We start from the raw sequence: 72,089 nt of genomic DNA on the forward strand, positions 1-72,089 counted from the left end.
GTTTTAAGACACTTTTTGAATGTGTATATAAATTTTTAATTACATACATAGCTCACACATTATATTTCTATATGCATGGAAGTGATGCCCTAGAATCTCCAGTAGGATGAAAGATGGATTAGATTGTCATAAATTATTACTTTATATTTTCTGCATAAAGTTTGGAAAATTAAAACATCTTAGTGAACAAGTTTGAACTTTAATGAAAGTTCTCAAGAGAAGATTGGAATTAAATAGCATTATCCCTAAAAGCCCAGAAATTCTATTGAAGGATACATGTTACAGGTTTCCTGAGCACTCTGGCTCCTACAAGGTAATGTTTTTGTTTGTTTTTTTACATGTCTTAGATGAATTCAGGAACTCTAAGTGCATTTTCACTTGTTAATTAATTCAACAAATATTTACTGAGGGTCTGTGTGCTCTGATGTGCTAGAGACAGGGGCTGCAATGCCCTGCCTTAGTGACTCATGCACCAAGTAGAAAATACCTGATTCCCCCATAAAGGAAATATTGATCCTATGTTCCAACACATTCAATACAAAGTGCGGCTCTCTAACTTTAAAAATATTTCACACTGAGGTTCTGAAGATCCTTTAGCATGTGTATGGACAGAAATCTATTTTCTGACTAGTGGGTCCCAGTAGGTGACAACCAGTCAGGCTGGTAACTTCTTAGTGCCCTTCAATGAGTCCTGAGTTTCTGCTTAACATCCATTGAGTGTAGCTTTATCTTCTCTATTTCTTCACAAGAATCAGAACTAACTGGCAAACCAAATCAAGTACAAAGATCATTTTTAAAAAAAATCCTACCCTCTTGCTTTGTCAATCCTCCCCACTCAAGGTATACTTCTTTTATATGGAGACTCAAAACAATGCCAATGATGTTGTCCTCCTGCTGTCTGGCAGCTGATGAAGGATGAGGTAGCGTGGAGCCACAGCACTGTCCCCTGACCTGCTGAGTGGTTTTGGGGCACCCACAAGGCCTCACTAGGCTTCAGGTGTCTTTGTCAGTCAGACTCTACTACCCCATCTCCTGGTTGCATCAGAATACCCTGGGAACCTTCAGGGCTGTACCTCCAGAGAGTGTGATGCATTAGGCTTAAGTCAGGTCTGGGGAATATGCATTTTGTGAGTATCTCCAGGAGCCTCTGAATGTCCCCTACACCCTCTTCCAGGGTTTGGAAACCTTTAAACTGAAGTAGTAGTTTTCCAAATGCATTTGTCTAAGACCCACGTTAAGAAATCCATTTTACATTGAGATCTAGTACACATCTGCATAGCTGAAACAAAAGTGTCACAAACAATATTTACCTTTTACAATGGGTAATACTCTCTGATATGTTCGACTTTATTATACATTCTATCTTCCTTAAAAGTGGTTTGTTGTGACTCATTCATCAACCTCACAACTTATAAATAGTTTGCTAATTGCCAATTGAAAAAGACTGGAAAATATGACCCTTTTGAGCTCTTAGGGATTAAACCAAACTCAGAAATCAAAGACTGCAAAGACTCCCAACTCAGAAATGATTAAGTTAAACCCAACTAACTCTTTCATGGTAGAAGGGTCAACAGGACTGTCCCAATTCCTTCCATCATGAGAGTATTATCTCTCAGATCACATGCATACGACGTCCACATCAACTCATTTGCAGTAGGAAAAGGGGAAAGTTGTGAAGAATTCAGCTGGAATGCTACGTGTATGAATCTGCGGAGGCAGAACAATGCTCTACACACAACAGCTTTGTCCTCCCCTGAACCCTCTACTTTCTATTCAATTCCTTGACACCCTTCCTCTTTACCCCCAGGCCTTTGCCTCAAACTGGTCATCTTTTCTTTTTGATAAAGAAATCTGGACAGATCTCTCAGATTCATCAGTGCTGCACTCCCCAGATGGTCAGAGAGCTTGCTGCAGCAACGAGTACCCCAGGTCCCACTCTGCCCTCTCCCTCTTTCCCAGGAGCAAATGCAGGGCTCCTGTGGGCCCCCAGCATGCGAGTGAAGGACGCCATCCTTTATCATGGTGGCCTCTTGCCTTATAAGGATGTCTGGGGTTTCTTTGGGATGTCTGTATACATGGTGGGAACAAGATTGCTTTTCAGAAGGGACTTGCCCCTGCAAAGCCAAATGGCAACTCCAACCCTTGTCTTTGGGTTTTGTGTTTTGAACTGAATGTTGAATTAACCAGCTGCTTCTTCAACCCTGCTTCACTGTCCATCTTTTGGATAAATCTGTTAGTTCTTCAGACCACACAAGTGAAAGGGTACTTGCAAATAACTCTTCTGCCCTCTGACTTCACTTTAACAGCCCTCCTAGGAAATAAGGTCGCAAGTTCACTGATGGCAGGAAGGGCCCACTGGTGGCCTAAGCGATCCCACACGTTCACTGTACCATTCCTAATTCATAAAGAAACCACAGTGCCTTTAGAGCCCAACGACTTTTCCATGTGTTTGGTATTTTTAGTTCTAAGCACTGTCTTCAGCGCTTCTCCAACATGTGTTTGAGAAAGACCCAGTGGTCCCATATTAAGATAATTATTTTCACTGCTGTTTTGAAACACCGCAGTGGTGCACCAAGAAACTTCCTACTCGGTAATCTGCACAGTTGGTTAAACAAAAATTGATCCCTAGTCAATCAAATGAATCTAATAAGTTGTAGATAAATACATGATTTCATCACCTATAGTATGAGCGTTCAAAGGGAAATAAGGGACCTCAGTGGAGGTGTTGATTCCTTCCGTAATAAATGGATTGGCGTACTCTTACGCTAAGCAATCAATGATCTCACGAAGCATGCCGCTGCAATAAACTGAAACAATACGAGAAAGCAGGAGGGAAAATGCTACCCATAGCGAGCAGGACTACCCGGAATATGTCTTCACAGACTCAACCATAAATTAGCCTCCATAAATCTCATTGCATGTTGCTTTACTGACATATATGCCCTGCCAAAATATTACAGTCTTGAAAGAGCTGTGTAAGTAGATTAAATGGTTTCTGTCCTTGGGAATGTGGAAACCTTTATTTGTTTTGTTAAGAGATGTTTAAATATCCTTGGGTTATGCGTCAAACAGATGTCCAGGGTAAATGCTTCTGACCCATTTAAACATTTCTTAGCTTGAATGAAGGTCCAGTTTCTGCAGCTTGCATATAGTTCGACTCGCTGGGCAGCACCTGACAAAACTGAGGCTGGTAATGCTAGGGTTGATGGCTCTGTGGTGTGACTTTTAATGGCAGGGCTGAGGAAACTAAGATAAATTAAAACCTAATTGGGTACGTTAACAGTTTTAGCAGTCTGCACATATGGATCCCATGAGGACACTTTAAAAGATGTTACAGTTTAGCTCCTGTGGCAAGGCTTAGCTGCAGAATGTGCCCTGCACAGTTGTCTTTCCAATCCATTTCTCCAGGTCGAATCTTCCTTTTATTTTGAGTGTTACGTTCATGGTGTGTAAACATCACATTTACCCTTCCACCCTCAGCTAGTTCAGTCCATGATGAGGGGGTGCATGACGTAAATGTCCCGACACGAAAACCACAGATTGTTCAACAGAGAGGATTCCTCAGGGTGACTGTTCCAAGCTAGTGGTGCTCTTTAGGCAGGAACTGCAAGGAGTTTTGGTTACCTTGAAGGTCCTCCTTTGCTTCTCCTGTCCAAGTGGCCATAACTTGTAGACTCTGTTTGTTTTGTAACTTGAGATCACCTGTCAGGGAAAAGAAAAAAAGCCCTGTGTGCCTTACAATGAAAACAAAATCAATTCTACTTAAATCTTCAATGAACTCCAGCTCCCTGATTTTTCTCTCTTTGCCACGCTGCATGGGCGGCTGACCTGGAGCAAGCTGGGAAAAGTGAATGCTGGTACACAAGTCTTCTCCAGTGTTTTCAAAACAAATTCCTTAAACCTCTGAGTAAGAGCTCAGTAGCAACAGGATGAGAATATATCTACACAGGGCTTGAGAAAGAACTTGAAGATGTTCTTTGTTTTTTAATGAGAGAACCTGGAATGTTACTTATCCTTGGATTTGTGATGTTTCCCAAATCTAGATTTTCCGTGATTGGTAGAGTTAACCTGAAAAACATTTTTTTTTTCTGGTAAAAAACTGAAGTTGGTTAAAGACAGGGTTTTATTGCTTTTTCTGTCTACTAGTTAAGTTTTGTCCTCTTGATTAACCCAAAGAATGTGAGGACTATAGAAATGAAATGATGTCCTAACCAGTCTGAATCCACCTAAGCCTCTGTATAAGGCACTGTAATACTAATGTGCACATTTAGAGATTTTAAAAGACCTTTTATAAAGTACCAATTAAAGGCAAGTTCCTGAAGTTGAGTTGGATGCCTATTAGTGTGAATCATGTTACTGTAGCCACTTTCCATTACCAAGTTCTTTGGCAAAATTGGAATCCTCTAGTTGGGTAGCTGCATGTGCAGTTGTCCAACACTGTTAGAGCTTTGAATTGTAGAATCTATGAATCATATATAAGCTAATGAATTTGGCTCTAGAGATGAGAAAACATTATGTTAAGCTAATTAAAGTGGTGAATTTTCTTTCAAATCTTGAATATGTTGCATGGATTTATTGCATATCATTGCAGCAAATATTAACTTGAACAATGCTAAAAATGTCCCCTTCTTTCTCATCACCTGAATGCATCCTTAACCAGTATGTATTTAAAGATATAAAAGGAAACAGGGCATGCAAGCAGAAGAATGTGTGTTAATTCACACATTATTATCTACTTTTGTCTCAAGTAGATGAATGTGTGGTGGGGAAGCTACCACTGAATGTTGGGGTAAGGTACATATAGATGTCAGTCATTTATTTGCATTTCTCCATAGGCTTTCTGATACATGAATTTCTCAATCAACACCCTCTGAGAAATCACATAAGACATGTTAATGGGAGGGGATTTCTGTCTTAATTAATGTACAGCTCAGCTCTTCCAAGCTTGGGTGAATATCCTTATTGAGAAAGCTGAAATCAGTAGCCTCATCTGTCTTATTTTTTTCTTTATAAAAGGAAGGGAAACAGTTTCCCCTTTAAAAATGGACCCACTGTGAACTCCTAGTCTTTCCATTAATACTCTGAAGAAATACTGAGCCTGGTTGGTATGCTTAAGCAGGACTCCTGCATTTAGGGGATAGCAAGAGGGAAATAAATGTACAGAGTAACTTGAAACCAGACAAACCTGTCTAAAAGGATATGACTTGTTCTCAGGCCTGTTCCCTTTTTATGGGACTCTGGGAAAAGAGAAGGGCCTTACAGAGCCCTTCTTTTCAAATCTTTTGCTTGCCTTTCCCCCACTTTTGTCAGTACCTTCCCCTTAAGAGGAGAGAAGCCCCAGAGGATGCCTATCCCGGTAGCTTGTCAGACTGTTTCCGCCCAGCTATGGCTATGTTTGTGTGGCCAGCTTATGAGAATGTTCACTTGATTGATGAAGAGGTTAATTTAATAGCTCCACTTTTAAAATACAGAATGACATGGCCCTCATAGGTTTGAATTTGAGTAAGCCCTAAACTAGTTCTGAAGAAAGCTCTAGATTTGAAGTGGAGAGCACTAAAACCCAAGGATGTGGAGTCAAAATAATGTTAGAGATTTAAAGGAGACTGCACACATTTTCCCTCATGTATGCGTGTGTGGATGTGTGTATATGTATATCTATATATGTGTGATGTGCACATGTATATGTGTATGTGTGTATACATGTGTGCGATGGGTATGTATATGCATGTGTGTGTTGTGTCTGTGTGCCTATGTATTTATATATGTGTATATGTATATTATTGTGTGTATATGAGTGTATGTGCATGTGTGTGCAATGTGTATGTGTTGTATGCATGTGTGTATGCATGCGTGTATGGGGGGGAGACAGTAGGGTAAGGAGGATCAGAATCTCATGTAGACTTTTCCTGAGTCATAGCCCCCAAATTCTCACTTACCTGTCCCTTTATACCTCACTTGGTTGGGAATAACTGCTAAGATCAGGCAGTTTCTAATAGCACTGTGTTATTTTGCTAAGATCTGTGTGTTGGGGAATAAGAACAGCTGAGAACCACTGCATACAATCATCTTGACAGAAGGCTGGAGCCCAGAGAAATTAAATGACTCTTATAAAATCTCACAGGAAACCCAGGGCCAAGCCTAGCTCTTCAAGTCCTGTTTTGGACTTCTTCCCTCTCTGTCATATGGCTAGGGTCAGAATATGCCACCTTTCCTCCTTTGGATTTCAGTCCAGAGGCACATCCATAGTCAGATATGAATTCTTATATTAAAGTATTCTTTTTTATATTTCTGGATACCAAAGGAAACATACATCAAAATGAATGTTTTTTTCTAAGTGCATTTTCTCCCTATGGTTTCAGTGAGCTCTGTTTGGGTGACAGTTTCTAATAAAATTCTCCTCCAGCTGCTCAGATGAGAAAGTCTAGAAATGTTGACCTTTGGGTCACTGGGCGATTGTGCTGTTTACTCTGGCTTTGGATAACGCTTGGGTGTAGATCCTCTCTTCACTGGTGCTTGCCCGTGTTGGGGTGGGGTTATTTGGAGTCAGTGACTCAGGATTCTGTAGGGACTACTTTAGTATAACAACTTTTCTGGGGCTAGGAAGACCACTTATAATATTTTCCAGAAAGGACAAGAAAACAAAAGTTTCGTGGGAAATTTTAAGAGTGAAAGTTCTGTACATTTGGGCCTTAGGAAATTATGTGCAAATAACACCCATTAATTTCTATTTTCTTTTTGTAATTGGGAACAAATGTAATAGTTCATTGGTTGGACGTTTTGTGACCTCTTATATCAACAGCTTGCTTGCTTGCTTGCTTCCTTCCTTCCTTCCTCCCTTCCTTCTTTCTGTTGGAATTAAGAGAACATGTCCACCTGCTCTTGGTGTTGGCTTGGTCCATGATGAATCAATGAATGATTTGTTTCCCTCTCCTTTGCATCACAGCATTGGGTCTCCTACTTTCCTTCCTACCTTCTGTCTTGCCTTCTCCAATCTACTCTTTCCTTGTAGCTTGAACCATCTTTCTGAAATAAAAATATGATCAACTTTTTCTCCTGCTTTTACCCATTATGGTCTCCCTAATGATTTGGACATTAGGCCTAAACTCTTTGCCATGTCTCATAAAGGGCCTGAAGAATCCAGCCATTGTCCTCACCTCCAGCCTCATTTAGCATCACTCTCTCCCTACCCTCTGTGAACCAACCTTTCTTTTCTTTTTTTTTTTTTTCTTAAAGATTTCATTTATTTGACAGAGATCACAAGTAGGCAGAGAGGCAGGCAGCGAGAGGAGGAAGTGAGAGGAGGAAGCAGGCTCCCTGCTGAGCAGAGAGCCTGATGTGGGGCTCAATCCCAGGACCCTGGGATCATGACCTGAGCCGAAGGCAGAGGCTTACCCCACTGAGCCACCCAGGTGTCCCTGAATCAACCTTTCTAAATGACTTTCTATTCCTTGGACTTGCTGCTTTCCCATTGGAACTTGGCCTGTAACACTCTTTTCCTGCCAACACTGAACATGGCAGATTGCTTTGCTGGTCCCATTCTTCATCTCTCTTCTCATCCACATGCTTATAACAGCCTCATTATGATCAAAGTGGTAATGAATTTAGTCTTCATTGGATGACTTGCTTTGGCCAGTTGTATGTGGGTGGTAGTGATGATATCTGAACCAAGGCCTCCAGGGGCCTTGCAGGTTTCCAGCTTCACTCTTATGCTTCTGTAACACCATGAACAGAATTTCTCTTGGGTGGCTGCTGCACCTTCAGCCTGGGATCCAGAATGAGCCCGTGTGGAACAGGCTTGAGCCCCTCTACAAGGAGCCAAGGCCAGTTATATCCACAGGTTAAAGTAGTGTTGTCTAGCAGAATCTAGCTTACTTCAGCTGACCAGCTGCCTGCCATCCCCCTTCCCCAGTAATTTGAAGACACAAGCAATAACTGTTATCTTAAGCCAGTGAGTTTTGAGGTAGCACATTATACAGTTAAAGCTAGTGGGCACATTCATGAATACCAGCTTGGGCTTTAGAACATAGCTAGAACTTCTCACTTCTTCTAGGAAGCCTTCCTCACTTCTTCTAGGAACCCCTATATCTAGAGGTATAGATATATCTCTACCCCTCCCTTAGTGGTTGCCACTCCTAAATACTCCAATAAAGAATTTGTCCTACTCTGTCGTGCCCTCTTTCCAGACCCCACGAAGGCACAGACCTCACCTGTCTTATCCACCACTGCATCTCTAGACATAGTGCCTTCCTTCACTCAGCAAAACTCTGGAGCACTTGCCAAGTTACAGGCACTGTCCCAGGAACTGATACATAAAACCCTCATGCTAATGGAGCTTACCTTCTTTTAGGAGAGATGGGGAAAAATACACAATTGTGCATGAGTGCACGCACACACACAAACATTATACATATGGATATACACACATATTGCAGTAAAAAAAGCGAGGAGAGAGAGAGAGAGAAGGAAAGGAGGGTCCAGAGACATGCTTTTTTGGACAGAGCAGGACGAGAGCCTGACAGCATGAGGACAATACAGGTATGTTGCTCAATTTACTGGCTGGGAATATGTGTAATTTCTTTTCTCAATGCATCAGTTTTCTCAGTGTAATAGAAAAGCAGAGGCAGCAGTGTCCTGCTTGATGGGTAATTTGCTGAATGAGTGAGTAAATGTGTTTCAAGTTTAGTATGAAGTATATTCCTGTAGGTAGAAGGAGAACAAATAAGGAAATAATGAGTGAGAGATGAGTGCATTGATTTTAGAGAGATAAACAGCAATAGCAAAAAACCATGCACTTGCAGCTAATCAGAAAATATATAGAAAAGCTCTTTGAAGGGTGGAAGAAGCAGAAAGTGAGAAATGAGTGGGATAAATTAAAATAGATGTGGTTTTGTTTTATGAATATCACCTGAGCCAGTTTATTCTAATCTAGAATGTCTTGGTTGCAAGAAAAAAAACTTTTGGATCCATTCAGGATTACAGGGCATCGCTGAAAAGTGGCCCGAAAAACTCATGGAAGTCAGATTAGAGGAAGGGGGAACAACAGAGACATCAGAGACCAAGGACAATCCCATCTTTTCCTTTCTCTCTTCTCTCTTATAGGTGCCCACCTGTCTCTCAGCTCACCTCTGAGCTGTGTGTGATCAGTTTCCTTTGCTCACATGTGAATCCCAGTAGAAGAACCACAACCTTAAGTCTACAAGAGTTGAGGTCTACTACTGACTGGCCCTTCTGCCAGGGTCCCTTTCTTCTTGAAGGAGAGAGATACATGTTGGCTCAACCCAGTTCATTGATTGTTCTTTCTAAGATTGGATGACCATACTGGTCATTGTAATCAGCTTTTAAGAGGTGAGCAGGTGGGGTCCTGTGATTTCTAAAATGCTTCTTTCAGGAGCTGTGGGCAGGGAGAGTCTATCTTAGATCAATGGCCACATCACAGCCTCTTGACATTGTCACTTTTGTAGGCTCTCACAGGTCTCATGAAGTTGCAGAGAATCTTAATTTTTATAATAAAATAAAATTAAATCATGTCTATTTCATTTCTATTAAAGTATTCTTACAGAAGCTGTTTCTAAAAATATTTCCATATTGTGTCCACATGTCAATTCTCTGCATAAGCCAAAATGAGTGGAAAACTAAAAAGTTTATCTCCTATGATGACCTGAAATAAACACAGACCAGGTGTCATGGTCTGTCCAGGTGCCAGGTAGGGGTAAAGTCTACCTCTACTGCCATTAGTTTTAGGAAAAAGTGTTTCTAGGTTCTCAAGTAAATGTACAATGGAAATAAAATGGGATTCTAATTCCAAAGACTCACATTTAAGTTTTGGTACACCAATCACAAGTATCACTACCCTGGCAAGAACTGTATCTCCTCAGAGCCTTGGTTTCCACATTGGTAAAAGATAACAAATGACACCAAAGAGAATTTCTTTGAGAATTAAATGGATGAATGCACAATGAATACAAATGTTTTGGTACAACTGAAAGTACAATGTGTGTGTGTTTGTGTATTATTTTACTGCAAATGAGGACACTCTGCTAACCAGCTTGTTTTTGTTATAAATCAGCAGGATTTATACTGTATTGTCTGGAAAGAGCTTTCAAGAGATAGATATATTTCAAGAGCAGGATATTCTGGTTTTCTCTTAAGATTTTATACATGTGAATAGCCAGAATCCACAGAGAAGAAATAGTGAGTATTCTAGGAAAATATTGAGCAATCAATTGAAGGTCTTGAGTATTTTACCATATTTGAGAAATGCTTTCCATGGCTTGAAAATTATGCTTATGATTGAATGCATATACTTTTGGACTCTAATTTTTCTTTGTTTCATAGCAATTTTGTTTTTCTGTATGTACCAGAGAGTGTGGAATTTCTGGGATAATAGAAACTCACCACATCTCCATTTGGAGTTCAGCTATATTCACACATCTTGTTGATGAGTAGGAGGCCTCAAATAAGACAGATGTTAAGAAGGGATGTCAAGAACTCTGGAAGAAGTATCACCTATAGGAAGGAGCTTGGCAAGATCAGCCAGACTTAGCTATAAGATGTGGTATTAAAGTAGTATATCTATTTCAAGAACTTGGTCATGGCTGATGTGTGGATCTGACCCAAGCCAGTGACTCAGGTGGTATGTGTGAGTTCTGGGGATAGAGGGACTGTATATGTGAACTGAAAAAGCTAGTTCATTCAACTCTGCAACACTATGGGGCCCAAGTGATCTTGCTGTGGGACCCCAGAGTATAACAAATTCCCTCTCCTGCTGTGTAAGACTCTCCTGAATTGTCATCATGCCTGGAGTCCCAAGTGGTTGGTGGCCACACACATCTTTAGGCAGCTACATTGCAAAAGGGATAATTTTAGGGACAATAAGGACCAAGTTGTCAATATACTTGAGACACAGGGACTGGCAATCCCAATGAGCATGTGGAGCCTTAAAGCTCATAGATGTTTATTATTGTCAATGTAATCTCAGGTATATCCTATTGGCTGGTGAAGCTTACGGATATTTGGACTGTATTAGGAAAATTTTAGGCCGCATAGTGTCAAAAACAAGATCTGAAGAGTTGAAGATCCTCTATTGTTTGGATGAAGAGCATCATCTTATTCCTAAGCTTGCCAGTGTGTCAGCATGTATAGACATCCAGAGGCACACTGATGAAGCTACTCCCAGTCTCAGCATCATAGGCGATCTGTAGGCAAAGTTTTGGAAAATCACAAGGTGAGGACTTGCAGGGAAAGTTTCTTGCCACAGTAGAGAGGGGCCAAGTGTCACCCAGGGGTGAAGTTGTCACCCAGGGGAAGGGGAAGGTGTCACCCAGGCCTGGAGCATATACCTTCTTTGGCCTCAGCAATTGGTTTTGGGTCTGGACCAGTGGAATTGTTGCTCAAATAATTTTCTCTTTCTTCCAGTGCTACTTGGTTGTGTGGATCTGGGTGTGGGGTTTCTTGCAGTCACTTGGTCCCTGCAGAGGAGAGGCTATCTAGGAATGATGCTGGCAGGGAGACAAGCAGAGTCAGAGAGCATGAATAGGAATAAGAAGGTGGGCCGTTAGAGCATCTTGGGGTCCTGTCAGATAGAAGCTCTTCTTGGGACTTGTTAGGGTTTTCCAAAAGATAATAAATCCCTTTTTATTCCCACTGAAACCTGTTTGAGTTTGGTTTCTGTCACTTGCACCCAAAAGAGTCCTAACTAATACAAACTTGATCTGACTGCGGGTCCTCTTAATGGCCCGAGTCTATCCACGAGATGCATTTCATAATGTGGTTGGGATAAGGGCTTACTTATTGAGCTGAATAGGTGGTGTACTGTAAAGTGCCCCTAGGTGGGGTCAACAGAGCAAGTGGTACATGGATCTCACCTCTTATCATGAGAAGTGAGGGAGGAGAGCTTGGTGGATCCCCCATCATGGAGGTGGCACCTGAACTTGGGATCCAGGGCATACTGGTTCAGGCTACTAACTTGGAGACCATTCTGTTCAGTGTCCTCTGAATATGGCTGTCTTGATGGGTTAGGTGCAAGAAGCAGGAGTGGGCTCTACCTTGTCACTGGAGACCACAATTCCCAGAGTGATGAAGAGGAAGCAGTACATTCTCCATGCCTCTCACTCCCACATCTGCATCCCAGGAGTCTCAGTGGGAAGCTGGGTCAGCGCTGAGGCCAGACTCTTTGTTTCCAGGGATGACCTGAGTCTACTCCATAGCTGATTCCTAGAACATGGTCTTTCACCATGCATTAAGCTCCTACTGTGTACCAGCAACAAGTTATTGGAGCTAACTTCAGCTTAGCTACAATCTAGGAGTCAAATATGGCAATAAATGTAACTAGAATGAACTAGAATGATGTAATATTAAGGAGCAGACAGAGGAACAATGATTCAAATAAGTGCTGACTTATCGGAAACAATGGAGGCCAGAAGACAATGAAACATCTTTAAAGTGCCGAAAGGAAGAAAAAACTATCAAAGTAGAAATTTATATCCAGTGAAAACATTCTTCAAGAATGAAGGTAAAATAAAGACATTTTAAGATAAAAGAATCAACCACCAGCTGACCTATACTAAAAGACAGTCTTCAGGCTGACGGGAAATAATACCAGATGGAAGCTCACATCTGCAGGAAGAACAGAATAGCTCTATAAATAACAAATATGTGTGTTAATATAAAAGTCTGTTTTTCTTAATTTATTCAAAATACATATTATTGTTTAAAGCAGGGGTTGGGGAAGTATAGCCTGTGGGCCAAGTTCAGCTCACTGCTTATTTTTGTAAATAAAGTTTTATTGGAATATGGCCGTGCCCATTCCTTTATCTATTGTCTACGGGGGCTTCTCTGATACAACAGCTTTGCTGTGTAGTTGTGGCATAAATTGTATCATCCCAGAGCCTAAAATATTTATGATCCGGCCCTTCATAGGAAAAGTTTGCCAACCCCTGACTTAAAGCAGAACTTGTAACATTGAGGGCTTAGAACATATGTAGATCTCACACATATGACCACCATATGGAACTATATGGTCGCAAGGCTCCCACAGTCTATGCAAAGTGGTACGATGTTAACTCTAATCAACAATGAGAAGTTAAAGATATATATTTTAATCTTTGGCGTAACAATGAAATATTAATACCAAGAGGCGTAGCTAAAAACCAAATAGATAAGTTAAGGTACAAATAAAACATTAATATTAAAGAAAATAATTTCAAAGCCCATTTTGTTGCACCACCGGTCGCATGCCCTCTTTTGTCCTCTTCAGTGTCATCCTGCTTTTGCTTGAGCCACCTGTGAATGCTCCCCACTCCTGAGATAATTGGATAAAAAAGAAGGTGCATGTGTGGTTATTAATACAAAATGCTGTAATAGAAAATTGACAGATTGGGAGAATTGATCCCTTGAAATCCAAGTGACTCTGTTTTTCCTTCCTTGACACTCAGCAAATCTGATAAAGACATCGAGTACCTGCTGGGGTAATTTACTGTCTTCATGTTTGTTTTGGGTTCAGACCTCAGATGACCCATAAAAAGCTGTGGCTCTCCGGGGAGAATGGAATAATAAAGTGCAGACTTTCCTGAAGGCTTTTTCTTATTTTTCAAGTATGCTTTAGTTATTTGTTATCATTCAATGCATGAGACATTTTTAAAAAAAATATGGTCTAATTTTCGTCAAGTTGGAAGATTTCTTTTTATCTTATTTATGAATATATGCCAGGGCAAGTACTGTTTATAATTTTGGTTTCTATTTTTTTCATTAATTAAATAATATTTTAAATATTGTATAAATTCACAAGTAAATGATTGAAATAAACTTAGGCTCCTCTTTAATAACTTTCTTACTAGATTCTTATAAAATAAGCCAGTAGAATGTGCTGCAAAAGACTGTTCCGTAGCGGAAACTTGCAAAATTAATATGAGCTGTGAGAGGGTATCATGAACTTTGTCTTAAGTGTTTTCTCTGCTCCAATCAAAGAATGCTCAAGGGACAACCTTGACTGGGTGATTTCACTGGACCTATTTCTCTTGTTTCTACAGATCAAGATTCAAGTTTTCCTCCATAAAAGAAATGGGTTTTTAATAAAAGCTAGTATAATGAAATGCCTAATTACTGTTTTCAAGTCAGCCAGCTATCAAAATTCCTCCTGAAGGCACACTGCATTTAGGTTAGGAAGCCACTTTCAGCTCTCACCGAAGTATTGTTGGGGAGATAGGTCCCTGGCCCTTTTAGTGACCATTCAGCACAGTAGCATTAACAGAAACACAACTTGTGCCTTATTGCCCAGCTAGAGCTTATTTTATGTTTCTCTGAATCAATTCTAAACAATCTTATCCACAACATTACAAGTTTTATAACAAAATTTCCAACTTCCTGCCTCATTAGAAACTATGTAATTTCCCCAAACATTAAGTTGTGTCGTATAGTTTTCTACTTTGTTTCTTGATAGAGATCCCATAGGACAGAGATCTGAAATGATTGATTTAATTGGGTTAAGTGAGGATAGAATTCAAGAGTGAGCTATCAATAAAAGCACTTTATTGAATGACTGGCATTGGAGTTAGAATTCCATTGAGTTTGGCTTTTCATTGTAATTCACCCATTTGGTAGCTGAGAGTCTGAGCTTCAGACAAAGCTGAAATAGACACCTGGGGGAATTATCTCTTTATAGGGATTTGCTCACAAACCTTCACCCACGATATTACTGAGCTCCCTTCCGTGCCTTGTGTGGTTGCAAACAGGCTCAGTGGAAGGAATCCCACTCCTGCAACACAAGGAAAGCCCGAGTCCCTCTGGGAAACGCTGTACATGGGATATTTGTGATGCTGTCATGTGGCATTCAGACCAGAGATTTGAAGTTCGATTGTGCTTCTCTAAAGCCAAAGCAGACATGCTGCCTGGTTGGTATTAACCAGTGTGTAAGCGGCTGTAATTTTCTTTCTTAAAATAACTTCCAAAGGCTTCCCCAAACTTCCAATAACTGTGCATGTTAACATTAACTAAAGTTCTTCAAACTCTGGCACATTACTAAGTCTTAGTAGTATAATATTAATACTGGAAAATAAACTAGGTACTTTATGGGGATTATTCAGTTTAATCATTACCTCCCTGTAATGGTGATAGTAATGTTATCCCCATTTTGAACTGAGGCATCGTATAATTAAGGAATATGTCCAAGATCACAGAGTTTGCAACAGCAATGGATTTAAACCCAGGAAGACTGATTCCAGAGTCCGCCTTCTATGGTGTATAGTCTGCTGAAATTTTGAAGCTGTCTGTAAGTGTATGTCCAAATATTGCAATACTCATTTGCAGTGGATGGTTGCTTATAATGTAGCTATCAGTGAACATCAGGTGGGGCAGGAGGAAAAGGGAACTGCTGTATGTCATCAGCTTCTTCATGCACACTGTCACCAGTATAGTCTCAATTGTAGCATGCTGAATGATAATTTAAACTGCAGTGGCGCATCCTCCTAGAGTCCCTGTGATCCACAATTACAGCTTCTTTCCATAATCAGAAAATTTTCTGGACATACAGAAATTCTAACAATAGTTACAGGATACCTCTGAGAAATCAGGCATTGCACTCACAACTGGAGGAAATTAAAAGATGAATAAGAAAAATCCCTGTTCTTGAGATATTTAGGCTCTAGCCGGAAGAAAAAAGTTGACTCAAGTAATCACTGAGATCCAAGTAAAGTGCAAGTGGGGTAAAAAACAAACAACAACAACAACAAAACAAAACAAAAAAACAAAAATGAAAAAACAAGATTGGAACTTTCTCTGGCCATGTGACTACATGAAGGAGATGAAATTTGCACAAGGCTTTGAACAATGGAACAAGTGGGACTTTGAGAGGCAAACAATGGATAGATAGTGTTGGTGAAATAAGAAAAAGTTTGGATTAGGTGTAAAAACTGACATGAGGCTCCATTCCAGGACCCTGGGATCAGGACCTGAGCCCAAGGCATATGCCCAACTGACTGAGCCTCCCAGATGCCCCAATACTGAATATTTTAATTTACTGTTAAGTTGTTGGAAATGTTTTAAAAGAAAAGACCAGCATGAGCAAAGGCATACAATAAACACTCCGTAAATATCTCTCTAATAAATTCACAAGAATGTCACTTTATTGGATACCTGCTATTTGTTGAGCACTTTGCACATTTTTTTTTTTTTTTTATGTGAGGCTTGAACTCATGACCCTGAGATGGAGACCTGAGCTGATCTCAAGAGCTGGATGCTCAACTGACTGAGCCAACCATGTGCCCCTGGTACATTGCACATATTACCTTATTTAATTCTGACAGTAACCATGCAGAATTTGGGAAGGCAACTTGATCTTTTGTTTTTCTCATCTATAAGAAGTGGTTAATATCCCAAATTAGGATGGCTATAAGAATAAAATGAGGTAATATTGTGCAAAGTATAATAGGGTCTTGTTCACAGCAGGCATTTAGGAAATGCATGCTAGTTGTTATCTACCTACTTACCTACCTACCTATCTATCATTATCTCTCTATCTACCATCCATCCTTAATGAATATTTCTCCCAGACCTTGGTTCATACTGACTGCAGGGAAAACTTTGCTTTAGCTGAAATGCTGACTCTACCATATTCTCATGTGGCCTTGATCACATTATTAACTTCCATATCTCAGCTTCTTCATCTGTGAGTGGGCATCAAAAAAGGCCCTTATCACTGTGACTGCGGGGAGAAATAAACACTTCATGAATGTCAAATTCTTAAAATGGGGCTGAGCACATGTTGAGCATTCCATAAATGGTTATCTATGTTAGTCACTATCACTTTAGTCTAAAATACCCAGGACCTTCATTACTATATAGACTGTGTGGTCAGCTCTACCTCCATACTACCGCTCTTCCTCCACAATTGCCCCTCTAAATTCCTTTCTTTACCAGAAGTCAAACAATCTTCTGAGAAATGGAGGTCATAAGATGTCTTCCTCCTGATCAAAACTCAATAATATCTTAATATCTTCCCAGATTCTTTACTTGTGTCACAAGGTTCTTCATGGCCTACTTCAGACTTCCCACTTGACCTTGCCAGCTACTCTGAGGTCCCCAGTCACCCTGCACTTCTTCCACTCCTCATTGTCAAGATCCTGCCTCTATCTCAGGGCCTTTGCCCTTTCAGATCCCCTGTTTGGAATGCTCTCCTCCAGATTTTGGCATGACAGACTCTTGTTGTTCTGGTCTTTAAACATCACTTCCTCAGGGACTCATTTCCTAATCATCCAATCTAAAACAGACTTTCAGTAACTTTTTATTAATAATATTTTATTATTTTTAGTCACATTTTGTTACTAATATTTTATCTAATCTTGTTTTATTTTTTAAAAAAATTTTATTTATTTATTTGACAAGAGAATACGAGCAGGGAGAGCTGCAGAGTGAAAGGGAGAAGCAGACTCTTCGCTGAGCAGGGAGCCCAATGCAGGACTTGATCCCAGGACCCTGGGATCATGACCTGAGCCAAAGGCAGATGCTTAACCAACCAAGCCACTCACTTACTCCTATTACAATATTTTAATAGACTACTTTTTTTTCAGTTACCACCCTTTTGGTGTTTTATTTCTTTTTTTTTTTAATTTTATTTTTTCAGTGTTCCAAGATTCCTTGTGTATGTACCACACCCAGTGCTCTATTTGCCTATTTCTCTTCCATCCCAGGAGAATGAAAGTTTAATGAGAGCTGGGACTGTGTCTGACTTCTTTGCTATTCTGAGAATCAGATTTGACAATATATTTCAATAAATATTTGCAATGAATCTGTAAACCGAGAATTACAGTAGGTCCTACTTCATAGGTGAGGATTAACTGAGATGACATAAACAACTTCGCACTGTGGTTAGCACATGGTGAGGTCTCTGTGGATGCCAGCTGGGTTGGGCTACTACACTGCAGCATAGAACTCCATTCTCAATCCTTAAGAGGCTCAATGACCAGATGGCTCACAAAGAAATGCATCCATATCATAGGTTCTTGGATGGAAATATATACCAGGGCTTCCTGACACATGAACAAGGGGGCAATGAAAGTTTCCAAGAGTGGCTGGAAACCTGAATAGAGGAGGGGACACCCCAGGCATCTAAGGGTGAAGGTATTTCCAGGCAGAAGGGAGTGCATATGCCCAGACACATAGGGATGGGAAAATATTCTGAGGTAAGAAGTTCAGTCTGGCTGGAAGCTAGGATGCTTGTGGGGATGAGGCAGGAGGAACTCATCTCTGGAGGGCTGATGGGGTGGCTTTCTGGGAACTTTCACCTTTTATCCAGGGCTGATCAGACACAGCAGCACCACCAAAAGCAGTGTGAAAACAAATACTGTGCAAGGGTTCTGGGGTTTTCTCTTTGATAAATCTACAATGGAATATTTACTATCTGTTTATAAGCTATTCACATTTTCAGCAGCTGTTCATGGAAGGTGGCACCTTGCCATTGGGCCCATTTCATGGATGAGGACGATGAGGCTTGATCTTCTCACTCCAAATCTGGTTCATTTGCTGTCACATTACACTGCTTTGCTGGACAACTCTCTGAGCACAGGCAGGTGGACTGGAAACCAAAGATTAAACTCAGGCTTTATTTGTGAGTACAGATGTATTGTCTTTCGTCTGAGATCTAGAAGTTTTACTGGCTGAAGCAAAAATGATAGAGAGTCAAATCTCAGGGTAGATGGGGTCAGCAAATCACTGGCCTGTTGTTATTCCTCTTCATCCTACCTCAACTGGGAAAATCTCCAACTCAGAGTATAACCCCCAAACTGACCAGGCTCCAGGGAGATTTCTTGGAGTATTATTCAACTGACTCCTCAACTTGAAGGGCCCTCTGCCTCTCCGTCCTCCTGCCTCCAAGTGGAATAGCATCAGGAGTGGAGTGCAGCACCAATTTCTAAGATTATGTTGGCGAGTACCAGACCTCCTCCTCCTTGCCATCAGCATCCATCACCATCACTATCCTTTATCAAGCTTTCTCTGTGCCAAAATTGAGCTAAAGAGCTTTTCATTTATTGACTCATTTGATATTCATGACAATCTCAGGTAGCTCTCTTATTCTTGTTTCAAAGATAAAGAAACTGGAGCCTCAGGAACAATACATAATTTGCTTACGGTCGTTCATCTTGTGGGTAGGCATAGCTGAGATTTCCGAGCCACAGCTGCGTGATTTCCAAGTCTTCACATACAGGTCAAGTCAGCACAGCAGGGTTTTCTCTCCTTCCATCATTCATGGTTCCTGAAGTTGCCTTGGACTGCCGTTTTAATAAGGCCAGCAGCAGCAAATGTAAATGGTGGAGTGACAGGTGAAGATAATGGCGCCATGACCATCTTGAGCCCTCAGCTTTCCACAGGCTTTTCAGCAGGATTTCTAAGAATGGGAACTGTGATGTTAAACACCTGAACGAGGGGCCAAGCCTACCAACTCCCTGGCAGCTGGCATTTGGGGCTTTTTGCCCATGCACTCTTTATCTCTACATGTCAGGGAACACAATTCTATTGGATAAGTAACAGAAAACAAAACAAAAAAATGTTTTGGACCAAGTTATAATGTGTGCTTAGAAACACACAGAAGCACATAATGTGAGAGATATCCTGACTGCACTGCATTATTGATCACTGTTTGCACAATCTGTACCTACCTTTCCTCCCCCACCCTCAAGACAGCTGATGATGACACATGTAAAACCATGGAGGGAAACAGCACTTTCTTTTTGATAAATGACTTAATTGTCAGCGGGATAATAGCAGACTGCAAACTTGCCATGGATTATTTTCTTTACATTTTTGTTAGTATGCTTGTTTTTCCTTTGGATAAAACTTATTTATTTATTTATTTATTTATTGATGAGGGTAAGGTGAAATTGCAATTGCCAGAGAATGATTAGATGACTTTCATCTCTAATATAAAATAACATAGTCTTCCCCACAGTGATCCTACCACCATTCTTTGACACTATTCTAAGTTTGGAAAGTGTCCTGTATCTTCCTTCTGTGTACCAAGAACGCTTGGAAAATGGTCACAGGGAGTAGGTTTGTTTCTATCAGAACTGGAAAGCTCCTTCAAAGGGCTTGCATGCAGGTCATTTTGAGATACACACTTGGTTCTCTTGGACATTCTACTTTACTTCTATGGTCTGTTCTTCAGCTGCCAAGTGGAGTAGTTGACAGAGAGGATTTTAAAGGTTTCCTTGAACAGTGCAGTTCTTTGCTTAAAGTTGAAGGTTGGTACCTATAAGCATTGCAGGGGGTGCAGTACAAGCTGGGAGAATACTTCTGTCAGAGTGATATGCCATAAAGTCATGATTTCTTGCCAACTCAACACCCCAAGGACAGCTTTATTGTCACTTCAACAAGAATATCAATTGGTTTCCTTAAATGCTTTATAGCTCTTACACTATCCTCAGAAGAAGCAAGACGATGCCTATCTTTATATTCCAGAGCCTATTAAAATGTCTTGCACATAATAAGTGCTCAACACACATTCATTGAATGAAACTTGGCATTATCTGGCACCTAGTAGGTACTTCATAAAAATATAAGTATTTTAAATAAAATGGATTAAGTGGGGGAAGTGGATGGATGGCCAGAAATGACCTCCATCCTGGATGATGGGCTCAGAACAGAAATAACATTTAGAGAAACTGTATTCCTTGATGCAGTGGAATCTTCTTTGCCTAATTTGCCTAATTTGTAATTTGGATTTCTTGTTTTTTGTTTTTGTTTTCATGTTGAGATTGATGCACCCTGGTCTCCTCCGTGTTGTTCTCTGGTATTAGTACACCAGCTCTCCATAGCTGCAGTCCTGCAAGTCCATCCTTCTGGTGCTTTCTTAATTGTTTTATCCTTAGGTCAGTGCATCTGGGAGCCACCCATTTGCATGCATGAACTCATATCGTCTTCAGACATGGGAGTTGGCTTTCTAAAGCCACAACTGCAGCACTGTGAGTGTGTGAGTCTGGCTGGAGTTTCTCTTCACCCTTGGTGATGTTGCTTCATTCTTGGGATGGAGAAGAGCCAGGAGATAGTATATTTATTTGAAAGGCTGGTGCTATGGCTGACCACTGTGAGGCTTGGGCCAGATGTGTTGTCTGACCAGTATCATTTCCAGGATCTTGGTATTTGAAAGCTTTTGAGTGGCAACTAGAAACATCAGAGTGGTATTAAAAGGTCAGACCAACTCTCAGAGGCTACATTTCTAGCTTTCTTGTGCCCTTTGAGAGAGGAATGCAAGAAGCTAAACTAATGATAAATAATAAAACAGGTGGGAAAAAAGCCAACATGCCAACCTCTTAGATCCTTCTAGTTAACTTCTGTGTTGCAAGACAAAAAGAAAAGACTTCTAGTACCAGAAACGGACATAAATTTGGCAAATGACATTAAAGCTAACCTGAAGCAGTTGAGCTTTATGGGTTTATGAGGGATTAGTAGGGTATTGGTATTTACGTGTCCTTTCCCCAGGGGGAGGTAGCACATTGTCTACCACCACACCGATGTGATGAAGTGAATCAACATGCTTTTCTGATATTTACAAGTGTGTCATTTCATATTCACTGAAATTAAAGCAGACATAAATATGTGCTAAAAGTTATACTAAAAGAGCAATTACCAAGTACTTGCCACCTAATCGGACATAGTGCCATGGTTTCAATGTAAACAATTCTACCATTTTATTACATGAAGACAAAAATCCACAGTTTTGTTCTTTCTCTCTAAGTCATGAAACTCCTTTTATGCTTTTCCTTTAAAATATACATTTTGGGAAATGCATTTCTTGGAAATGAAAGTAACTTATTCATAAAAACTTTCCAAATATGTCAGCACATCAATATGCAAAGGATAAAAAACGTGTACCTCTTTGTAACCAGCTATTATAGCCATCAAATGTAATCATGCTGACTGTGGTTGCCTCCACATTTTTTAGTGTGTGTGTCAACGTAACTACAAGGGTAAGTGGTCTCTTGGCAAAAAATTAGCATGCATTATTTCTAGAACATGCAATATTTATAATTAATCTACATGTTTGGCTCATATCAAGATGCTGACATGAAGTTCTATTGTTGCATTTACTGTGAATTCAAAATTGTGACTGATGTTTCTAAAGTTCCAAAGCTCTGGCCTCATGGGCTTTTCATAAGAGGGGGCACTGTCCACATCTCTCTCCTCTACCTACAGAGGGAGCTGACTTTTAAAGATCAGCATGTTTCCCACACCTCATGAAGTCAGTCTGGGTCAGTTGGCCTGACTAACCTGGCCAGTCTGTCATTGAGGTCAAGGTCAGAGATTTACTCCCCCATGAACTCATGTAATGATAGAGTAAAAGTCTTTGTCACCAACAACATCTCTGCCACCGCCTGGGGGAGTGTGTCCTTGCTCATAAAAATTGGGAGAACCTAAGTGGGTAGGCAGTTATAAACCCGGCTTCTGGAGGGCCAATGCAATTGGCCCTTTCTATTGCAGAGGGTTGGGAATGTTTGTTGCGGTTTTAACATACACAACACATTTGTTTTCTGCAAGGGTGGTCAGAAGCATTTCTTTGTTACTTATTTGAGTGACTAGAAAGATGAGACATTAGAGCACAAACACAGCTGTCACTTTGGCAAACTGTGCTGTCGGCACAAAATGAACAAACCTTTTAGAATCTCTAAAAGTAAGAGTTTTATTGGAGCCCAAGTGAGGATAGTTGCCTGAGAAACACACTTTTCACAGGAAAGACAGTGCTCTGAAGAATAAATAGTTTTCAAGGGTGATATACTTTTTTACATCTTGTAAAAGCTTGAAGGATTACAGATGACCATATAGGCAGGAATCACAAGTTTAATGTCAAGGAATGCAGAGATTAAGAGTATTGATCTCTATCTTAAGGACAGGACTGTTTTCCTTTAGGCTACTATTCACAAAGCAGGTGTACAGTGCATCCATGGTGAGCCATAAATCAGGATTTTTACAAAAAATATTTAATTTATTTATTTATTTGACACAGAGAGAGAGATCACAAGTAGGCAGAGAGACAGGCAGAGAGAGAGGGGGGAAGCAGGCTCTCTGCCGAGCAGAGAGCCCAGTGTGGGGCTCGATTCCAGGACCCTGAGATCATGACCTGAGTTGAGGCAGAGGCTTAACCCACTGAGCCACCCAGGTGCCCCTATAAATCAGAATTTTGGTTTAAACAAAGTTTCTATATAGTCATGCTGACTTCAAAAGAGATCTAAAATGGCTTCTCTTATATCTCAGGTCTTTAGAGAATATTTTCTCACATCACTAGCTATCGTTGTGCTGTGGCCATCATCTGGGATTTCTCCATGTGGGAACAATGCAGGGGATGACTTCCTGTCTATCTCATAGCTCAGACTCCACCTTATTACCCAGAAGTCCTTACAAGAATGTCTTCTGTAGCCATGTGGAATGGGAAGTGGTGTCAGAATGCATAAGTCATTAACAATGGCAATGAAAAATCATGCAAGTGTTCTCTGACAATAAAAGGGGCCAAATTCCCTAATCCTAGTTAGAAAACACTGGAAGAATTCACTGCTTACCTGAAAGACAAGATGAACTTCATAATTCTCCACGTGAGTCCTTCATGTACCTTGGTATGCGAGTATGCAGAAGAAATGTGTTCCTGTGAAGAGTTCTACCCAGAAGATTGTTTCAAAATGGAAAAAGTGGCTTCAAAATGGAAGGTGGGGCACCTGGCTAGCTTGGTTGGAAGAGCGTGTGACTCTTGATCTCAGGGTCATGAGTTCAAGCCTCGTGTTGTGGGTAGAGATTAAACAAACAAACAAACTTAAAGAAAATGGAATAAAATTGTTTTCAAAGGCAGGCATTATCACAGTCATACCACAGTTATAGCATAGCTGTATCTAACACGGTTTGTTGTGTTTATGCCATTGTGTGCTTACATCTGATTTAATGTTCAATCATTCAACAATGATTGTTGAGAATCTACTAATACAGTGTTTCTTAATGTGGTGAGGTACTAGTTTTTGAAAATATCTAATGTGTCATGTGTTTAAAAACAAAATTCAACTTAGTACTTTTGAAGATCTAATTGGTCTTATTGAGTAATTCATGAATCAGGCAGCATCCCATCTAGCAAGTAGAAGGATGCTCCAAGGAGTTGTACAAAATATAATGTTTTTATAGGCAGGAAGGCGGGGCAAGGAAGTTGTTAACAAAAGAAAAGAAAGGATTGTTTCAAGCCAGGACATCTTTTTGGGTTGAAGGGATGGCAGGGTTTCTCTTACAAATGACCTCACTGGTGGTGATCAGGAAATTTCAGATTGACTTTTGAAAGGTCACATTCCTGGGATAGGTTGAAACTGTAAATAAGTCTTGGTTTGCTCCTGTGGGAAGCAAATGACTCCATTTTGGGCTTTTTTTTTTTCCTCTTTTTTAAACATGTGTATCAATGTGTGGTCCATTTGCACATGACTAGGGTCCCACTTGTAGCACATCATAATCACCCTAAGATCACAACATCCACACTGTTTGTTTTCATTTCAATAGAGTATGTTGATAATGCACTGAGATATTACAACAAGGTCAAATTGCATAAACAATAAATCTTGGAAGGCTGAAAAAATAAAATAAAATTTTTAAAAAAATAAGTGCATTTGCTCTCAGTTGCTTACCTGGTTGTAAACCAGTAGCAGGCACTTAGCATCTTGGCAGTGGTCAGGCACCAGCCATACCCTGAGCAGCACTTGACAACTTGCCACTTGCTTGATGTCCTCGAAGCTTTGGGGAAAGTATTGAGGGAATCCTAAAATGTTACTGGTCAGGGGTTGTCACAGTCAAAGTGGTGTTTTGCAAAGGTTTATTCATTTGGTATTCAGTGCTGAGTAGCGATTGTGTTTAAGGCAGCAAGCAGTTCTCTGACCTATGAGAAACCAGGTGAGCATTTATAAAGAGCTAAGAGAACAGTCTGTCATGGAGGTGGTGGGAGGAGAACAGAGGTCTGCTCTCTTCTGTGTGCCACCTCTTCAGGGTGTTTTGTATGCAGACAGGACAGTGCCAGGGTGTCAGGGCTTGTAAACTCAGCAGCTTCCAGACATTTCTCATGAATCACAGATGGGTGTGGGGAGTCAGGGTATGATGGAGACTGTGTTGAACTGGAGGACAATGGCATTTAGAGAATATAACACTTAATTCCAGATAGATCTCCTGATTTTCAAACAAAATAAAAACAAAACAAAACAGAAATTCTAATTCTTTACTTGAAAGCTCTTAATTGTTCAACTATTATTAGTTACCTACTAATTTAAATCATTAAAAAAATCCAATGCTAAGCCAAACACACACACACGTGTGTGCCCGCGCACCTAGGCTGCTTGTGTGTGACCTCTGAAAACTCTCTTGAAGTTTCCAATGAAGAAACATATTCTACCAACTTCCATGGTATGTTGAATTGTCAACTGACCTGAAGGTAATTCCAAACAGAATTTGATATTAACACAAATAGGGAAATGTCCAGGTATTCCTAAGATACATGAGGCCACAAATGAGTGTGGAGGTTATAGCTGGAGGGTAGCTTCAGTCTGGGCCCCCAAAAATGTGATAATTATTCTCCTATCTCTGCGGGGGTTCTTGGAGGAAGACTCTGAGAAACAGATTATTATGTTAGTTTTGTGAGAACATCCTCAAAGTGCTGAGTCACCCAGTGAAATGTGTATGTGTTTTTTTTAATTGAAAGAGCCACATGGCCTTTAAATACATCATCTATTTCATGTTAGATTCAAAGTGACATACACAATTTTGAGGACTCCTCCTTGGGAAATAAATAGGTGTTTAGTTAATTCTGTTATTTCAGATATACTTTGATGTAACTTTGCTAGCAATATCCATTCACACAAGGTGCACTGTTTTGAAGGACAATGATACCTGGATTTCTGAGGAAATATACTAGGCTGAAAATTACTAAAGAAACTCTTGACAGAAGTGCTTACATTTTTCTCTAGGATCTTAATTAAAGGCTGGCATAGCCATGTCTGTGTAGCTGCACTTGGCTAATTGAGAGATGATAAGCTTGTGACAGGCATGCTCTGGATTAATGGATGTGGATGCTGTAAACACACCCTTTTGTATCTTTTCTAATGCACTTCTTGTAGGCATGTCACCCATCCATCCTAGCCTTCTGAGTATAGGGCAAAGATTCTGTTAGGACTGAAATAGAAATGGAAGTACATGGTGGAGGGGCCAGGCACAACCTGGGAATGTGAACTAAGTGTCCCTGAGTCGTGAATGCCCATGGTGGTAGCAGGTGGGCAACATCAGCATAGAGCAAGTGGGGTGTGGAGTTTGGCCCCTCATACCAGTGGGAGCTTGTACCAGGCACTAACACTCAAAGGCTGTAGATGAAGCAGAGTCCAAAAGAGTAGGGTGAACTCCTGATCTTTCTTAGTCTGGGATCCTTCAGGAGCAAATGCTGGGGCAAGAATTTGAGTGTAAGTTGTTCATCTGAGCTGTGAAAGAAATATGGCAGGGGAATAAGGAAGTGACCCAGAAATAAAAAGGAAATCCACCCATCAAAAGAGCACCATGAAGCCAGTTATGACTGAGCTGGAGCTCAACTCTTTGGGAAAACTCTGGGAGCAATTCTATAGAACTTGCCCTCAGGTTTACTCTACTCAAAGGGAAAGGGAGCTGGGGATCTACCCACCCAATGGCTGGAAAGCTGTAGGCAATGAAAAGAATGCAGATTCTGACAGAAGGCTGGAAGTCTGAGACATGATTTGGAGAGTAAGGCAAGGGGACAGGAAGACCACCGGTGGCATCAGTTTCCAGACCCTCCAAGTATAGATCCAGACTCTGGCACACATGAGCGGTGTGTGATAAGGGCCAGTACCCTAAACTCTAGGTGCCTAAGTTTCCTCGAACCATGGGCTCCTACAAGGCATATGGAGACGTAAACCACAGCATTAATTGTACCTTTACAGAAATTCAGATAGCTCCTCTGTATTTTCTGGCTGTTAAATTTCTGGATATGTGCCTTGAAGCTAAACCTTCCATTGCCACCACCTTCTCCTCCTTTTTTTTTTTCTTTTAATTTAATTTATTTTTCATTTTTATATTTCATGCTTCTGATTTTCTGGTGCTCTGGGTACATTCTTTGTCTGCATCCTGTATAGTTGATCATGGCTTAAAGAGTAAAGTGGAGGTAGGTATAAAGTGACACCACAGGTCCCATCTGGAGATTAACAAAGTCATTTCCCCCATCTGAGCTGTGACACAGTGTGACATGATAAGGGAAGGGCCTTACTAGTAATGACTAGTAATGGCCAGAATCACCACTGAGCCAGGGTGTGCTCTGTGCCAGGGTCTTCCATTATCCCTCAGTTGTCATAGTGACTGCCTGTCTTTCTTCTGGAAAGCCATACCCATGTCTTTGATCACATGGCCCTGTAGCAAAGGTAGGGCCTTGAGAGCTTGCCTGTGCCGAGCACTGCTCTAAGCATTTTGTGTGAAACCCACTTTTGTCCTAAAACAACTTCGGAGATGAGGGAATTCAGGCATCTAGAGTTTTGGGACCTGCCTTGACATAGTTCACATGTGCCGCAGTCTGGACCTGTACTCATACCTTCTATTTTCAGAGGCTACCTCCCAACCACTGTGCTGCCATGCTGCAAGCTGCTCACAGCCCAGCTGACGAGGAGAGAAATTGCAAATATGATTTTATTGGCTACAAGTCACAAAGGTCTCCTGGCAACAGAGACCTGCTGAAGTCACTGCAATCCCCCATTTAATATCACCGAGAACACCACATTTGCAGACATATCCTCAGCAGGCAATTTGCCCAGAAAATAGGGAGCAGATTTCTGGATCTGGGAATGAATGGGAATGGGAAAGAACTGCTTTCATTTGGAAGGTGAGAGGCTTGGGAACTGACCCAGAGCTGTGTGAAACAGAACACCTTCTAACACCGTGGCTTTTGTTAAATTGGCATTCCAGGATGGAAGGCCAAGAGGGGCAGACTGAGGCCCTGATTATGATTTTTTTTTCCTTCACTTGAAGAGTGGTCCAGCCATAGGTGTCTGGGTGCCTCACCACGGTGGGGGCAGGTACCTTGGGCGGCATTTAAATGAAAAAAATTGCACAAACTTAAACGGGAAGGGGTTCTGAGCTTGGGATAATGAAACAGCCTCCTTGACTCTGAGTTGTACTGTGAAGATATGTAAACATCTTTGGCATCAAAATTCTAGAAGAGGAAACACAATGGATACAGTGTTATCCTATGTCTCAAAGTTCCCGCAGGAGATGAGGGCTTTCGCTTCTGGGGAGCGAGTTCCAGCCAACATCACGTTTGTCCACTAACTCCTAAAGTCTGCCCTTCATAAACTTCCCCAGATTTTGGCTCCCAAACCTCAGGGTTTCAGACCTTGGTTCTTTTTCTGTCTCCCCACTTGCCTCTGTCCTTCATCTCTAGCTTCATGCCCAAGTGATGTTCTGGCCAGTAAACTTGGAAGGGTCCTTTTCATTTCTTGCCCCATGCAGGCAAAATGTTTGCCTTGGATCACACACTAGTTAAAGAGTTAATTTAAAATTCTCCCAAAATTAGTTGCTCTCAGCTTTTGTGTGAGGGAAGAACATCTATGTGTCCCGGTGACCTTTTCAAAGCTAACCCAGCCTCACAGTTAGTGTGCCCAGAAAACAACAATGCCTTCTTGACATCAGAACACAAATGTTCACCACCCATCCCAAGCGTGCAGGATTCTGATGCATTTCCCTTTTATTGAACAACACAGTGTTCCCTAAAAATTGCTGCTTCCATACCCCAAGTCGGAACCTGAATAAGGGAAATGCAGCTCAACATCAGGCTCCGGAGCCTTTGAACTTCACTGATGCATAGTTCCTGGGATAAAACCTTATCAGTTTGTATGGATACTCATAATATGGTGTTGTTTTGGATGGGAGTATTTTCAGACTCAGATAGTTTACCAACGCAAGTCAACACTATACAGAGGTCACATCAGAGCAATTTGTTCTAAATTCATTATCATTAACAGGCTAGGCAGCTGCAGGAAATTATACAACTGCAAAGCATTTCAAAAAATGTTCCGATGTTGATATCTGGACTGTTTGATCCAGAAACAAAGGGAAATCATGATCTTGCTGGCTACAGCCCTACTAACAAAGATTTTTGCTTTTCTTAATAATCATTCTTAGTCCAAGTTATTTTTATTCCAGTGACACTGGTGCTCGCCAGTGATTTTGGGTTGATAATAAGAACCATGTTCGTGGGTTGGAAGTACATGGCCAGGATTAGTAAGGATTGCATAACTTCATCCCTTCATGTTTGGAATGACCTCTGAAAATAAGAGTGAGCCAAAATCCAGGATGGAGTAACAAGGGAAAAAAGAAATCTTCTCATCTATAGAATGGGGTGAATAAGCAGTAAAATATGAATGCGTGAAATGAATTGGGACTGTGTAATTCCAAAAAAACAAACATTACATGATCTTTGATGTAAAACAATTACCAAGAACTCTGTGGTAAACTCAGCATATTTGGCAATTAACTCAAATGACCTTTCTGAAGGAATGTGAGTTTTGAGGGGTTCAGAACTCTGTCCAACTTTATGGGTTTTGAAGTTTTGAACCAACCTTAAACCTTGCACAGTGCCAGTTTTGGATCTGTGTGTTTCAAAGATTTTTGAGCAAAGACAGTGGGTTTCTGGGAAAGGCAGTAAGGGGAGATCAGATAAGCATGGCTGGACCCTTGGGACCTTGAACTTCTGGAGGGCACACCTCTCTGTCCTCTGTACTTCCTCACCCTGCTCTCCAAATGTGCGCCGGATACACAATTCCACCATGCCAGATTTGCTCTGATTTGGGACTCTTGCTCATGTTACCTCTACTTGTTGACTGTAAGGAGCCCAGAGTCCTGGAGGGCTGGGTTAACTGCCCACATCTTGGAGTGCTGCTCGTACCATGCTTAGGAGATCTGAAACCCACTCCTCGGAACTCCTGAAATTCCTTTGCTCATTATCCCTCCATGTTAAAGACTCTTGAAAGAAAGTGAGTGGGGAGAAATCAGAGAGGGAGACAGACCATGAGAGACTGTGGACTCTGAGAAACAAACCGAGGGCTTTGGAGGGGAGAGGAGTGAGCCTCTTGGTGGGTATTAAGGAGGGCACATATTGCATGGAGCACTGGGTGTGGTGCATAAACAATGAATTTTGGAACACTGAAAAAAATAAAATTTATATAAAGAAAGAAAGAATAGAGATATCTCCAATAGACATGGGGAAAGGGAAGGTTATCTGGGTAGGTAAATGCATGAAACAGACCTGTGTCACCATTGAGGAGCAAACTGCATCTGGACACTCGGAGGATCTGGGGGCTGGGAAAATTGGGCAAAAGTGAGCTCATTTTGACAGTGGAGGGAGAAGAAAAGGACATAGAGCATGGAAGAAACTGGAAAAGCTGTGGTGGGAGGGATGTCACCCTTTGGAAACTTGGGGGATGCTAAGGATAGTTGCAGGGCAGCCACGACTGGGAATTTAGTGACTCGTTGGGAGCCAGCCAGGCAGGATGTTTCTAACACTAATGTGGCTTAACGGAAGAATTTCATCTTTAATGATATTTTTAAATGGGCTTAGCAGTTAGTCTTTTATCTAGCTGCGCATGTGTTCATGGACACTTCTAGAAAGTTGCTTTGTTAATTCTTTAATTTCCAGTGTGAAGAATTAAAGTCCCTGTTTATAAGAGTTGCATTCCATTTACTTGGATGTTCGCTAAGCCTGTTCCTAACACATATGGGGCCAAAGGGGAGGTGGTGCAAGTGGAGGCCCACGGCCTATGGGTGCAATGTTTGGAAGTTACAAATCAAACTTGGCAGCTATGAAATAAAATTTCTATTCTTCCACACTGACAAATGCACCTTCATAATGGTAAATTAGAAAAATATATGTCTACTATGGTTTTTATGTGACAGAACGTGAGCAAAATATCAAAGATGGATTGAAACTCCACCATTCTCTTACACCATTCACAATGATAATCTCGAAATGGGTGAAAGACCTCAACGTGAGGCAGGAATCTATCAAAATCCTAGAGGAGAACATTGGCAGTAGCCTCTTTGACATCGGACATAGCAACTTTTTGCAAGACATGTCTCCAAAGGCAGAGGAAACAAAAGTGAAAATGAACTTTTGGGACTTCATCAAGATGAAATATTTCTGCCTAGCAAAGGCAAAGGTCAACAAAACGAAGAGGGAACCCACAGAATGGGAGAAGACATTTGCAAATGACACTACAGACAAAGGGCTGATATCCAAGATCTATAAAGAACTCTTCAAGCTCAACACCCCAAAAACAGATAATCATGTCAAAAAAATGGGCAGAAGACATGAACAGACACTTCTCCAAAGAAGACATACAAATGGCTACAGACACATGAAAAAATGTTCATTATCATTAGCCATCAGGGATATTCAAATGAAAACCTCTCTGAGATAGCACCTTACATCAGTTTATTGGTCAAAATTATCAGGACAGGAAACAAGTGTTGGAGAGGATGTGGAGAAAGGAGAACCCTCTTACACTGTTGGTGGGAATGCAAATTGGTGCAGCTGCTTTGGAAAATAATGTGTAAATTCCTTAAAAAACTAAAAATAGAGCTTCCCTGTGACCCTGCAATTGCACTACTGGGTATTTACCCCAAAGATACAGATGTAGTGAAAAGAAGGTCCATCCGTACCCCAGTGTTCATAGCAGCAATGGCCACAATCACCAAACTGTGGAAAGAGCCAAGATGCCTTTCAACAGATGAATATATGATCCATATATGGTCCATATATACAATGGAGTATTATGCCTCCATCAGAAAGGATGGATACCCAACTTTTGTATCAACATGGACTGGACTGGAGGAGATTATGCTGAGTGAAATAAGTCAAGCAGAGAAAGTCAATTATATGGTTTCACTTGTGGAGCACAAGGAATAACATGGAGGACATTAAGAGAAGGAAAGGAAAGGTGAATTGGGGTAAAATGGAGGGGGAGAGGAAGCATGAGAGACTATGGACTCTGAGAAACAAACTGAGAGTTTCGGAAGGGAGGGAGGTGGGGGGATGAGTGAGCTTGGTGGTGGGTATTAAGGAGGGCATGTGTTGCATGGAGCACTAGGTGTGGTGCATAAACAATGAATCTTGGAACACTGAAAAAAATATCAAAGATGGTTAAATTTTATTATTATTATGAATCTGCCAGTGAAATTTAGATGTGTAGTAAAACAAAGACACACAATTCATAAATTGTACATTACTCATTCTTAAGAGTTTCTTCCCTTTATTTCAGCAAAATCATTCATTCTATTTTTTAGTTAAGATTTTTATATAATTTGTGTCTTATAGAAAACAATGTTGAACTGGCAGCTTTCTCCAGTCATTGTGGTTCTTCACTAGGTTCCTAAAAATTATTTCAGTATTGAAAGACTTTCCTCTGCTAAGGCCAAGCAAATGGATTTTCAATACAATTCTTCAAAAAATATTTGGATGGGGAATAAAGAATGAAGTTGGTGTATCAGATTCAAATATTGTAATGTTATCATCCATGAGATGATATTGTCATTGTTAAAATATGTTAATGTTACCTTTTGGATTGCTATCACATATAGTAAAATGTTCACTTCTTTCAGCACAATATCTAAATCCATGGAGGAAAGGTATGTGATTCTCAGATTCTTCTGTCAAATTTTTCAGTGCAAGGAATATTCTAAAGAAAACCAAAGAAAAATGTTGGCTATTATTCAGCTTATCAAAATCTGTCTTTAAGCACATAGTAGAGTGTCCATCAAACACTCTGGAAGTTTATTTCAAAATCTTTTGCTTGAATCTTTTTCATAACTGCAAATATTTTGTTTCCTTATTCTAATTTTTCTGCTTTTTTCTCCTAGAAGATGCATGGTTCACATGCACTTTGATTTTATCTAAAATTTTAAAAAATCCTTTTAAAGTAAAATGACCAAACTTGGATCTATTTTTGTAAGATATTTCTAACATTAATAGTAACCACAGTTCATACCAAATAACTCTGGATAGTGGAAATTCAAAATTAATGTCATTTTCTTCCAAAGACCGTGCTTCATTCTTTATTTGGGCATCTTCTATTTTTCACTTAGCTTTTCTGATGCATTTTGTGTCTTGTCTAAATTAAATCTGATTTCTTTATCTGCATTCAGTCAGCATACCCCTTGTGTGACCAAGAGAAGTCATAAAGTCAAAATTGATAGTGTTTCATCAAGATGTTCTATTTTGGGGTAAGTCCAGAAAATGTCATATACAATTTTTAATCGTTCCAAAGAATGCCATTGCTATTGGCCCAGCTGAGACCATGTCTCATAGTAACAAATTCAAAACATGTGCCACGCATGACACAGGGAACTCTTCTGGTTTTCAGCCAAATTTGTAGCCTTACATCTCTTACTTTACCAACCATGTCAGCACCATTATCATAGATTTTCCCTCTACAATCTTTCAAATTGTTTGAATAAAGATGACATTTAAAATCTATGAATATGTAGCCAAATCTTTTGAATATATCTTTTTATAAAATATAACAAGTCACAATTCCAGCATCCAATATGATGATCACCTAGTAGCATTTTCATATGTATAACTTTAAGTACTATAGATGTTTTTTAATACTACAAAATATCCCTCAATGCCACATAGAACTATTGTGATAACTGCCTAATTCACAGGTACCTCTGGAGCCAGCAGTTGGAAAGCAAGAGGCATGGAAACAGATGGTTGTATCATTGTATTCCTTCTGTCAGAGGAACAATTCCACAGATTAATTGATTGATTTTTTTTCCCTCCAGCAGAGTACTTCTGCTACTCAAATTCTCTCCACCCTCAAGCAGTGACGTTTCTGACTTTGGCAGCCACAGAATCCAAAAACCTACGTGGCACTTGGGTGCAACCACCTTTTGTTTCAAGTGCTTATAGGAAAATATATGAGGTCATCTGGTTGTTCAATCTAGCTCCAATATGCTTGCCAGAACTGCTTTGCATGAGCCAACTGGCTGGACTGATGACCCATGACTTTTCTTCTTGATTTGCAAATTGAGTCCAAGATGGTAACCATCTCAGAAAGAAGGCCTTATGTTCTCTCTATAATTCATATGTTGGAACCAGGTGTTAATTGCTTTTCTTCCTTCCTTTCTTTCTTCCTTCCTTCCTCCTCTTCCTCTTCCTTCTTTTTTACAGAGGGGGTGGCATAGGGAGAGGGAGAGAGAGAGAATCTTACTCAGACTTCATGCCCATTGTGGGGCTTGATGTGGGGCTTGATCTCACAACCCTGAGATCATGACCTGAACCAAAATTGAGAATCAGACCCTTAACTGACTGAGCCACCCTCTTCCTTTCTTCTTGCTGTATTTGTTGGAACAGTGTCTGATACATACCAGGTACTAAATAAATATTTGTTGAGTAGACAAGATTAATTTTACTTCTAGATTTTCTTTTTGTAGAAGTATTCTGTAGCTGGTGTTAGAATGTACTAAGCATCTGGCAATGCAGTAAATGTTTTCATAAAATCAGCAATAATGAAAGACAAATATATTTCATATATATTTCAAATATATATCACTATATATAGTGATGCTATATAGACAAATTATGGACTTGTAGGCCCCAATTTGTTCCTCCATTGGATTGTAAATGACATAGGTAAAAATGCCTACCATAGGCAGTTGCTGTTGATTATATCATCCACATACATGCATTCAGATTTAAATTCTCTCATCTTCTTGTATATTGCCTTGCCTATCTTCACGGATTTTAGCTGCTATTCATGGCTGCAGTGAGGATGGGTGACAAGAGACCCTCAAGAAACTAAGAGAAACACGGTGAGACACAGGAAGAGAAGACAAGAGAAAGACCAGAAACTCATGACAGATGCTGAAGCAAAACTGTTGATGCAGCTAAGATGAAGATGTCCGCTCGTATCTCAATATGATGCTACAAAACATTTGGGGGGAAAAAAGCTAAGAAAAAAATGCATTTGGATGATGGTGATTTTGTTGCTGCCTTTGAAAGCCGTGCATGTCAAACAATCTTGCTTAAGATCTTGCTAAAGGAAGAACAAAAACTTGTGTTCTGTTTCAAAAGGTATTTGAACAGCAGCAGCAGCATAGCAAAAACAGAAACAACATTATTTAGATGGGCACGTGTAGAGCTTTGCTAAGGGTCTTGCTTTTTACCACTGCAATGCCCCATTGATTTGCCAACTAGCATTTGATTGACATCTGCATAAATCCCACTGTTTTCAAGATACCACTAAGAAAAAAATGGCAATGAGAACTGCAAAGAGTAGACAAGAAAAAATTACTTGCTGCAAAGCCATTAAATTATTTGTAAAACTTGCAAAAATTTTCCTCTTCTATATTTTTCTAATATCAGAGAGACTATGTGACTGTTTCTCAGTGGGCTTGTTGCTTTGATACTTCTGGTGGGTGATTAGGCTGGGATGGAAGATGGTCCAAAGTCAAGGTCACAGTGTTGACCCCTGAGACTACTGGTGAGTGAACAATACTATATGACTGGGTCAGTTGAGTATTTCAGCCAACAACAACAACAAAATTTCAGATTAACCCTGAGACCATGATACTAGTCAAGTTTCTCAGTGAAATTTTCAAATTTTATTTTTAAGATTTTATTTATTTATTTGACACAGATAGAGGTGCAGCAAAACACAGAACACAAGCAAGGGAGTGGGAGAGGGAGAAACAGACTCCCCACTGAGCAGGGAACCCTGACGCGGGGCTTGATCCTGGGACCTGGGATCATGACCTGAGCCGAAGGCAGACGCTTAATGACTGAGCCACCCAGGCACCCCTCTTGGTGAAATTTTCAAATGGAATTTTTTAGGAAAAGTGTACAAATCATGAGTTTACAACTCAATGGATTTTCACAAATTGAATAATATTGAATAGTGAGCACCCAAATTAAGAAACAGAGCATTACCAGTCCCCAGAAGCACTTTGGTCTTTATCACCTTCTATGTAGAGTTCTCCAAAGAGCAACCACTGTCCTGACTGCAACACTATGGATTTCTTTCGTTACTTATGTATCACATGGTTTGTGATATGGCTTGTTTTATTCAACAGTGTGTGAGTTTCATCCACCTGACTCTATGTAGTTGGAGTTCATTCTTGCTTATGGCCGCCAAGGATTCAATCCTATTACTGTACCACAGTGTATTTATTTACTTAGAGTTGATCCATTTGGGATATTTTCTATCTTGGGGCTCTCTCAGATAATTTTAAAATCAACTGTCTCATACATGTCTTTTGTTGAAATATGTACATATTTTGTTTCATAAATACCTAAGAGTAGAAATGCTGAGTGATAAGGATACATATGTTTTGTTTTAATATCAGCAAACAGTTTTTTGAATTGTTTCAGATCAATTTTAATCCCATGGTTTGGCAAACTGACAAGTCATGAACAATGCAAAAGCAAATTTTATCTCATTTAAGTTCTGGTGAAATGATCACATTTTACAAAGAAATGAAAGTCAATGGAGGTAATTCAAAGAAGCAGGCATGACCCTGTGTTGTGTTGGTATCACATGAAGCCCGTTTTATATTTTGAGATGTAATTGATTGATTTTATAGTCACTCTAACTCCAGCATATGACATATAGTAGGTAAAAATACTAGTACTCTTAATCGGAAAAGTAGACCTATTTGTTATATCCCTGTTTATTTTCAACTAAACTAGCAAATACACAGAAAGATAAGGACCTGATTATTCACATTCTAAAGGTTATCAGTCATGATGTGAATGTCAAAACTGAGTGTATGTAGGGCCAGTCCATCTTGGGGATTATACGATTTTATATAAATAACTTTGAGAAATAGCTGCAGATAAGAGAAATAAACATTTTAACTATTCTTATAATCAAGCATGAGTGAAGGACACTACAATCTTGGCTGCAAATGTTAATATTTACAATATGACCTGTTCTATAAACTCAACCCTGCCTTATCCATGTGCTCACATCTATTTCTGAACATCTAACTAGGGCACCAAGAAGTTAGTGGCTAAGGGAGTTCCAACTGCTAGACCCTGGAACTTATCTAGTGAATTGGTTAGCAGCTTTGGAAGGATAGAGAGAAAAGAGAAGGATGAACAATTTGCATTGGGCAGGCATCTTTGTCATCAGTCCCTATATCCACGTGCATAAACCAGTTTGCACTGGTGGCAAATGTCTCTTTTCCAGATACAGTTGAAAATTATCTGCTCCATGTCTACAGAGTATCTGCCATTTTCTTGCACATAGAGAGATGGTATAATGACAACAATCACTAAATTTATTGGGTTCTTACCAGGTACCTGACTTGGCATTAGTGATTACATGTGCATATTGGTGCCAAACAAGATCACTTTGAGATAGGTATCAATATTACCTCCATTTCACAAATGAGCAAGTAATGGACTAGAAAGTTCAGCACATGTGTCCAAGATCCTGCAGCCATTTGTAGGAGACCAGAAATGAAGTCATTGTAACTCTTGAATTTAACTTCTGATGACCAGCTTCTGGAAGGCGTGGAGAAGTGGGACAAAGGAGTTCAGCTGGGCAATTATTTAGGAAAACAAAGAACATGAGAAAAGCTAAAAAGAAAATTACAATTGATTATACTATGAAAATTAAAAATTAAACATTTGAAATTCTTAAAGAATGGCAAAGCTTTGTAGAATACCTAAAAACAAACAACTTTGGCACAAGAATTTGAGAAAAGTATATTCTTAGGACTTTTTTTTTTTTTTTGAGATTGTCATGTCATGATAAAGAACAAGCCAAGCCAAAGGTAGGCAGCCATTGGCAGCAAAGACAGTAAAGTCCGGCCTCGTACTTTCAGCATCAGTTATAGAAATCACTTGTTTGCACCATTACACTATTGAATAGTGACCTTCTTTTTTCTCCTCTTCATCTTAATCAATAATGTTGAAATTACCCAGTTTTTCTTAGCAAACTCCACATAGCTAGATATATCTTAACCTCTTCACTTCCAAGCTGCTAAGAGCCACAACATCATATTTTATTCAAGAAAGAGAAGTTAAGGTCCTTGTGCCTGCATCATCCAGATGGTTCTATAAGACCTTCAGTATTCAGAGTGTGGTCTGTGGACCAGTAGCATCAGCATCCTTAGGAGTTCATTAGAAGTGCAGAACTTTAGGCCCCATTTAGGACCTACTCAGTCAGGATCTGCCTGTTAGCAAGATGTCCAGGAGATTTGCATGCACACTGCATATTGAGAAACAATATATTAGCTAAAGAAACCTGGAGGGTAGGGACTCAATCTTTAAAGTTTTCCACACAAATCATAATTGCATTAATAGTTGATTAACCTGTAACTACATGAGGAAGTGATCTTCAAGAAGCAGATACTACCTATATTTTCAGAAGTTTTCACCAAAATAGATAATGGCCATCGATGTGTAATCTTTATACAAGATAATTACTGGCCTATCATTGTTAATTTCCATTTAGTTACTGGGGAAAAGATCTTCTTTGGCAGGTCCATAAACCAGCATGGATTCCCCATTTGAAAGTACAGGAAAGTAGTCTCTGCTAATCCTGAAATTGGAAAAGTTGTTATCCAGGCCCCACTGGTGTAATAATGGGTAACTGGTGATGGCGTAGACTCCTCCAGGATAACCCCCTGCCCAAGCTTCTAAGTGATGGATGGGGTCCATCTGGGTTGAGCTGCATCTGGTTTGGATTACCTGAGTATAACTCAGATCTCTGGAAACAAAGGAACTAATTTAAAAGAAACATTGTGATACTGCAGATGAACTTTATGCACTTGTTAATTTAAGTGCCTATACCACTAAATACAACATATAACTTTGGTTTTATTTTCTCACTTGTCTTTCTCCTTTAAGCAATGATTATCCAGGCTAAGAAAGTATCAGATTACCCCGGAGGGCTTTTTAACACACAGATTTCTGGGTTTCATTCCCAGAATTTTGTTCCATAGGTCTGGTCTTCCACAGGTGAAGCCCAAGAATGTGCATTTTGAACACACTCCCAGACAGAGCCAATGCTGCTGATTCAGGACAAACTTTTCAAGACTCACTGCCCTAAAGTATTAGCAACCCAGTAGCCGGTGGTGGTAGGAGGCAAATTCTATGCTTATCTCTCTCTCTCTTTTTAAGTTGCCATTGATTTTTCTCTTGCACTCTTCCATACCGGACTTGCTGGCTGTCTTCTCTAGTTGTAAGGCCACTGGAAGTCCACAGAAGGGGGCGGGGGCCAGGCAGTATAGCTCTCATCAGACTCTCTCTACTGTTATTTACCTTCTGTTTCTAATTTATGAGACTTTCTTGCCACATGTGATCCTGCACAGCCAGACTGAGGTGTGGTCCAGGAGAGGCCATGGGCGTGTGTCAGCCATAATCCACATCCATCTTAAGGGATACACAGACAAGACCTGGGGCTCTGAGTTGGGAATAAAGTAAAGAGACCTTGTTTTTTCCTGGTCCACCCTTACAGCCTGGTCTCATTAGTATTTATTTTGTATGTCTTCTACTTTCTAGGACATGGGGAAACAAATGGTGTTCCTACCACTGAAACAGTTGGGTTTCTCAAACCAAACTGGTACCCAGTCTAGGACTCTATGCTAAGCCATGACATGCTACAGAATAAAGGGTCATACTCCCCACAGGTCAGCACCCAAACCACCACCACACTATAACCTCACCACCTCTGGAACATCCCAATTTATATAGTTGAGATAGAGTTGGACTGATAGAACTTACAGGATAATCTAGGAACCAGCCTAGGTTGAGGTCTAGCAAAATCAAAGTCACCATCTTTTGAATGATCAATTCAACATGGGTCCAGGAAAAAAAAAAAAAGACAATTAATTTGGAAACATTTGAAAAGACAAGAGTGATGTTTCTTCAACAGCACAAGAGAACTAAGATTAGTAGGAGTAGAAGAATCACATGGCTTCTAGCTGCTTTCCCCAGGTTCAGAGTGGCCAGAGGGCTCTGTTAGGAAAAGCTTGCATATGAGTGGTAAATTCCTGAAAGCGATCTGTAGCAAACAATGCCAGGGTCTTACTCAAAACCTGTCAACAGTGTTAAAGATGATTAAAAAAGACAATTTGGGTGATATGAACACACTTTATTTAAGATTTCAGTCTCTGGGGCACCTGGGTGGCTCAGTAGTTTAAAGCCTCTGCCTTCAGCTCAGGTCATGATCCCAGGGTCCTGGGATGGAGCCCTGCATGAGCAGAGAGCCTGATGTGGGGCTTGATCCCAGGACCCTGAGATCATGACCTGAGCTTAAACCACTGAGCCACCCAGGCGCCCCAACATTTTCTGTCTTGAGAGCAGAGACAAGAAGTCCATGAACCTATGACCAGATTACTTTTCTGGAACTCAGAGTTGTTTCAACAGCAAGTTCTCCTCTGAAGCTGATGCTTAAGGAACTTAATGGGCCCAGGAGTGTCTGTTCTTGATGTTCTGTACCACGACAACCTGCACAAGATTGAAACCTGCTTAATGACAAAGGAAGAGGGAAATTATAATGCTTCATGACAGTGACTTTCTAGGAGCGTTGTCTACACTTTCTGTTAGGTAGAAAAAATCATTAACATTTGCTTAATAAGCATTATACAAGAATTTTAAAGGTATTGAAGAAGACTGATTAAAAATTTCACAATTTCCAGTTGCTTTGTCAATAAAGCCCTTCTTAAATTTTTAGCATTTCCAATGTCCTCCTCAAGAGAATATAAACTACTTGTTACCCAAATTAAAACTCCCAGACCATTTTCAGAAGTTTCCTAAGGTCATTGATTGGTTGCCTCAGAATTCTGTACCACCCAATGTTGTATAAAATCAAAGGGCTATTGGCTAGGCTTGGACATCATTTTAAAATTGCGATTTTTCACCATGACAATATTTATTACAGTAGATTAGATCCCACAGATAACATTAGTAATATCGTTCACCATCAGAAGGCCATGGGGAGCTGGAAATAAAATGTTTTCTCAGGTAAAGCCATGGTAAGGATAGGCAAAAGTGGCATTAGTCCAGCCATCTCAAACCATGCATCAAACTTTTGAGGTCAGGCAAAATTGAAAACACATTTGGAGAAGTTAATTCCCCCTTAATTTTGAAACCCATGTGTATTTCAAGGGAAATTTAAACTGTGTGTTTCTAATTCATTTACACTCAACTCATCAAAATGTTATTTTGAAAGAATTATTTCATTTTCATATCCAGGAAATATTATGAATCCCTTTAACAAGATTCTTGAAGGTTTGAAAAAAAATGTCATTCAGTTAAGTAGTCGTGTTTGGCCAGCTGCACTTAGGACCTGTAAATGAAGGTAGGGGAGAGTAGTGAATTTCTAAAATTTGGCCTCTCCTGTTTCAGTGGGCTGTATGTCTTGCTGTGTTAAGCACTGGTGATCAAAGGTACCATGTAACTAGTGATTACACCCCCTTCTCCACCATTTTAATAATGGTTTCCTCAGTGACCTGTTACATTTGACATAGATTGTGTTGAATTGACCCTCAGCTTAATTTTCCTTAGGAGATGGGTATATATATCTCCCTCAAGAGTCTAAATGAAGGTATCGGTATGGCTAGAAATTAACAGGAGAGCTGATAGAAGCTATGATTTATGTTGTTCTATAAGAAGAGCCTGGGGATGCTAAATCTCTCTAGGCGAGGGAAACTCTGGGAAAGAAGAGAAGAAGGAAGTGGGTAATTACACATAATTAATTTAATTTGCAAAGAAACACAGTGGATGGGATTAGTTTTAATTTTACATACAATTTCTGGGATGTGAAACAAAGCACTTTTATTAGATCAAAGCCTGGAAATGCAGCAGATAAAATACTAGCTTGAAATATGGAAGAAAAAAGGATTAACTTTCAATGTTTGTGTTTCTAAAATACGACAATTATTATGTCTCCAAGTCAAAATGTGTTCACAACTCCTGATGAGGTCAGTATGTGGTGAGAGAAATTCCTTCAGTTTCTGAAAGTAAAGCATAAAGCTTTGCTTTGTTTGAGGTTTTTAAAAAATTTTTATTTTTAAAAATTTTTAAATTATTTTTATTTTTTGTAACCAGCAGGGGAAACTGAATTTGCTGAGCTTCCTTTTTTGGGGGCAGCTTCCATGGGAACTGCTGAACAATAGCAGCCAACTCAATTATCATGAGCAATTAGCTATTGCAGAGCCACCCATGCGGCCACCTTCTGCTAGTGGTGCATTTCAAATAGTGGTGGGACAAGCCCTTTGGACAGAGTGCCTTTGAAGGGTTTCCCAGATTTAATTAGCAGGAGAGAGACTAGTAGGCATACTTTCTTTGCACTTCTTTGCATACGTCTTTGCAACAGGACAAGGTATTACTGCATCTTACAGAGCTCTTTAAGAAGAAATTATGGCTTTACTAGTTATTTTACAGTAGGTAGCAGTAGCTGACAGCCAGGTTCCTGTCACAGGTGGCAAGATGGCACTTGAGATCTCTAAAATGACCATGTTCTATGAGCTCTCCTTCATTCATCATAGTAAATGCTAACTAACTTCATTTCATTCCCCCTTCTCCCCCCCACCCAGGGACAGTAGCTCTGAAGTGCCCCTCTTCTCTATTGTTATTTTTTTAAAAGCTTTTATTTATTTATTTGACAGAAAGAGAAGGAGAGAGCAAGAACAAACAGGGGGAGTGGCGGGGAGAAGCAGGATTCCCAGCGTGCAAGGAGTCCAGTGTGGGGCTTGATCCCAGGACACTGGGATCATGACCTGAGCCAAAGGCAGCCACTTAACCAACTGAGCCACCCCGGGGCCCCAAGGGTGGCTCTTCTTTAAAGAGGTTAGTGAAAGCACTTGTTTTGGTATTATTGGCTCCCAATGTTAGCTACCAGAGAAACTTGCCAAGTCCATGTGGAAGGGTCTATTAATGCTAAACATCTAGTAAAAATCTGGGTTGAGGAAAGCATACAAGACAGAGAAATGCAGGACATCTTTTGGAAACTTATGGAAGACCATTGTGGGCCTTTTCTGTTCATTTCTAATGCTTTTCTGAATAGAATGGCAGGAGAATTTTCCAAACATCACATGACAATAAGATTAATGACCCCTGGTTCGTTCTTGGAGATGACAGTTGATTATTGGTATACTGGGACAACAGAAATGAATTGAAGGCCATTCAGTGAGTCTCTCTGGCAACTTCAGTGGAAATAAATATGAGGAAAAACTGACCTTAGAATGTTAAAGTGAATTTACCACAGAAACATCTTTCCTCAGTCTCATTTTTTCTACAGTGTAGAAGGTCATGATGGGAGAAGATATTTGCAAACGACATGACAGATAAAGGGCTGGTATCCAAGACCTATAAAGATCTTGGAAACTCAACACCAAAAAAACCAAATAATCCAGTCAAGATATGGATAGAAGACATGAACAGATACTTCTCCAAAGAAGACATACAAATGGCCAACAGACACATGAAAAAAATACGACATCAGGGAAATACAAATCAAAACCACAATGAGATACCACCTTACACCAGTTAGAATAGCTAAAATTAACAAGACAGGGAACAACAAATGCTAGCAAGGATGTGAATTGGGAACTTTCTTACACTGTTGGTGGGAAAGCAAGCTGGTACAGCCACTCTGGAAAACAGTATGGAGGTTCCTCAAGATGCTAATAATAGAGCTACCCTATGACCCAGAAATTATACTACTGGGTATTTACTCCAAAGATACAGATGTAGTGAAAAGAAGGGGCACATGCACCCCAATGTTCATAGCAGCAATGTCCACAACAGCCAAACCGTGGAAGGAGCTGAGATGCCCTTCAACAGATGAATGGATAAAGAAGATGTGGTACATATATACAATGGAATATTATTCAGCCATCAGAAATGATAAATACCCACCATTTGCATTGACATGGATGGAACTGGAGGGGATTATGTTAAGTGAAGTAAGTCAAACAGAGAAAGACAAATATCATATGGTTTCACTCATATGTGGAACATAAGCAATAGCACAGAGGACTACAGGGGATGAGAAGGAAATCCAAAGGGGGAGAAATCAGAGAGGGAGATGAACCATGAGAAACTATAGATCCTGAGAAACATTCTGGGGTTTTGGAGGGGAGGGGTATGGAGAGAGGGGGTAATGGGGTGATGTGTATTGAGGAGGGCATGTGCTGTGATGAGCGCTGGGTGTTGTACTTATCTAATGAATCACTGAACACTGTATCAGAGACTAGATATGTACTATATAGTGGATAACTGAACATAATAAAAGGAAAAAAAATAAAAAAAAATAAAGAAACCACAGGAAACAAAAGGAACTCAGACTACTAAGGACTCAGGTCTTCAGGAATGAAGGTTTGTTCACTCCTCAGGTAGAGAACTCCGACCTGCTGTGGTCCTGGGAGAGATGAGAAGACCCAGAATTGGAAGTAGAAGAAGGAAGTCAGAGATATCAGTTCCTGCCTGTGACCAAAAATAGAAAAAAGACCGTAGTAGCTTTGCATTTTTTCTCTTTCTTGTCATGTAGATTTGCCATCTGTATTAATTATCTGTTTTCGTCCTCTCTTCTTATCTTTGTAATTTTATACAAATTGTTAGTGTTGATATTTAAAATATAGTAGGCAACAGAATAGTCAAAAGGATTGTGGCTGAACTTAAGGAATAAATAATAATATAACAGGGTTGGAATAAAAAAAATATTTATTCACTTTGGGGGGAAGGGGCAGAGAGAGAGGGAGAGAGAATCCCAAGTAGATTCCCTGCTGAGTGTGGAGCCCAATGAAGGGCTTGATCCTGCCACTCTGAGATCACAGCCTGAGCCAAAATCAAGAGTCTATTGCTCAACTGAGCCACCTAAGTGTCCCATGATGATGTGAGTTTTAGTCTCAACTGCCTCTCTTTATATGTGAACCCAGTTTTCTTACATAGACAATAATTATAATTTCAAATGGTCATACCAATATCTTTCATATGATGAAACAGATAGGCTTACCATGGTAGTTTCTGTAAAGACCAGAACAAGGCCTAGAGCCAGTAGATACTCAAGAAACATTAGCTTTGTCTCACCTCTATGAATATACAGATTTTTCAGCTAGATGGTATGGCTAGGATAATGTTTCATATTATTACGTGATGGTTTTGAAAGGTAATTCTGTGTTAATGATTTGGTACTCAATTCAGTCTCCAAAATACCTTAATTCCAAATTCAAATTTAATCATAAACATATGGCCTGCTTCTTATTTAACATTATAAAGGAATGAGTATATAATCATAGTTTATATTTTTGGAACGTGCTCTGGTGGCCATTACAATCAGAATAATTTCTGAACCTATTTTTGTGCATCTGCTTCTGGAGAATTGATTGGAAGTAATAAAATGCCCTTGTAGATCTTTGTTTTATTTAGATTTGATTACATTATTAAAATTGAGAATGTGATTTTTATTCTCTTCATAAAGCTACACAATTGTGCTTCACTGGTGGTTATAAAAGAAATAAAATGTGGATTTGATCGTAAGTCAGGTCTTGCTGCTTATGTGGCTTCTGCAGGCATAGAGTTCCCACTCAAACTCATGAGTGCTCTGGGGGACGGGGTGCTAACTGCTGAAGCAGTGGTTCCAGTTTGTCACAGGGCCCAGTCTGAGAATCTGTAACTGAATGTATGTGACAATATGAAGTCACTGGGCAAGTGATCCTTGATGAAGGGAAGGGAGCTAACCCATTGGGAGTCTTTGTCCTGCTCTCAGGATACTTCTCTGGGAGATCACTCACCTTTTTTTCTATTTCCCTTGGGTCCTCCTTTCTCTGCTAGTCTGCTTTCCCTTCTTAAAAGGACTCATCCACTTGCAGGTTCTGTTCTCTCTGAAGTTTGCCGGAAACTCTCATTTTCTGCCTGCTGCTGTTGCCCACACTGACACTTCTAATTATGGCCTCTTTCCCAATACCAGAACCACATTTCCTATCCCATCTCCTCTCAGACATTAGTGTATATTGACGTGTATGAGTATGACACTGGGTACCACTTATGACCATAGCCCCCTATTAGCAAATGAATGAATGAATAAACAACAGATGGAGAATGACTGAATGCCACATGATCACTGACACAGGATGCTGAGTCCACCATCACAACTTCTCTATTGTTCTCTGCCCTGTTTTACAGCTCTCAAAGATGTGTCTGTCCCTCATAATGACTCCTAGAGTAGGAAGTTGGTATGTGTATAAGTGTATGTGCATGTGTGTTGGGAGAGGTTAACGGGCCAGGCTTGTGATTCTCCCCTACGTTTCCCTGAAGAAGTTTGTCAAATAGATGAATTCCCTTGAGGCTGGCCTGGTTAGTCCTCTGCACATATCCTGAGTCACTGGAGCCAGTGGAGTGCTTCCATGTTCAGTCTGAAGTTAGTGCTGGTTGGGTATTGTTTGCTGGCCTAGGACAAGGGTCAGGGTGAGGAATGACAATACCTATAGGTAGGGGATCTTCCTTGTAGACGTTCCTGTGTGGGTTTTACCTTATACAATGATGAACCCCAGAATGGTGACCTAGACACTCAACCAAAGTCAACATGAAGGATGCTTTATTTTAACCCTACTCTTCTGTCCGTCATTTTTGGGTTGGCATTCTCCTTCACATTTTTAAAAATACACCTCGGATGTCCTCTCTGCAGTGCAAAGCCAGGCACAAAATAGCTCTTAGTAAGCACCACATTAATAAATAATAAATTAATGAATAATTGGTAGATTGAATAAATAAATGTTTGATGATTTTGTCAGGTTAGATACATTTCCAGTATGGAACACTGTCCATAACTCAATAATGAAAGAGATATTTGACTTTCTGTTCATCATACATGGAGAATTAAAGGTAACTTCAGAGAAATATCGATGAAATCCACACAGGTTTTGAAGGCCCTTGAATCTACGTGACAAAGACTGCACTACTTACTACACTGGTGATTAGTCACATGGCTTTGAGCAATTGAAATGTGGTCAGTGTGACTTAGGAACTAAATTTGTAATTTTATCTAATTTTAATTATTTTAAAATTTAAGTTTAAGAGTGGATGCTTGGAAAACTTTTCAGTAGTTTTAAAACAACTGGTGTGTGCAAATTTACCTTTTCAACTGTAAATTTTATGAAATCTCAATATGGACCAAATATTTCCAATGAAACTTTATCATCCTAATTGAAATATATTATAAGTGTAAAAATTTTTAATAAATTTCTGAGACTTGGTATGAAAATAAGAATGAAAGAACATAAAATACCATCAATAATTTGGGGGTTGATTGCATGTTGAAATAGTAATATTTGAGGTATATTGGATTATATACAAATTATTATAAATCAATTTTACCTGTTTCTTTTTTTTTAAATGTGGCTACTGGAATAGTTGACACTGCCCTTGAAACTGTATTGTATTTCTGAGACAGCGTTGTTATAGGGCTTGCATGAAGCTGCCTTGCTGTAAGGCCCTGATAGAATTTCAGGATTGCCTTGTCCTCACCACAGAACATGTTTAGTCAGATGTTTGTTCTGGATTAAAGCAGGAAGTTGCATGTTTTTTGTGTGTGGAATGAGTGGAGTGTTAGAACCAACAACAGGTGTAAAGGGAGACATTCATGCTCTCAAGGTCATTACCACAGATTAATTTTTACAAAGTACTGGTGCAATGGTTACTTTTATGTCTCAAGTTGATTTACTTAATGCATGCTCAGATAGCTGATAAAACATTATTTCTGGGTGTGTCTATAAGGGTTTTTTCTAGAAGAGAGTAGCATTTAATTTAATAGACTGCTAAAGAGAGTCACCCTTATCAATCAGGGCAGCATCATCCATTCGATTGAGACTCCAATGGAACAAAAAGACAAAGGAAGGGTGAATTCTCTCTTTGTGAGCTGGGAGGCCCATCTTTTTTGTCCTCAGACATGGGAGCTCCCAGTTCTTAGGCTTTCAGACTCTGGGACTTAGGTCATTGGTCCTTTGGTTCTCAGACCTTAGACCTCCGACTAAATTACATCACTGGTTTTCCTGGTTTTCCAGTTTGCAGATGGCAGACTGGGGGACTTCTCAGCTTCCATAATCAAGTGAGCCAATTCCTATCATAAACGTCCTCTTCTGTCTGTCTTTCTATGCGCTATTGGTTCTGTTTCTTTGGTGAATATACTGTGCCAGGTGTTCTAAGTTCAATACAGCTGTGTGTCCTCTCAGCAATCAATCCTACAAGATAGGTTCTATGATTGTCATTACACAGAAAAGGAAACCAAGAGTCAGAGCAGTTAACTGACTTGCCTAGGACTCAAAGGTATGATTTGAAATCAAGTTTGTAAAACCCAAACTCTTCTTTTCCCACTTCTTCCATTGGAGAAAAGGTCCCTTTGAAGGAGGGAGACAGAACAAGTGGCCTCACGTCACATGATGTTTCAACCATCCTGCTACCAGGTTCAGATGTTTAGCTCTTTCATTTCACTCTTACCCTTGGCCTGAGACCCAAGATTTGGGGTGAGACTGACTTGGGTTCAAATTCCAGCTCTGCCCTTTTCTAGAAAATTGTTTAGCCTTTCTATTTTCATTTGTCTTTTCCTGAAAAAAGGCCAAGAAAAACCACAGTTCTGAGGAACACATGAGTGAGTTCATGCAAACTGTCTGTCACAGTCTTTGCTTACAACCCCTCACCAGGAAGCATTTGCTCACAGTTTCCTGTAATGAGGTCAAAAGAGACTTCCCAGAATATAAGTGTATTTCTATATTATTTCTAATGTTAAATTTCCATAGACTTTGAAGTTAATGACTGAGAAGGCCACAGTGTATGAGGTCAGCCGCCTCCTTTTTCCTGTACTCTTGGTGTTAACAGCACTGTGTTATGCTCTATCCAAGAGAAAATGTTTTTTTACCATCACGGGCTTCATACTTATACCAGCTGCATGGGAGAAGGGTCTCCTTCACACCCCACAGACCCTGTTCTGTTGTTGGACTTAGAAGTCACTCCCACTCCCACATTTCTTCAAGAATAATGTGAGGCACTTAGGGCAATGGTTCCACACGCAGATGAACAGATAACCCAGGACCAGACCCAGGATCAGGAAGTCTCTTGGGCTCCTGGTCCTCTAATCAGTGCTCTTTCCTCTACACCCTTAAGCCTGCCTGCTGTGCAGTTGTGTGTGCACAGTGTGTGTGTGTGTGTGTGTGTGTGTGTGAGAGAGAGAGAGAGAGAGAGAATGTGTGTGAAAGAGTGTAAGTATGATAGTTTGTAACAAAGTATGGTCATGACTGTGTGTGAGAATCTGTGAGCATGTGTGTACAATGCTTGGGATTGTGTGTGCATGAGAGTCTGCATGAAAGTTAAAGTGTATGTGAGACTTTTGTGGGCTGAACACTTTGGTGTTCTCCCAAATTCATATGTCAAAGCCCTAACCCCAAGTGGGATGGTATTAGGATGTAGGCCTTTTGGGGAGTAAATAGGTTAGTTGAGATCATGGGGGTGAAGTCCCCATGATGGAATTAGTGCCTTTAAAAGAAAAGGAAGAGACAGTAGAGTGCTCTCTCTTTCTGTTGTTGAGGATGCTAAAAAGGTCACTATCTACAATCAAGGAAGATAGCTCTCACCAAGAACTGAATCTGCCAGCATCTTGATCCTGGATGTCCCAGCCTCCAAAACTCAGAATAAAAGTCTATCATTTAAGCCATTGGGTCTACGGTTTTGTCATATTTTGTGATGAATCCCTGTGTGACAAAGACAGGGACTGTGTGTGAGTGTGTGATAGTGTGTGAGAAAGTATGTGTGTTTATGTGCATATTTGAATCATTTGAAAATAAGTTGGAGATAGCATGCCCTTTTGCTTACTAATACTTTGGTGTATATTTACAAAGGGAAAAGATATTCTTTTTTATAACCATAACAAAGTATCAATATCAGTAAATTTAGTATCAATACAGTATTATTGTTCAATCCACAGACCATATTTACATTTTATCCTGCCATCCATAAAGTAATATACTCTATAGCTATGTTTTGTCTCTTTAATTTTTAATTTTGGACATCTCTTTGGTTTTGAGTGTGTGTGAGACTTGGTGTTGGCATTTTTGAGGAGTATAGGCCAGTTCATTCGATTGAATATTTATCCATTTGGCTTTGAACATTTGAGTATCTAAACAAATAGTGAGAGGCTCTGATTCCAGGTAAGGTAGGGGTGAGGCAGCTCCAGCTCTCCCATGGAATGGGACCATAAAACCTGGACAAATGCACAGGGAAGCTCTTGAGAACTCTGAGAAGTAAATCATGGAAGGGCACCAGAATGTGAAGTACCACGAACAGGAGGTGAATTTACCAACATTCCAAAATTTCTCTTCCTTCATCTGCCTGGCTCTGGCTGTAGGTACAATGGCAGAAGTGCACATCAGAGCAGAGCAACTAAAGTCTCAGCTTAGTCATCAGAAAGCCAAAATGCGAAGCTCCAGGGAAATGGAAAATGCTGGAGATGGTAGGCAGGGAGGAGCTCTGGAAAGTGACCCATGAAGTTGACATGGGTCTCCTGTAATCAACACGAAGACACCGAGAGTTGACCAGGGAACCAGAGCATCTCCCGGTGTTGGACCACCACCTGGTGGCACGTATGTGTGTTGAAGCATTGCCAAAGTTTTTGGCTGAGTTTTATTTATTTTTTTTAAATTATAGACTTTATTTATTTATTTTTGGTAGAGTAGTTTTAGGTTAAAGAAAATTGAACAGATAGTCCAGAGAGTTCCCATAGGCCCCCTGTCCTCCCCTTCACAATTTCTCATGGTATTAACATCTTGCATTGGGGTGGCATCTGTTACAATTGATGAGCCAATATTAATACACTATTATTAACTGAATCTACAGTTTATTTTAGGCTTCATTCTTGGTGTGATACATTCTGTGGGTTTTGGCGCAGCATAGTTTCACTGGCCTAAAAATTCCCTCGGTTGCACTCATTCATCCTCCCTCCACCCCCCGATTCTTGGCAACTGATCTTTTCACTGTTTTCATAGTTTCATTTTCCCCAGAATGTTATGTAATTGAAATCATATAGTATGTAGTGTTTTCAGATTGACTTCTTTCACTTAGCAATATTCATTTAAAGTTCTTCCAGTCTTCTCTTGTCTTTAGGGCCCATTTCTTTTTATCGCTGAATAATATTCCATTGTACCTACATACCAGTTTATTCACTCACCTTTTCTGAAGTGGCTGTACCATTCTGCATTCTCAGCAACAGTAAATAAAGACTTTTTTTACTCTGCATCCTTGCCAGTATTTGATATTATCAGTTTCTTTTAAAAAAAATGTTAGTCATTCTGATCTGCATATAATGGTATCTCCTTGATGTTTTAAGTTGCAATTTTTAAGTGACAGAGGATGCTGAACACCTTTTCCTACGCTGACTTGCTGCATGTATATCTTCTCTAGTGAGATTTTTTTCAGATCTTCTGCCCATCTTTAAATTGATTGTTTTCATATTGTTCCGTTTTAAGAGCTCTTTGTATATTTCGGATATAAGTCCTTTATTAGATTTATTAGAAATGTGTTCTACAAATATTTACTCTCCGTCTGTGACATGTCTTTTGTGCAGCTGGAAGTTCTTAATTTAATAAAGTCCCATTTACCAATTTCTTTCTCTCATTGTACTTTTGATATTGTACCTAAAAACTCTGCCAAACTCGGGTCTCCTAGATTTTATTCGATTTTATATTCTAGAAATTCTATCATTCTGTATTTTACATTTAAGTCTATGATCCATTTTGAGTTAATTTTGTTGTAGTTTTAAGCTCCGTCTCTAGATTCTTCTTACTTCCTTCCCCTTACTTCTTCCCCTTACTTACTTCTAACTTCCCCTTCCTTACTTCTAACTTCCCCTTCCTTCTTCTCCTCCTCCCCGCTCTGCCCCTTCCTCCTCCTCCTCCTTCTCCTCCTCCTCCCCCTCCTTCTTCTTCCTCTCCCCCTCCTCCTCCTCCTCCTCCTCCTCCTCCTCCTTCTTCTTCTTCTTCTTCTTCGTCATCATGTCTAATTGTTCCAGCACTATGTGTTGAAGAACTATCCTTTCTTTGTTGAATTCTCCTACAAAAGCTTTGGAAACTGAATTAACATTAGTATCATAACACACAAGAGACAAACTGGAATATATAACCTGGTCAAACACTGCTAAAATGAAATGTTAACATTTCCTATGGGATTAAAGCAAGATCCAGAATTTTATAACAAAATAAATAAAATGTGTAAGATATATTTCAAAATTCCATAACATATGAAGAACTGGGGAAATTTCTGGTGCATGGGTAAAGACAATCAACGGATGAAATTACACAGATGTTGGAATTGTCTAACAAAGATTTTAAAGCAGTTAACATAAAATTGCTCCAAAAAGCAATTGCGAATGCTCTTCAAATGAACAGAGAAATAGAAAGTCTTAGCAAACAAATAGAAGTTATAAAGAAGACAGTAACTTAATAGACAGATTTAATAACAGTAAAGAGACAGAAAAGAGTCCATAAAATTAAAGACAGATCAAAGAAATTATTAAAGCTGAACAACAGAGAGAAAATTTAAGATAAAAAAGAAGAAAAGCCTCATGGGCTTTGGGACAAGGACAAAAGGTCCAATATGCATGTCATCAGAGCCTAGAAAGAGAGGAGAAATAATGTGGTACAGAAAAAATATTTGAAGAAATAATGGCTGAAAACTTCTTATGGTTGGTGAAAGCAAAAACATGTAACTTCAAGAATTGAACAAATCCAAGTCATGATGAACCCAAACAATTGGGCTCAGGTCCCAGATCCATCATAATCGAACTCCTAAATACTAAAGTGAAGGAAAAATCTTAAAATAGCTAGTGAAAAGTGATGTGTCAAATATTGTGGCACCTGAGAAACCACAAAGGCCAGAAGGAAGTGACACAACATTTTTCAGATTCTAAGAGAAAAATACTGTGAAATCAGCCTTTTTTTATCCAGTGAAAATATCCTTCGGAAATGAAAGATAACTAACAATATACTCAGATAAGGAAAACTAAGATAAATCATTGCTATCTTGTCTGCATTAAAAGAATTGCCATAAAAAATTTCATGCAGAGGAGAAATGACAAGAAATAGAACTCAGAACTTCAGGAATAAAAGAGAGTGATGATAATGATAGATACCCAGGTAAATATAGCACATGATTCTTCTCCCTTGAGTTCTTTAAAATATGTTTAATGGTCTAAAGCAAAACTATAAATATTACCTGGGTATGTCTTCAATGAATATGCATGTAATGTATAAGACAGCTATAATGTGAAGGATGGACGCTAAAGGACACTATATGGTGATACCCTTTCTACATTACACATGAAATGTTGAATTTTGGGTTCCAGGTTGGCATCCCCAGAGGAACCAATAACTTTTATGCAAAAAGATACAGTAAAAAAGCACAGTAAAGATAAAATGGCATATGAAGAAATGTTTAAGTAACCCAAAGATAGGCAGGAAAGGGGAAACCCAAGAAGGAAAAATAGAGGATAAACAGAAAATAACTAAAATAGACAACAATTACACGGAACCCAGATGGTTGAAACACACCAATAAAATGACTACTGTTAGAATAGATAAAACACATGACCTGAATAGCTGCTGTCTCCAAGAATATCTCTTCAAATTTAGATAATGTTAAAAAATGAAAGTAGATATGCCATCAAATGCTAACCAAGAGAAAATTAAAATGGTTATGTCCATATCTATGTCCATATCTCTGAAGAGAGGAAAGAACATTACCAAGGATAAAGTGAGACATTACATAATACTATAAAGAGTAAATTGACAAGCAGGGTGTAAAAATGTTAATTGTGTATGCACCTGAAAACAAAATCTGCAAAATATATGAAGCAAAAATTGATAGAATTTAAAAGACAAATAGGCTAATCCACGACAACATTCAGCTATTTCAATAGCCCTTTGTTCATAGTTGATAGAAAAGGTAGGCACAAATCAGCAAGGGTATGGTCCACTTTTACAACATTATAAACCCATTTGATCTGATTCCTGCTTGTAGAACACACCACTCAGCAACAACAGAATATACATTCTTCTCAAATGGACTTGGAAGGGAACATTTACCAAGCCTGATCATATTCTGAACTAGCAAACAAACCCCAATAAAGTAAAAAAGATTGAAGTCTTACAAAGTTACGTTCTGTGACCACAATGGAATTAAATTAAAAATTAGTAACATAAAGATAAAGGGAAAGTATCCTCAACTTTGGATATTAAGCAGCACACTTTTAAATAAATCCATGAGTCAAGAGAAAGTTTCAGGGGAGCCTGGTTGGCTCAGTGGGTTAAGCCTCTGCCTTCAGCTCAGGTCATGTTCTCAGGGTCCTGGGATCGAGCCCCACATTGGGCTCTCTGCTCAGCAGGGAGCCTGCTTCCCCCTCCTCCCTGCCTGCCTCTCTGCCTACTTGTCATCCCTCTCTCTCTGTCAAATAAATAAAGTCTTAAAAAAAGAGAGAGAGAAAGTTTCAGAAAAACATAAAAAAATATTTTAAACTGGACAGAAATGAGAATGGAACATACTAAAATTTGTACGGCACAGTTAAATAGGTGCCTACAGCGAAATTGGTAGCACTGAGTGTTTAAATTAGTAGAGAGAAAAACCTTACATCCATAAGCAGAGAATAGAAATAATTTAAGGCTAGAACTCAATGAAATGGAAAAGAGAATGCAGTAGAGAAAATCAGTGAAAACAAAAACTGATTCTTTAAAAATACTAACGCAGTGACCAACTTATAGAGAGATGAACAAAGAGAAAGAGATAGATTAGCAATGTTGGGAATTGAAGAGGGGGTGTCATTACAGATCACCCGGATAGGAAATAAGAAAAGGAAAATAAATGCATTGTATGGATAACTCTAGGCACAGAGTTATCTTAGAACAGGACGAGATTCAGTTCTGAACATGGGGATGCCATGCCTTTTTCTTTTACATCCATATCCCAGATTCCCTCTGGGTAGCCAATCTTCCTCAATGCTCCTGCCATATGCTTTAAGCGGATTGCATCTACTTCATTTAACTCAAGTTGGGACAAAGTTGAAAGCAAGCTGAGCATTGCGTTCACCTGGCTGTTGTGGCTCCTTTGAGGGGATAGAGAATGGGGTGTCTGAAGCAGTGAGAAGGTTGACCTGATAGGAGCCCTTCACTGAGGGTGCAGCCCACGGTCCAGGAATGAGCCAACACAGTGTAAGGGTGAGGTGAAACATGGAGAATCACTATGTCATGTCCTGACATAAATTTGAAGCATTTGAACCTACCCCAACTCCTCAGTTACATGAGTCAATACAGAACTTCCTGTTTCCCTTCACTTTCTTACTCCTCCTCCTCCTCCTCCTTCTTTTTTTTTTCTTTTCCCTGAAACCCAATTGAATTGTATTTTCAGTGAATAACCACCAGAGTGATATGGTGGCCTATGCTTCTTTAGGTTTTGTTGAATGTAAAAATCTCTCAGTGCTGCTGGTATGGGAATCCATTATTTTCTACGTTGAGTGGTTAGAGTCTACTAATAATGTGTCTACCATGGTGACTGACTTCTATTTTCATAGATAAAAGGTTACACAAACTTTTTAAAGAGTACTGTCCATTTCTCATTTTGTTTAAAAATGGAATAAAGATACAGCAATAGCTACCAGTAGAGACATTGCCGATCCTTGAGTCAGTTTAGTCTTTATACCTCCTTCCCTGCTCCTATGTCCCCTGTTAACAGTGTGTAAATTGTCATTCTAGAATTTATTGTCCAAACTAGGTCATTTTAGAGAATAAAAGAGGACACCCATAATAAATTTATTCTGGTGAAAATGGCTTACTTGGAGACAACTCCGGGCAAAATTGGAACACATGCTCACTCTGGTTCTATATGGTAAGAGTTGAAAGGAGAACAAAGTATAATGAAATTAGAGCACACAGGTTCCAGTGCCATTTTTAACACCCATAAGCTATGGAATCCTCCACAAGGGATTTAACCTCTCTGACCTGAGCCTCAGATTTCTCCATTAGTGAACTGGAAAGGACAGCAAATGCTACCTCGTTAGTCACTGTTGTAGGATCACGGTTATGAAAGTCTTTGCCCACCACAAGGCTCAATATAATGGTGGTTTTTATTATATAAACTGATATAATTAGGTTGATTCTAGCAATGTGCTTGTACTTAATTGTACACAATGGATGAGTTCTCAGAGGAAAAGCTCAGCATGAATAGGAGCTTTATAAACAGCCTCTTATTCAGAAAGCTCACTGTTAAATAACATTCTCTAAGAAATTCTTCTGTAAAGTTCAGAACTTTTTGTGGAATGAACAATCACTCACACTTACATCTTCTATGTGAGTGTGTGCTTCTGAGCAAAGCACATTCCCAATGCTTTCAGTGCCTGTCTCCCCAGCTAGATATGGGGAGTGAGGCATTTCACAAATGCTAGGTTACCTGGCCATAATGCAGCCTGCAGGGAAGACTCCAATGCAAACCATTTGGGGGCCCAATATGACCATGAAGAAAAAAGCCACAACAACATACATTCTTGAAAAGTAGGGCCCCGTCAGTTTAATTTATTTCACATTGCACCCCCGCAGCACCAGACTCCAGTGAGCTAATGTATGCGAGACACAGCTGCAGATGAGAGGCAACCTGCACATGCTGGTTGCATGACCAGTGGTCAAATAGCCTCGCTCAGTTGTTCATTGTCAGGTTTCCAGTACCTTCTATGTATCTGTAGCCCTGGTTAGGCCAGATCTGCCCAGTCTCCTGGAGGGACAATCAGAAAATGCTTCCTATTCATATTAGCCTAGTGCCAAGCTGGTTGCTCCTTCCCCATGTGTGTACCGCCATCTGGGACAACTTAGCTATTGTCTGTTGGAGCCTTTGAAGCTTGATTATAAGAGAAGGGAAAACATCAGCTACAATAGAGCTGTCTGCCCTGTTTGGGGACACCAGTTCAATCTTTTCTCTCTCTCTCTTTTTAAAAAATTCACATATTTTTGATCATCTCCACATAGGGCCAAATACTGGTAGTGGAACGTCGTCCTGAATCCCTTCTCTTGAGTGGAATGAGTCCCACATGTGGCTGTTTTCCAGCCTCCATAAAACCAGTTTTGTGAACATGATCATGTTGATAAAAGATTTATTCCAATCCTCTTGTTCTATTTTTACTCAGCAAGTGCCAAAAGGATCTAAAATTTCAAAGCATAAATGTTGGTAATATAGTTTTTCTATTTCTTTAGCTCCATGTCCCCATTCTGCCTCCAAAACTTTAGCCTTAAGAAACTGTCATGGATGTAAGTAAATTATTGTTTTCAATGGTAAAACTTTCATGTTCAATAATAGGAGATGAGTAAAAAATATTATACTACATATTAGCATGTTCTTGCAGAAATATTGTATTCAAATGGGACCAAACTTACACTATACTGTGAAGTGAGGGTAGGCATGGCTAAGTTACAAAACCATAGCTACTTTGGTAAAATAATAATAAATGTATGTGTGATTACAATGATATAGTCCAAATAATTAACAGCCATCATTTTCATGGGATGGAATCGGAGAACACTTTCTTTCTTTCCAGCTCCTTCTCTGTCTTCTTCTCCGTGCTTAATTGGATTTTTGAGTTATTTTACAACGAATTTGTGTTACACCTGTAATAAAACACCCTTATAAGGTGAGTTTAAAAACATTAACGAAAGCCTCATATTGTACAAACTTAATTTACACCCAGAAATTGAGTGTCAGAGTATGGCACAATCAAGGTAACCATGGCAATGGAAGGCTAGCATGACACATACATCACAGAAGTGTGAGTAACCCACACACACTTAGTGCCTTTGGGGGGGAAGAATTTTGTTCCTACCTTCAAATATCTTTTATAGTCAGGTATTCTCAAGTTATGAAATCAGGATAGCTTTGTAGCAAAGATATTAGTTATCAAATGTCCCTCCTCTTTCCCTTTCTCTTGGTAATATTTTCTCTGCATTTAAGCAGAGTGTGTCCTCCCATCTGTTGATCTAGATGTCCAGTAGCTCTTGAGGTGGGGCATGGCTCTCTGAGGGAATCCTGGTCAGGTATTTGAATGGTGGTGGTGAGAGTGACCTCTGAGTCATTGTCTTCTCTTTCCTCTGTCCCTTGGTTCTGCATATGGTATTGGGATCTAAAGCAATCTCTTACAACTTGAGATATATTCCATGCAATAAGAACTAAGGCAGTTAGGAGCTTGATGCTGTAGAACCACCATATTAGTCCTGAATTGCCTATGCATGAACATTGAAGCAAAAGAGAAACATCTTTCATCTTGTTGAAGTAGTCATCATTTGTGGGTGGGCTTTTTTTTTTTTTTTTGGTTGTTGTTATAGCAACTGAACCAATGTCCTAATTAATAATAGCATAGTATAGTAGCACAATTTTACAATACATAATAATATTATATAGTGAGTAGACCCCCTTCTGCTGCCTTTTCTTTCCTTCTCCCTCCCTCCATCCCCTTACAGGCACAGCACACCTCACTTCTCAGTCTGAGCAGGTGTGGGGCACTGCTGGGCTCTTAGCATACCTGTAGCTCTCAGTTTTCCTGAAACACAGATTTAAGTTCTTAACCTAGAAGATACTTGAAAAAACGCCTCTAAAAAGTCACTGTACAGAGATATTTTCTATATTTTTAGCAATTTATTTTGAAAAAAAAAGGGGGGGCAACTGAAATGTTAGCCTTGGGGTCAAAGCTGTGTACCTGGAGGTCTGCCTAGACCCCAGGAGGCTTAGTCAACGTGTAAATAAGAACAGCACAAATCAAAAAACTATGAACACCATGCAAACACATAGGAAAAGTCAGAGACAAGGAGATAGGACATTGAAGATATAAAATAGTCCTGGGGAACAAGCAACCCAAGAGAGGAGAAAAAGAAAGACATCTACTGCAGGGAGTATTATTGACAAAGGCACAAAGATACGAAAGAGTTAGGCAGTGGAGACCATGACGGTGCGGGCAATTGGTCTGGATGAGCCAAGAGATCATGTGAGAAGTAGAAGGCAAAGGACCTGGAAAGATGAAGACAGGTATTGGGCTATCATAGACAGAGGACTTTTTTTCTTTGACACATAATGAAGCTATGTCAAACAGATTAGAGTTGTGGTATAATGTTAGACTATAAAATTCTAGGTATGTCTAAGATCCCCAAGACCATATACAGGATAAACTTTGCTTACATGGTGTCAACATAGGCAGGTCATACACCTCCCCAGGCAGGAAACAAAAATCAATATAAACTGGTTTTCGACGACTTCTGCACAAGATTGTGGCTGGTGTTCCAACTCTTATCTAAGTTCTCCCACACAAATGATGGAATTCAAGTAATTGGTCCAGTATTATCTATTACCATCTTCTGTGCACTTGTGTTCTGCCAGATTGCCCCACCATTCCAAAGATGGGGATCCCAGAGTTGCTGTTCAGTCTCCACAACCATGCACTACTGGTCTAACACCAAGCCACCAAAGTGGTTCCCTTCTCCCCCCATAACAGAGTTTGTCCCTTTCTCCTACCTTCTCAGTCCATGAGAGAAACCTCTTTCTTTTTTTTTTTTAAGATTTTATTCATTTATTTGGCGCAGAGAGAGAGAGAGAGAGCGAGAGAGAGTGAGAGTGAGCATGAGCAGGGGGAGAGGCAGAGGGAGAAGGAGTGCAGACTCCTCACTGAGCAGGGAGCCCAATGCAGGGCTGGATCCCAGGACCCCAGAATCATGACCTGAGCCAAAGGCAGATACTTAATGAAGTAAGCTACCCAGGCACCCCAAAAGAAACTTCTTTCTGGTCATTAAATTTCTCTGCTTAAATCATAGGCCAAGTCATACCTTATGGGCCCTTTTGGTTTTGCCAGACAAGGGAGCAGTTTGTCCTTTCTTGATGTCCCTCCACCTGGTGGGGGTTTTATTGCTGTTTCAACTCTCAGCCCCTTTTCCCCTAGTTTGAGAGACCTATATAACTTATGTTTTTTTAGGTTCCACATTGTGGGTAATTTATTACCCCTGCTTACTCAAAACCACATTTTGATGTAATTTTTACTTTGTTGTCTCCAGTGGTTACGTTTTGAACAGGTAGCCTTGTTGATGCCCAGATCACCGGGTCTCTCCCCCAGTGTTTCTGGAGGTCTGGGATGGAACCCAAGAATGTGCATTTCTAACAAGTTCCTGGGTGGACAGCAGGATCACATTTGGAGAACTGTTCTAGAGTACTCTTGCTCTAACAAAGCCTTTATGCCTTTGTTGTGCTACAGGGACTTCTGTGGTACATCCTGATATCTTGTGTTTCCTCTTTTGCTGTGTAGATTTTTGGACAGCATGTGGAGGGGAAATATTGTCACCAAGTATGAATAGGAGAGAGGACAACAGTGGATGTCTGAGGTATAGTTGACATGGGGGGTTCAGCAAGGCCTGACAGGACAGGAATGCACTTCTCAGACCATCCCTGTGAGCCCAGGCAGCTGAGTCATTAAATAAAAATCCTTAGGAAACATTGACATTGGATCCCCATTCAATGTTTGTTCTACAAACTTGGAATGCTTTCTCCATCCAGAAACCTCAAAATTACTTTGCCATTAACACCTGTGGTGAGTGGCAGGGCTTGCGTCATTAAGATTACCAGAGGAAAACGGCTGCCTCATCTTGAACTGAGGAAGTATTAAGAATTAATGAGGTATCAGTACTCACAGTTTGATAAACTGCAAAGTGACTTTCCCATGCCTCTATTCTTTCTGCTGCCTCTGTCCTTTGGTCCCTTGACATAAGATGTTTTAGAAGACCAAATGGCAACTGTAGGACTATGGATGTTACTAGAAAAATGGAAAAGAGAAAAGATTTTGCAATTTTGGCAAAGAGTCATCAAAACACTATGACTTATTTGATGTATTTTATTCAAGGGATCAGACCACACAGCACTTGCACTTGCTGGTTACGCCAAGTGAGTCAGATTGGATGGAAAGGATAATTTGTTGGAATGGACGTATGTCAGTGACACCATGAAAGAAGCTGTTGGTGCTTCTTGACAGCAGGGCCGGGGGGTAGGTTATAGGCAACCTGAGGGCTGGTCTCAGCTGTCTACTCCTCCTGGGTCTGAATTGTTCTCAGGAAAAGAGCTGTGTTTGTAACATTGAGAGCCTGCCTCTAGAATGCTATGACCTGCCCCTGGGAAGCTTTGTTGGTTTGGAAATAGTCACAATATTTGTACATTGCCCATTAGAGAGCATGTGGCCATTCTCTTGTTCATAATGGATCACATGCGAAACCCCTCAAAGGTCTTTGTTCTGCTCTGTTGTTGGCACTGGGTAGTTTTGATGAACCATGAAGTTCATGCTCAGCAATGTTTCCTTGTATTGTATTTTCTCCAAGACTTTGGAGGATATATTTATCCATCATGATGCAGTGTACCTCAAAGCTCTTTCTAGGTGCTCCTCAGGGATATCTTTACAAAGTTCTTTGAAAGGAGTTGGTAAGTGTTACAATAATATCCCCTTGAATATGTATTATTATTATGGTATGATATATGATATGATTATTACAAGTGGATGTTATGAAGATGAATGCTAATAATTATTCAAAGATCTTTTCAAATATTAACTCATTCGTTCAAGCCAATCTAATGAAGTCAGTGCCATTTCTATCCCCATTTTACAGGTGAGGGAACTGAGACACAGTCTATAATTTATCGAAGGTCACACAGTAAGTGGTAGCCGGGGCTAGAAGTCAGGTATTCCACATCAGACCCCATGCTCTTAACTACTACATGAAACTACTGATTGTTTTGCTGATGAGATTTGATTGGCAGAAGCTGCTTGCAAGCTTGTTACTAAATCCACTGGAATCAAAAGCACATGCGTTTTTCTGGGCATAGAGGTGAAGGGAGGGAGCCCTATGTTTCTTTCCACTGTTTTAGAATCAAATACAAACTCTTTAGCATGGCCTTCCTAGGTTACCTCTCCAGCTTCCCTTCCCAGCCACATAGGACTGTCCTAAGTGTGCCAGGGACATCCACACTCTATACCTTTGCTAATAACATCTCCTCTTTCTGGAATGGGCTTTAGTCCCATGCCCTATTTGTGCATCTTTAACTCAGGCAAATTCCCTGTAAAGCTTTTCAGTTTGAATGCCACACGTGGTTGCTTGTATGTTGAGATAATGGCCTCTGAACCCTCAGAACAACGGAGCATGGTCAAGGGTTGCTGAAGCCCTTATTATGGTCATTTCCAGCCCTACTTGTATATTTCAATGTGCCATTTAAAGATTACCTTTCTCTTTGCCTTTCTTTGAGTTGCTCTGTGCCCAAGGAGCTGATCTATATGGACTTCCAAACTAGGGTCCCTTGAGAAAGATCAGAGAGCAGCAGTGAGAAGTGGAGGCATTTCTTCTTCCACTGCCTCCCCGACTTGGTGCCACAGTTCTGGCAGTAACCATGTCCTGCCTCTACATCCTGAGCTGGACCTTCACCTGGAAACCCCTCCTTTTTGGCTCCAGGTCTTCAGTGGGAGTACTAACTTCCCACTGTGCTTGTCTCTGGGTCTTTTGGGTCACTCATTGCTCACAATGCTCTCGGCTGTTCCCTTCATCAAAATCTCTATGCTTGGGGCACCTGGGTGGCTCAGTGGGTTAAAGACTCTGCCTTCGGCTCAGGTCATGGTCCCAGGGTCCTGGGATGGAGCCCCGCATTGGGCTCTCTGCTCAGCGGGGAGCCTGCTTCCTCCTCTCTCTGCCTGCCTCTCTGCCTACTTGTGATCTTTGTCTGTCAAATAAATAAACAAAATTTGAAAAAATCTCTATGCTTGAACCATTAGGGTGAATGCTCTCCTCAGTTGGGACTTTGACCGCTGCAACTGCTTCCTCCCAAACTATTTCTGGGCCTTGTCTTTTTTTTTTTAAGATTTATTTATTTATTTGACAGAGAGAGATCACAAGCAGGCAGAGAGGCAGGCAGAGAGGGGGGGAAGCAGGCTCCCCGCCGAGCAGAAAGCCTGATGCAGGGCTCGATCCCAGGACCCCAGGATCATGACCCAAGCCGAAGGCAGAGGCTTTAACCCACTGGGCCACCCAGGTGCCCCTGGGCCTTGTCTTTTAACTCACAAATGGTCACAAACCACACAGCATAGGTCCCACTTAAAGAAACATAAGGCATCCTTAAAAGAATCAGAATTACAAGTAGACTTAAGCATCCATCAAATTCTTGGAAAGGTATGGTGTTAGATTTCTTCTACTCCTCTTCCTACCACACTCTCTGTGGTAAGTCTTAAGTACATGTTAGAGTATAATACATATTCTTCCTTTATCCAGAACACAACTCAGGAGTCATTAGATTACTTTTCTTCCCTTAATGTCAATGTGCTACTATAATGTTTATGTGCTTATCTTCCCTGGGAATCTATTAGCTCCACTGGATAAGATTGGGTATCTTTAGGACTTGTTCAAAACAAATATTTCTTGAATGCATGCATGCATGCAATACAGTTGGCAAGAGCTGGGGTCCATCTTCAGCTGCAAGGCAAACAAAGATAATGGGTCCCTTTCCCGATCCTCTAAACTTCAAAATGGAGGTGCTCTCCTTCCTGTGGTCCCAGTGGTTTACTACATCAGATTCAGAGGTCTGATTCTCCCTTTAGTTAGCTTCCCTCTGTGCCATGTTTGGAGAACAATGGGGCATTGAGCACCTCACCCCAGCTGGGCAAGCTGCTGAGCAAAGATGTCAGGGTTCCCGACATCCAGCCCAATGCTCTCTTGACTAAACCACATGGGCTGTTTTCTTCTGCCCTGCCTTGGACCACTCAGCTCTTCTTGACTCAGACACCACTGATCCCTTTCCCGGGATACACACCCACCTGCTCCCTGGAGCCAAGTTTTGTTAGGCATGTGGCTTTTCTTGGAATGCTCAGTTACTGTGGAGCTCTGGCTCCTCATCCCAAGCAGGAGGATTTGCGTAGATGAATTCCCACCACGAGGGACCAGTGTGCGTCTCCAAGCCCTCAATGTCAGCTGGAGACTGTGTTTTCTGCAACTGCTTTACACTGTGCACAGTTGACAAGAAGCAGAAAGCCAAGTCTGTAGAATATAAACCTTCTTCATAGTAAACCTATTTTAGAGTTAACCAAGGCATATAGGCCACTACTGATTTAATACAACCATAAAACATGCAAATCTCCAAGGAAAGGCAAATGCCATCCACGTTCACTTTTTTAAAATTGTAATTGTCTCCTCCTCCTCTTCCTCCTTCTTCTTCACCTCCTTCTTCTTCTTCCTCCTACTCCACCCCCCTTCCTCCTCCTTGTCCTCCCCCTCCGACTTTTCTTCAATATGCCAGTAATTTGCAGGGACATAGAAAAGTAAACGAAAAATGAATAAGCTGTGGAATTTGGAGGAAAATTTTTTAAGCTAGAAATCTGAAGGAGGGGGAGGCCACAAAAACAGGGTAAATAGTTATGGCAAATACTTCAGACCAAAATAGCCAGTATATTATACCTGGGATATGGAACTCACTGTCAGTGAGGAGTCTACAGCAGAATAGATTAACCAAAACAGCGTTTGGAGATAGCAAAACTTTTAATTTTTTATTATTCCTCTTCAAAATAGGTATGATGTAAGGTTAGACTTGTCTGAGCAAATATTTGAAGTTTTGCTGTCTGTTGCTACTGTTTCTGGGCTTTAGATTAGTTGTTGGTTATGAAATGTTCTTTTTCAGTATATATATATATTTTTTATATATATATTTTATATATATATATAAAATATATATAAATATATGTATATATATTTTATATATATATTTGTATATATATATATTTTTACTATCATGGTTCAACTAGAAAAGATAGATATATATATATATATATATCTATCTTTTCTAGTTGAACCATGATAGTAAAAATGATTAGTGGAGTTGAAATCTGCAGCAATGCACAGACCGCTTGCTACAGTGTTTAGGATAGCTGAAATATGCAATAATTGATTTTAACATGTGCTGTAATTGGTTCCATACGCATCGCTGTCAACTGTGATGCATCATAATTAAACTGACATGTTCAAAAACTGGCCACCGAAATGAGCACTCACTGAATTTTCCAACTGTGCACAGCTGCTGCTTCTTTGCCCCTCGTTTCCCACTCAGGACCCACATTGCCGGGTTTCATTTCACTGCTAGTCTTCTCCATGGAGAGGAGAATCTTACCCCCCTCAAATTTTAAACGACCTCGTTGAGTGAATTCAGGTTCTTTCCCTACCTTCATTTTACATGGCCACATATTTTAACAGTGATAGATCTATACGTAATTTCCTAAGTCATCATATATCAGATCTAAAATTGTGAATATGGTCAAGAATTTAATATAAGACACAGCAACAGATCATAAAATTCCATATTTTAGCCCCTTCATCTCCAATCAAACCATGCTTGAAATCTTAATAGGAAATTCAGTTGGAAGAAGAAAGTGTGTGGCACAAACCCATCTCCGGTCCTTATCACAAAAATGAAATGTTTTTACTTGTGACTGTCTGCCTTTCTTATTTCATTGGTCATCAGAATGCTTACATGCACTCAGGATGGCCTTACCTTGAGAGTTTGCTTATCTCTCTTTTCTTCTTTTGTAAAAGCAACATGAACTAGGATCTGGATATCCTGTGGTCAAATTCCAGCTCTGTTACCTTTGATAGTGTTGGTAAAGTTCTCTGAATGTTAGCTTCCTCTCTGGAAAAATGGAAAGGAAAATCCTCTTTCTACCATCATCTCATGGTTTGGAACAATGGATGTTATACAAACATGACAAGATACAGTGGCTCTTCAGTTCTTGAAACCTTTATTCTGAATCAGCATGAACCATATTTGTCTTTGGATTTTGTGTCACAATTTGCTGTTTTAATTTAATGAACTGCTTCTCTCCCAACCCCACCTCATCCCTGAAGTCATACCACCTTTAATCCATTAATCACACAGGTAGGTAGGTTCTGGTATGGCAAAATCCTTAAAAACAAAAGTTAGTTCACTCTCTGTAGTTGATCAGGGTGTCATTGACCCACAGCGCTATTTCTTCTAGGAGGAGCATGGTAGCCATCTCCCCATTATTTCCTTTGGGGCCATCATCTTTCTACTTATTTTGATTATGTGACACTGGTAGGGATTCCTAGTTTGTTTACAGTGAATTAGGCTTGGTCAGTCATGGTGTCTCCTCTGTCTGTCAATAGAACATAGTCCAAGCTGTGGCTGTTTGGCCAAGTTGGGCCAATAGGAGTTCTTCTATAAGCTTTGATTGTCAATAGTTATAAGACAAGCTTCCCCTATATCTTAGGAAATGAGCCACAAGGACGTAAACCTGGCGATTCTCCATCACAAGAAGGACACCATGCTGTCCATCTCATGAAGGAAGATGAGGTTAAGTTTCACACAGGGGGAAGATCAGAGTTGGTAGGAAATGTTAACTAATGGCTTTGGAAACTGTCAAGTGATTGTTAGGAGGGCAGAACTTATTACAGTTCCTATTGTCTTATTTCTTGGTAAAAATCTCATAAAAGCCAAACTATTTGGTGTTAAGGAAGAACTGGATTGAAGAGGGACAGTGGTCCTTTATCGCCCTCTGTCTTCTCAAGTGTTACCTTCTGAAGGGAAGAGTTTCTATTTTGCATCCAGGATCTGCATGCAGGGTTGACTGCTACATAAAAGGCATCCTTGACAGGATCCCTTGACTACCAGAATGTTCCTCATCACCTCATCCCCTCATCACCACAGTCTTGGGGCCACAAGACTTGCTTATTAGTTTGAAGCAACTTTTGGATGATGTGTAGTATATCTGTGGTTGTTCTCAACCCCCCAGAGATGTTGCGAAAACACAGATTGCTGGGTGTTTCTCCTGGAGATTCTGATCCAATCCATCTGGTTAGGGTGGAGAGTCTGCATTTCTACCAAGTTTCTAGGTTAGAAGGAGGTTGCTCTAATGAATGTCAAATTATACTTAATGTTGAATGACTCGGACCTTGGAACCTGAGGCAGTTCACCAAGCCTCTGTGGGTCTCGCTTTAACTCTCAATAACATTGTGGGTTTGATCTAGGTGATCTTTAACTTTCCTTTGAGATGCTCAGAGTCTACCAATAGATAATTACGTTCCATTTGGGAGGACTGTACTGCCATGAGGAAAATTCTTCTTTTCTTTTTTTCCTCTTTAAGGCAGTTTTTATTTCAAAAGACAATATCTAATTTCTGTAGAAAAAGTGGACATGGTCAGAGAGCAGCAACAGAATGGGGTACATATTAGATGCCACGAATTAGAAGGTCCTGACAAATTGATCTGCCACTAAGCAGACAAATTGATCTGCCACTAAGCAACATTTTAAATCTAAAGGTTGTAGTGTTTTATAAGAACTTTTTCATATATCAGGCACTAGTTCTAGAATTGAGGCAACACCAGCTCAGTACTTTCTCAACAACAAGGAAAAATAGAGAGGGCTGGGGAAACAGTAGTAGAGACTGCTAGGGAACTACTAGGGGAAGGAAGAGACAACTTCTCAACACGAAGAGTGTTTTCCTACCCCTCCTACTGTTGCATCCTGCACTTCCCCAAGAGATCCTCTGGGTGTGCAGCCAAGGGAAGGTCTAATAGGCTATGTCTAGAACTCAAGAAGAGTTGTTAGAGAAGAAATGAATTGTGCCAGCATTTAGGAGATCCAACTTAAGTTAAAAGAAAGAGAAAAAAATATCTGAAGGGATCTTCTGTGGGAAGGAGAAGAGAAATTATTGAGTCTGGCTTTTTTCTCTCACTCTGAGTGCTGGCACAAAACACCTATGTCCTATCAGCAACATGGATATTTTATGAGTGTGAATGGGAAACTGTGGCTATAATGAGGTTTCTTTTCCCTTCCTTTTACTTTGGAAGAAGAATAAGTAATGAAATTATACACACACACATAAAAAATAGTGATTTATATACTAATAGCAATTTGTACAGTATAAATAATTTCATACAAGAGCCACTTAATGATGGCCTAAAGTATTTAAGGATGGTAAATTGACAAGTATCACAGAACACTGGTTAATTCATTCAATATATATGTGTTGGGTGCCCTCATACATCCCAGCAGTGTATGAGGCACCAGAAAACCAAACCAAAACAAGATCATCTCCATGTTTAAGAGGCTTCCATTCTAGATGGGAAGATGACAAGTAAACAGGCAGCTTTATGAGTTCCAGTAGGAATAGAAGAGGACATGTGAGAGGAATGCAGCCATGCAGGGTGGGAGAATCACCAAAGACCCCTGTGGAAAGTAATGGCCCTAAGCATGAGTAGAGATTGAGTCAGGCAAAAAATGCTATTCTTTTCAGACTCTGCAGCAGATACAGGTTCAAAGAGATAGGTTCAAAGAACTTTAATAGTTTTGTATGACTGGTGACTGGAATTGGAGCTGGAAGGGAAAACAGAAGAACCTTCTGAGTTTATTTTAACACACTGGTTCAGAAAAGATTCTAATTCTCAAAAAGCATTCCTTTTTGTTGGTGGGAGGGAATGGTGGATCATGGAATGAACTGTTTACCTGCTGCTAAGTAACTGGGTAGGTTCAGCGTTCTTTTACTCTCTTGTTGACTCTTCTTTCTTTTACATTGTTTATGTGCTTTCATGATGCTTTGCATCATTTTCTAGACATGGATGTGTCATTATGTCCATCCCTAACTTCTTCTCTTATAGCTTTACTTTGAAGTGAACACTATATAGTCTTCTTCTAGGTAAAAATGTATTTTCTAAATAGATAGAATAAATATGAAAAAGTCTGTAGGGAAATATGATCTTTAAAGAAAAAAGAAGGAAAAATCAGGAGTTTGTTACATGTTGGAGAACATTTTTTTTTTAATTTTTGAAGTATCTGGATTCTTTTCCCAAGTGATGGTTGATAGAATTATAACAGGCCAAATAAATTTATGTTCTTGGATTCTCTCCTCCCTTGAAGGGGAAGAACATTTTTGCAGTAGAAGAACCATTCCTGAAGGATCTAGAAACATTTTTGGTATGCTCTCTATCTTCAGAGTTGTCTTTAAACTTAATTCTTTCTCAGAAACAGAGTACCCACAAGGAAAAATCTATAGATTAGGGGCGTCTAACAAGTCTTGGGAACAACAAAACCTCCACCATGATGATCATATCCACCATTATTTTTACACAACCATTACTGCTGAATATTGGGTACTACTTGGCTTTGGGAGGTCAAATAATTTTAAATCATGGATCCCACTGTCAAGAGACAAGTCATATTGTTGGGAGGCTAATATCCACATGCAAAGATTTAATAATAATAAAAAATAACTCTTGGTAAATCCTTGTGGCCCTGTTAATTGTTTCTAAGTTTCAGGCACATCCATTCTGTACTTTTTCAGGATTTAGAATCCAGCAGGTATTAAGTGTATCACTGTCTGGTTATGACTAACCAGAAAAGTGAGGTTTCTGTTTAACTCTCCTGAGCATTTTGCTTTCAGCTCCAGAACTTTCAAAGGGACAACCTGATTTCGACCATACTTGATATATTACAAGAAATTATCAAATTATATATAAAGACCTATATGTTATTTAGCCTGACAGTTTGTAAAAAGTACTCTGGAATTAGGCTGAGTACAGTCTACCATATGAACACCTACCTAACTGATGACCTGTGATTAAAGGCAGGCCAAAAACAGTAAATAGTTTTCCAAAATAATGTCAGAGTAACAGAAATTTGGGAAATGAACAATCAAACAGACACGTCCATGAACTGATTGATGTCTTTCCATGGCCAGCCCTGAGTCAGGGAATAGCTAGGTGAGGATTAGGAGGGCTCCTTCCGAGCCCCAGTGCAAAAGAAGTTCAGGATATGTGACAGTTGTTTACATCAGTGCTTCTCACACTTTAATGTGTACATGAGTCCTCTGGGAATGTTTGCAATTCACATTCAGATTCAGCGGGTCTAGGTGAACCTGAGCTTCTGGATGGCCCACGAGCTCCCAGCCATGCTGATGCTTCCATCTTCTACCACACACTCTAAGTAGCAAGAGTTTAGAATAGAGTGAAATATGTTAGAAGTGACAGTATGAAAACAAGGGTCCATCTGTTCAGCAAACTGCATAATCAGTGATTGGATATCAAGATGCCCAAGTAAGGTAGCTGGGAAGTGGAACAAGCTCCCCCTGAAAGAAACGAGGCCCGGCCCATCTCCAGGGGCTGCCTCTGACATTGAACTTGGCTCCACTTCAGGCCCTTGGGACCTTGGGAGAAGCTAGACTTTCTCTGACATGCAGGGTTAGGAGTTGGGTAGGCTGGGTGCTACAAGAGAGGCAGTGATGCTCTGACACCACGTCCTAGCCAGACAACCTAGGATCATTCCCAGGATCACACAGTACATGACGCATAGCTTTCCTTGGGGAAGGGGAGCTTTGTCTGTATATGGGATGATTCTACATCTGCTTGTGTATGGCTGAGGAATGAACAGTACAGGTCTATCTCACATTAACCCACCTATGTGGAAAAGAATCAGAAAGAAGTTTCCATGCTCTTACCTTAGGCCACTCTTATAATGCTTAGTACCTGGCACCCTTCCAGAAAGCTGAAGTCTTTGATTGTCTAAAGTTGTCTTCTTGCCTTTTCTCCCAAATAAGAAAGAAAAGGGGATCTCTGGTGATTCTCAAACTTCAGTGTGCCTGGGAAGCACCTGGGGAGCCTGTTAGCAAGCAGCTCCTGAGTCAGTGGTTTGGGTGGGATGTGAATGCACATTCCCAGCCAGCTCCCAGGAGATGCTGAAACTACTGATATCAGGTTCCATTCCAGTAACGAGAGGCAAGGAGTTTGAGTATCCACACTCAGGCACCTTCTGAGTCAAACAGGAGGTATCTCTAAGGGCCAAGTGAGATGCCCACGGTTGTAGGCTCCAGGGAGCTATGCAGCTGTGTAAGATTTGAAGACTCAGTGCTGAGTGGGATGGGATAGGGCCCAGTTAAAGGCATTATCTCCTTGTATAGCTGTAGCAGGCCAGAACGAGTTATTCACTGGTGGGTTTTCCAGGGTTTATGGGTTTGGGTGTTACTGATCTGTTAAAAGGAGGAGAACAGTGTGGTTACTGAGAAAGTGTTAGAAACAGGGAAGTAAAGTTGATCTAAATCCCCTCTGTCCTTGGTTCCTCAGCCCTCAGCTCCTTACTACCTCTGGTTGGCACATTATGAGCCCCTACGATGATTTCCAGCTTCCCCAAGTTTGAGTGTAGAAAAAGCCAACTAATCTCCTGGAAAATCTCCTGATACACATCAGGAGATTTTCCAGGAGATTAGTTTTTTTTTTTTTTTTTTTTTTTTTTTTTTTTTTTTTAAAGAGGTCCTGGGATCAAGCCCTGCATCAGGCTTTCTGCTCAGCGGGGAGCCTGCTTCCCCCTCTCTCTCCCTGCCTGCCTCTCTGCCTACTTGTGATTTCTATCAAATAAATAAATAAAATCTTTAAAAATAAAAAGAGTCAATTTTCATCTTAGTACTCTCTAACCTGTGCTCAACAGTATTATCATTGTGGACACATTTCTTTTTCAGAGGGTCTCCCTTCCCCTTGGCTGGATGTTGATACCAGATACACAATGGAAATTGTCAGAGCACTCCAAGTACTACTAAACCATTAACTCAGTGCATTAAAAGTAGGAAGACTGATTCTTCACGTCTGCTTTGGCTGTCAGGTCTGATTCGAGCTTATTTCTCATTGAGTATTCCATATCAAAGGCTGGGATAATATAATTACAGAACATTAGGTTTTGCAATCTGAAAGGGACCCTGGAGAACATTTAGCACTGCTCGCTCGCTTTACATATGAAGAAACTGTATTTTTCCCTCTTAAGAGGTTGAGCAAATACCTGGTTTTTGAGATGCACTTTAGTTGCTGTTCCCATGTAGGGAGCTTGGTGTCTGGGAGAAAGAAGCCAAGAATGGATTTTCCTCTTTAGTCACCCTTGATATTGGCATTAGCTTCATCAAAGTCTGTCATATACATTCTTTGGACAGTGTGCCTTTTGCAATAATATGCAAATGCCTTGGCTCCTGACATTTGTTGGAGAA

The sequence above is a fragment of the Martes martes genome (assembly GCF_963455335.1).
Source record: "Martes martes genome assembly, chromosome: 9".
NCBI classification, from domain to species: Eukaryota; Metazoa; Chordata; class Mammalia; order Carnivora; family Mustelidae; genus Martes; species Martes martes.